The sequence below is a fragment of the Micromys minutus genome (genome assembly GCF_963924665.1).
Source record: "Micromys minutus genome assembly, chromosome: 11".
Classification (NCBI taxonomy): domain Eukaryota; kingdom Metazoa; phylum Chordata; class Mammalia; order Rodentia; family Muridae; genus Micromys; species Micromys minutus.
Genome location: NC_137980.1, coordinates 19,073,558 through 19,145,646, shown reverse-complemented (window position 1 = coordinate 19,145,646; position 72,089 = coordinate 19,073,558).

Here is a 72,089-nt window from a genome sequence, read left to right as displayed (position 1 = left end):
GGCAAACACTACCATAGCTTCTAGACAAGGGACTGGGTTTCAGTGAAACAGCTACACCTTCAGATGCATCTGTACCTTTACTGAGAGGTTTATTAAATGCATAGACTACGAGAGACTCATCGTATTGTATGACTGTAAACACTATCAATTTCCACACATTTCGTTTCATCTAAAGGGCAGCTAATACAGTCCTTTCCAATCTGTTACAACACAAAATGGCTTGTAATGTGACTCTGCCACATGCTTATTGGCTGAGCTTTCTGAGCTGGGGCTCAGTTCCTTTTGCTCTGAAACAAAGATTTAAAATAGCAGGTACCTTGGAATATTCATGTCATAACAAAATACAAGATTAGATGACGTCCTAGTTGTCATCTGCCAGCTGATAAAAGACATTATACTCTAGGGAGACAGTAGCAATGATTGTTACCCAGCTACACAATTCACCCTAATGCAGGTTTTATTTTACACAGAGGTTGGTCAGCTCTGTGAATTTACGAATGAGTGGTGCATTTGGTCCCTTGTCCTTTAATATCTAGAAGAGTTACTACTATTCCATCCCAACCTCCCACCAGCATTTCTATCTTCCAGCATAAGAACCGTCTTAATGTCAGTGGGTTATAAACAGCCAAGCTGTTAAAATACTTTTTGATGCAATGATTTATGTACATTTGGTCTGATATGTTTTTCCCCAATTCCTCGGAAGAGAAAACAGATGTCCAGAGATGGAGGACTTTGCTCTGGGCTATAAAGCAGAACCAGAGTCTCCCATCCTCACGTCTCCTGCAGTCTAGTTGAGCTTGTATCTAACCAGGAACTTACAGCCTGCTCTCAGACTACTGGTTTGTATGCTTACTAATCTATCCTAAGTTAGGAAACCAACAACTCACACCCTTCCCACCTTTTGGGGACCTGTTATACTCCCCTCAACTCCTGCCCATAGTTTCTGAAGACCCATTTGGGGGCAGTTGATTGTGAATCAACTCATGTCCATGGATCTGGAAGTGATAACTGGCTTATGTTGGGCCAGTAGGAAAAGCGCTTTGTAGGACTATGGAATGGGGTGGGGGGAGCCACCCTCGGATAGGCCCTGTGGATGGCTACACGGTTGCTGGTTACTCTGGGAAGCAGAGGAGTTATACAAGGCTGTGGAGGAGCCAAGAGCAGGAGAAGAGTCCCTTAGATTCTAGTTTATTCCAAAGTCAAGTGTACCTTTGCTTCTGAGCCTTCTGAAATAAAGGAATTTTTGTGGAATAAACATTGTGGAATAAACCTTTCTGGATTTAAGCTAGTGGCTCATTCTCAGCTCCCTGTTCAGGCAGACCACACTTTAGGAGATCCGAGCTCTGAGGAATCTGCACTCCATCAACCACGTAGAAGAAACTCCATCCTATGGAGATGTCTTTTCTGGCCACCAGTGATGGCTCTTCCATTGCCTCAGATGTCTGGAAGGCAGGGCACAACCTGCCTGTGGCCTCTGAATTGGTCAAGCGTCTAAGTGTTGGCCTGGTCCCTGCTATTGTGGCATTTCCTTTGCAGATTGTCTAAGGATTGATGCCATGCCCCAAAAGCCATCTTTCCCCCCTTCAATCGAGCTTTATTTTATTTACACTTTCATCTCAGCATAATATACTTGCTTCCATTCAGCATTCCATCATGGCTCCTGCACACAAGCATCTTTTGCATGTATCTTAGATTGCAACACTTGCTCCATGACACAAGCTGAATGACCAGGAGAGGAATCTCAGTGGTCTGAGTGACTGGTGTCACAGAACACCCAGAGCATGGTCCCTGCAGATGGTGTGCAGAAATCCAGGTTCTCCCTCCTTGTAGAAGCTTACTCAGAGTGTGAGGGACACACCAACATGCATCAATCGCTAAACAGGATGGTTAAGTATAAATATTAATTAAATACATGAACAAAGAAACACTAAAACATTAATTCAGAGGCATGTATCAAGTCAGTTATGTAACATGGAGAAATATATACCTTTGTAACCCCAAAACATTTTTTGGTACAGAAGTTCAGGAAATTTGTTAAAAGCTATGAAGACTATTTGGACTTTGATTCATACCTACTATGTACAGAAGATGAACAGAAGTATTTGTCACTATGGTGATGCTGTCGTAGACACAAAAGTTCTAGCCAAAGAAAACAGAAGTATGACTGACTGCTTTCTATTTATCATGTTGGCAAGGTATTGTGCTAATTGGGATTTATACACTGTGTCACAAGTTCTACATGAAAATAACCTCATAAGTGACAGGCTCTTTCTCTTAGTTCTTTGAAACAGTCTTTAAACAGACAGTAGCCCAAACTGGTCTTCAGTGCTCTGGGTAATTTAGACTGGCCTCAGACTTGTAATCCTCCTGTTTCAGCCTTTTTGAATGCTGAGATTCTCTCTCTCTCTCCCTCTCCCTCTCCCTCTCCCTCTCTCTCTCTCTCTCTCTCTCTCTCTCTCTCTCTCTCACACACACACACACACACACACACACACACACACCTTCTCCCTCTTCCCCCACCTTTCATTCACCTAAGTGTTCATGTGACTGTACAACTGTACACATATGTCAGTATGCATGAGGAGTTCAAAGGTCAATGTTGGGCATCTTTTTCTTACCCCTTTCCCCCTTGATTTTTGAAATAGGGTCATTAGTTGAACCCAGAACTTACCGGTTCAACAAAAAAAAAATACTAGCACAACTAGCTCCAGGAACCCTTCTTGTAGGATGGCAGGCAGGTATCACCTCCCCATCCCAGCATTTTTTATATAGATATCGAGGATTTGCAAGCTCCATGCTTTCCCAGATTAGCCAGCAGCCAGAAGTGAGATACAGCTAATGTGAAAAACCCCAAACCTTTGGTTTTGCTTCCATCTGAATGCTATTCTGAATAACCTGCCTTAAACAAAGCCACCACACCTCTTCTTCACCTTCAACACATGTGCACACAAACTTCTTCAGGAGAAGGCACTGTGGCAGCTCTCAGGAATGTCGTCAGAGAAGAAAGGAATGGTAGTTATCAGTTATCCCAAAGCATCCATCCCCGAAAACCTCATGAGAGGTGCTTGGTTTCTGTGATAAGCTCAGGAGGGTGGTCCTGGAGTCAGTGGCCAGTCTGCTCCTAAAGCTGTCTTTTATGATAGATCTCCTTCTCAATAAGTGAATGTTCTTGCTGTCTGTCTGTCTGTCTGTCTGTCTGTCTCTCTCTCTCTCTCTCTCTCTCTCTCTCTCTCTCTCTCTCTCTCACACACACACACACACACACACATACACACACACACTCAAACACTACATACACATACAGGCTCTCACATGCACAGAGACACACTCATACACACAAACACATTCACACACACACGCACACACACACACGCACATTCATACACACGCACACATTCACACACGGTGAGTTAAGTTTCCTCAATTGTGAGCAGTCTGAGTGTGTTTATGGCTCCTGTTCTTAGCCTCTATTTTCTAGTGCTCATCCATGTGAGAACTCAAGATCTCTTCATCAAAACGTTAGTGCTTAGTTATTTTAAGACTAAATGCTTCAGTGACTCATAGTGAAAAGGAATGTCATGTTCCAGGTGCTCTGCTACCTGAACATGCGTGGGAATCTCTGAACCCATTCAGGCTTCATCTCTCAAAATTTTGGCGAAGGCGGGGGAGAGAGGGAGGGAGACAGAACAAGAGAGTGGTATCTTGAACAAATCAGATAAACTTACAAAGTGACTGAGCCTCAGAGCCATGCAGGTGAGTTCCCTTAGCAGCAGAACATCAGTCCTCTGAGGCTCCAACCCTAACTGTGGCACAGAAGGATTAGTCTTATAGTTTCACTGGTCTTCATCCAGTTTCACCCTGTGGAGACATCTCCTGAAGTGGGCAGGCCTGGCTTTATAGCTGGGGGATAAAAGAGCATGCTTCAGGGGGAAAAAATGCCAAGAAAAGACGTTTATTAGGTGGGAATAAGTTTACAATATGGCCCGGGACCTCTCTGTGGTCTGCATCTACAAGGGTGGTACTGTAATTAGGAGACATTTTAAGGAGAACACTCCCAGCCAGGAATAATATAATTCTAGTCTTTTCTCCAAGCTTCTTGGTGCCTATGCACTTGAACTTATTAAGCCCTGCAGAGTCCTAGAATGAGGTATAAATATCATTGTGTCCCTCAGGCAATTAAAGGAGCTGTGGCCACAGAGAGTGCTACCTCTGGGCTCCAAAGTTACTCACCAGCTTACGGGTCCTCCGTGGTGGTCCCTGCTCCCCCCTGGTGGTCTGCCTCAGGCTTGGAGGGGGTGCACTGGCCTCCTGGAGGAGTCAGGCTTCATCAATAGCACCGACTTTGCTGTTTTCCAGAAGGGATTGGTACATCACTCCTGCTCTGTGCCTTCTGATAGCTTGCCAGACTTTTTCCTGTTGTCATTCTTCTTGTGTCTATGACATTGTCCATGCCTGCCCTGTCCCTCCTTTCTATGATGCTAACTCACTGAAGGTATTGGACAGCCTGAAGTTTCTCTGACCCTGACCAGGTAGTCTTTGGCTCCAAATACCCTGGTTTTTTGGTTTATCTCTGGGAACACCGTGTGTCAGGCTTTCACAAAACACGCCTTTATTCAAGGTGTTAGTGAAGAAGCAATCCCTGTTTTTACAGTAAATGTGGTTTCTGACATACAATGGGAAGTGATGGTTGTTCAGACATCTTCCAGATTGTGTCTCTTGCTTGCCTAGGAAAAGACTCCGGAATAAATTCATGACAAAGAGAGACATTATTTGTAGGTCAGGGTTTGTTATTCAACATCAAGACTTCGGTTCGTCGAGAAGAGAAGAGAAGAGAACAATCTCAGGCCCACCCAAAGAGTTTATTAATGTGCGTGGTCTTTTGCTTCTGCCGGTAGCTATTATTTCAAAGCCTCTTCAATATACACATGCAGTCATCTTTTTAAAATAGTAACTGTTTGCAAGATTTTATATCTGAAATTGAAGCTTTAATCTCCTAGCTCAATCTGTCAATGAACAAACACTCTATCACAACAACTGGGGATCCACGAGACATTTTTTTCGCTCTTTCTTTAGGCTTATTTGTTTGACTATAAAATTTCACATCTGGCTGACAAACCCAGTGCCAAGTTTCATCTTAATGTAATTTCGAGCAGAAGAGCTGTTATGTTCAAGCAAGCAGGAAGTTCCAGGCGCTTTGACGGGATGACTTGACGGCCTTTGAGCACACTGCTGCTACACCAAGGGGTTGTTGTTTTTGAGTGACTGGGATCTCAGAGTCCTGCTGCAGACCAGCTTTCTGGAGGAGGACTGTTCTAAATTCATTCCTCACTGCTTAAGATAATCATGTCTCGTGAATCTCGCCTCATAGTCTTCTGGTTAACTCGGTCAATCTAGAGTTACCTAGGAAACCGGGCTGTGCTGACAGGCTTTGTGTGTTTGTAGGTGGAAGGACTCACCAAGGCTATGCATGATACCATTCCATGGGCTGGGTCCCCAGACGGAATACAAAGGAGAAAGTAAGGTAGATATTGGCACTCATTTCTCCCTGTTTGTAGACTGCAGATATGTAGTGACCAGCTGCCTCAAGCTCTTCAAGGGCTCTATGAATTTCCTGTCCCAGTGACCTGGGCCTTCAGATCCTGAGCCCAAATAAATCATTCATTCCCTAAATTGCTTTGTCGGGTATTTGTTTTATCATAGCAAGTAAGAACAACTGATACATGAGGCTAGGAGAGGAAACCACAAAGGCTAGAATGAATAGGGCCTTCCTCCTGTCCTTATTTGTATCAAATATTTGACTGCCACCATGATCCTCTGATGTCAGTGTTCCCAAAAGCTTGCATATGAGAATGAAAGTACGCGTAGTTCAGTTCAGTTGGTCAAACTCATCTTCCTTAAGAGGAATCCTGCCCAACCCCGGATGCACTGCAATTGATGCTTTTCTGCTTCTCTTATCTTGACCAGCACCGCTTTGCTCAAAACCTGATGCAATGTTCTGTAACAAACAGCATGCCCCACCCCCACGTTTTCATGACTCAAGTGTGGTCATGATTTAGTATTTCTTGCTTATATCACACCCAAAATATGTTCCCAAATGGCAGGCTGTTCTAATTCATGTGAGACAGGGCTCAGGATCTTCCTCCTCATGGCTCTGTTATCCATCTCCAAGGCCCTATGGACACCAACTCATCATAGGAGGAGAGTGGGAACAATTATGTGAGAGGCAAGTAGGGTGGAGCCTCCTGCATGACCTCTAAAATTTATTAGTACTAAGAACTAACTGTGCCATGGAGAAGTCTGGGAACTGGGGCCCAGCCATCTGGCCGGTAGGAAAAGGATACAGGATAGTTGAGTCAGGGCCTGCTGTCGGCTTCCTCAGCTGGAGCTGAACTTGACCATAGACTTGGTGTTATGTCTCCCATAACCGCCAGCCTCAGAGGCCATAAAGGCCTCCAACATAGGTACGTGAATCACATCTGCCTTTAGTCCTAATCCTGTCTCTAGACAAGTGAACACATGAATTTTAGCCAGATGAGGAATTGTGTAGACATGGTTTATGAACCTTGGACCTCCTTATTGCAAGAACAGACGATGAGGAGGAACAGATACAGCCGGTAAGGTAATCTTTTGCAAAACCAAAAGAAATGGGGGGAGGCAGTTCTTGTCTTTGCTAATTATTAAAATAGCATGTGCTTATTGTAAAAGATTGGACGAAAAGGCTGAAAATCTTTTAAGAGAGAAGATAAAAACCACCCGTAATCCCCTTTCCTGAGAGATTCTAAATTCTTCCTGGCTTAAATATTCAGACTCTCCTTACATGCACACCATTTCAATTATTTTGTGTCTGTAAAACAGCCCACCTTATCTAGTATGCTCCATTTTGGAATGTGCTTTTTTTATTCTCCCGCTTGCAAAGATATGAATATCCAAACATGTAAATAAGGATATTTCCGACTACATATTATTTAATAGCATGTGTATACGAGGGGCCAATCAGACAATAACACATCATTTAGCTTAGCTGACCAAGTATAGACTTGAGAGGACCCATGAAACCCAGAACTGTCTATCAGATATCAGTGTTCTCCAGGGCAGGCTATGTAGTGTTTTGTTCGTGCTAGGAGTTTAACCATATCCTGGTTAAGCAGGCCATTAAACCAAGTGCCCTCGGTCTGGTACGCCAACAAGTTACCTGGGGACCCTGTTAAAACAGGGATTATTATTCAGAATGTCTAGGCTGGCCTGGAGGTTGTGCTGGACATCTAGAAGCTACTTACACTCCTGTCACTTGAGTAGTGACTATCTAAACCCATAATGCTGGGGCTATGTAAGGCTTAGATGACATTGGTCTTGAGCCATCTCTCTTTCCCTCTCTGACATAGTGAGTAGACTATACATATATGGATGTGGACAGGCACATATGTGTGTTTATGTTTGTTTAGGGTTCCCAGGTGATTCTGTTTCTTTTGAGAACTCCAGTTAAGACAGAGGACATCCCGTCCCTTCTAAGAAACTGACCTCCCTAAAGCTGCCTGACCCCGTTCTCCTGGACTCCAGGTGTCTGTGTTTATGCAGGATCAGGGTTCCAGCCTCTGCAATTGCATAAGCCAGGGGCACTTACAAGCATGACATTAGCTAGAAAACATTTGCTAAGCAAATGAGCAATGTATATAAGATATGTGGAAGCAAGAAAGGAGCTCAAATATGAAAATGCTTGAGAACAAATTGTGTGCAAGTTTCTTAAAATCATCCATTAGTGCTTAGTAGTTTAAAATTAATTGCAAATGTGTTCTGTCGGACCATACCGTTTACATTTTCACATACACACATGTATGTGCGTGCATATAAAATAAGCAAATGGCTGCCTTTGAACCGCTCTGTAATCCATGGGTTTTATTTATATCCCAGAAAACCCTCAGCCCACCAGTTTGTGGACTCAAAGAAAATGATACCACAATTACTGCTCATATTCTGAAGCCTCACCTTGAGCACCTTTTGTGCTCCTTGGAAACATGTGGCATTTTCAGAAGTGACAGCCTCGATCCTATGACTCAGTCCGGAGTCTGGTCTTCTCCCTGCCTCTGCTACCCACATGCAGACTCCTTGGGTGTCTGTTTCCCACAGCCCTGACCCCAGCCGCTCCACCCTGGCCTTTGCCTTTGCAGCTGCAGACTCCCACAGAGTTGGCTCTTCCCTTAGCTACATTCTTGCTTTGACCTGGATCTTTTCCAATGGCTTTCTGCCTGGCCAAAATTTCGGCTGTTTAACACCGGCCACCAGTGTCCTCTGTCACCACTGGCACCCTGACAGCTTCACAGTGTCTTGTAATTAGAAAGAAAAACATTGCCTTCCTCCAAGCCATCTTCAGAGGAGAGGACCATAGTTGGCTCCTTGGGCCTCCAGTTATTGGAAGGTTTATTGCAACACCTGTTGGCTTACCTACTCAGCACCTATTCGTCAAGGAATGGACCAGTATCACCAGGACATCAGCACTTGGGAGGATTCGTGTTACTTAGACTTCTATCTAGGAGCACCAAGAGTGGGAACTCAAGTACATACAGGCAATATTTTGAAGACTTCAAGTTTATGTTTTCTACTGGAAAGGTGGAATACATTTTAAAAGTCGAAAATATTGAAAAATGACTCAGCTGTGTGACAGTCTACTGCTTAGTGTGAACAGTTCCAAAATACACAACACACAAAACACCGCCCTGTCTCTATGCATTTCTCTAGGAAGGTCATAATTCCAAGTTTATTCCAATTCCACAAACCTTGATTTTGACAGTGTTTCAAGGGAGCTATAGAAGAATCAGCTGGGAGTCTAGTAGAAGACTTGCAATGCAAGTCTTTGAGTCTCTGAGCGGTGCGTTCCCCCACCCAGCAGTGAGGCCAAGAGCTTCTTGGAGCACTCAGGATGGTGGTCACCCAGACTGCTCCCTGTTTTCTGCTACAGCAGCTGTGATTTAGTCTTTACAGTTTGACTTTACCCCCATGGTTTCTTTCGTGTGACTTCCAATCTGCCTCTCCAGCCTTGAACTCTGCTGAACGCTGGCTGTGTGGCCGTCCAGACCACACCTAACTGGCATCTGTCTTTCTCCACAGCTCAGTGTCTGAAGGCGAATTCACTCTTCCCTTTTCTCCCCCAACCAGATCCATGTCTGGTATTGCATATTAGGGAAATGGCTCTATTTTGCTCTTCCATAGGACATCTGCTAAATAATTCTCAAAGAAGTGAGAGGATTTATAAACATCTTTACTCCCTAGGACTGAGGTGAGAGCATCCTCCTTTCTCTCGTTGCTTTAGAAGATGCGTGTACATATGAATGCATGTATGTGTGAATATGCGTCCATGTGAATGCATGTACATGTGCATGTATGTACATATGAATGCATGTATGTATGATGTATACATGTTTGTGTGTGGGTACGCTGTGCTATGTCACCACCATGGAGGTGAGTGGAAACATGCAGCAGTCAGTTCTCTCCTTCCACCATGTGAGTCCTGGGGAACAAACTCCAGTCATTAGGACTGGTGACAAGAATCCATTGGAGGATCCTACCAGTCCCACTCTTACTGTTTTTAATAAGAGAGAATCTAACAAAGCTGAACTGTTACAGAAAATTATAGTGGCTTCAGAAAAATGTGTGTGTGTGTGTGTGTGTGTGTGTGTGTGTGTGTGTGTGTGTATGTGAGAGAGAGAGACAGAGAGAGAGAGAGGGGTGTGTGTGTGTGTGTGAGAGAGAGAGAGAGAAAGAGAGAGAGAGAGAGAGAGAGAGAGAGAGAGAGAGAGAGAGAGAGAGAGAGACTTTGCCTTTGTGCTGAGATAGGGTTAGTAGGCAGGGATTCCAGAGCCAGATGCCATTTTGGAATGAAGTCAGTGGCCATTGCTCCTGCATTCCCAGCATCCCAGGGGAGCAGGAGTTGGGCATGCACTACTGGTGATGCAGTGTCTCCAGCCAGCACGGCTCCACGCAGATGGGCATCAGTATGTTGATGACGTCACTGAGCACAGCTGCCGTAAGATCTGCTTTGGAGCTTGTTCCCAGCCTGGCTTAGACTTGGCGTTGTTGCTGACTGGACCAGAGCAGTTAGTGGAAGTCTTTGGGCACATTCTGTGCTTTTTAGGCTTGTCCAGGATATGATTTGCTTCTCAGATGTATTTATCCCAAAGGGGGAGGTTACAGCCGGCCGCTGCTGCTCATAATTGGTTTTTCATGGTGTCTTTTCCACACCAGTATCGAGAGAGAATGTGAACTGACAGCTGATGCTGCCGGACTCTTTCTTTGTCTTCCAGTTCAATGATACACATTAGCAGAGACTGAAATGTCCCAGCGGAGAGGAGACCCCACACCCAGACAATCTGGCTTTGCATCTTTTTCCCACCATTCGATGAGCTATGTGATACTGAGCAAAATACTTACTTTCTCTAAGTTTCAATTACTTCATCAATTAAAAGTAGATAACAATCTTACAGGACCACTTTGGTGTTGTGCTTGACCTATGCAATGTTGTAGTTCTTATAGTTTTTATTACTGATGATTTATTTTACATCATTCTACAGTAGAGCTGAAATTCTGTCATTTCTAAGAGGTGTCTGTTAACCTGATAGCCACCCCTTGTGTAATTGTAACATAAAGCCGCCATTTTGTTTTCTCTAGAGCATGTGCAGTAGGCAAAGTTGAGATGCTTTTTTGCTATATTCAACAACCAAGTTTTAATAATCGGCCCTCTCAGAGTTTTGAGAAGTGGAATCAAAATGATGTCTCCATGCAGATTCTGTCTTAGACAGTGAGAGAAAGAACAAAGGTGATTTGGACCTTGAGTCCATTGTTCAATCTATATTTGCTGAAAGTCGCCTTGCTCATAGAAGAAGAGGGATAAAATTGGGTGTGAAGAAGAAACAGCTGTCATTAGCAAAACTCTAGGAGGGAAGCTGACTTAGAGTCATTTGCCCCAAGAGCTGGGCTCTTCACAGAGAGCACACACGTTGCTACTTCATGTGCTCAGAGCACAATGCATCTTTATGTGAAATGTGAAGGCATCTTCATACATCATGGTGCCCTATACAATGAATACGTAGCATGACAAAAGTTTTTAAATCAGTTCGTTGAGAATTCATAAAATGTGGTCTCTTCTCTCAGACCTAGCTCCTCTCAGACCCACCACCCTGCTCTACTGCCCAACTTTGTATCATTTTCTTTTTAAAATACCAATCAGGTCTGATTTGTGCTATCCATAGTTTCTTGGACGTATGGCCTTCCAATGGAGAGTGGCTGACTTTTCAGGAGCTACACTCATGAAGAAAACTGACTTTCTCTCTCCCATCAGCTCTTGGGTGTGACTAGATCCTCGGGTAGGGACAGGATTTGATGTTCACCTTCTCTCCCTGTGCTGGCATTGGACTGGCTTGAGCTTACACAGATGTGTGCAAGCTGTTCTAACCATTGTGAACTTGTATGTACAGATGCCCTGCTCTATCCAGACAACACTGTTTCCTTATGTTTCTCTGGCTTTTACAGTTTGTATTCCCCCTCATTTGTAACAACCTCTTAACCCCAGGGAACAAGAGACGGGATCAAGATTTCCCATTTAGGGCTAAATGTTTCATAATCTCTTATTCTCTGAACCTTGATCACTTATGAGTCTCTATGTTTAGTTCTAATTACTTCAAATAGAAGTTTCTCAAAAGGTTAAAATGCATTAATATATGAATATAACAGTGAATCATTAGAATTCATTTTAATATTATATAAACTTCGCACAATAATAGTAGTAGGTTCTTGCTTAGGGCATATGACCTGTGTAGCCACTGGTTCTTGAACTGATAATGGTATCAGGCCTGGGTTTTGTCTCGTATATCAAGACTTAAATCTAATTAGAAAGTGGTTGATTTCTCCAGTGATCATGCCACTGTTGTATCAGTGGGAATGCCTTACCAGGATGGTCACTGTTGTACCTCACAGGGTTCACATCTGAGTGGACTTTCCTCTTCCATCAGTGTGTACAGCACCAGCCAGCACCCTGAAAACTATCCAGTACGAATAATATTTCCAAGATTGTATCAGCTTAACATCTTCCTATTCTGTGACTTAGGTATGTGATGGCTTCAGCATTAGGCTCTTACCATCACATTCTGGAGGGTAATCAGTAAAACTGGCAATGACCTGTAATGTGTGGAAATCTATGGAACCCACTGATTCACAACTCCAAAAGAGGTAACCTATTTCTGGCACTGGGCTTTTGTTTGTTAGCCTGTGGTTTTCAAAAAGGGCAGTGTCATCTCTTTATAGGGTAATTCCATTCTAAGTCTCTCTCTCTCTCTGCACAGTGAATTTCTACTTACATGGTAACTCTGTCTAGTATCCCATCATTCAGAAAGACACAGCCTATGTAACTTTCCATCCTTCCCTCTACTAGTCTGCCCACCACAGGCTACAGATTAGCCACTGTCTCCCCTTATCTTCTTTCCAATTCTAAGTGTGCTGGTTTGTTTTTGTCAACTTCATGGAACCTAGACACATCTGTGAAAAGATAATCTCAATCTCAGAAATGTCTTCCATCAGACTGGTCTGTGGGCAACCCTGTGAGGTATGCTTGTGATAAGTGATGTGGGAGGGCCCAACCTACTCTAGATGATGTCATCTCTGGACATGCGGTTTTGTAGTGTATACGATGGCAGGCTAAACAAACTAGGAGGAGCAAGCCAGGAAGAGACATTCATCCAATGCTTCTGCTTCTGTTCCTGCCTCTAAGTCCTGCCCTGAGTTCCTGCCTGATTTTTGCTTCTTGGTTGCCTGTGCGCTGTAGGTAAAATAAAGCGTTTGGACTTGATCTTTACCATAGCAACAGAAACCCTAACTAAGATACTGGGTTAGCACAGGACCCAAATTACTTTCAGTTCTCAAAGGCTTTTTCTTCTGTTTTTGACGAAGTCTGTCTCTAACAAATGTGAAGGGCACTGGCTAGAAAAACAACTGTTACTAGCTTGGTTTATAAGAGCTGATGTTGAAAGACAAAAACTGGACATCAAATATTTTTTTCTCGAGATGTTTTTAGAAACATAAGCATTCAAGTGTACTTAACCCGCAAGTATAGCTGATTATGACAGAGGTAAAGCGTAATAAGGGAAGGATGGCTTATTTTTATACCATGTCAGTGTACTTAAATAACTACATTGAAGCAAATAACTTCAATTTCTCCCTTACACTGTACCTAAATATTAAATCAGAATGGATAATAACCTCAAATGAGAATTAAATCATTAAGTATCCTGAAAGAAAACATGAAAGAGATTCTTCCTGGTCTTGGGACAAGCAATAATTTTTAAAGATCAAAGGGTAAAAAGGAATAAGTAAAAGACAAGAATATTGAATTGAGAGAAAGAGAGAGAGAGAGAGAGAGGAGAGAGAGAGAGAGAGAGAGAGAGAGAAGAGAGCGCCGAGGAAGCACAATTGTGAATATGGCTATATTGACGTCTAATCACTACATGGGCAGTGCTTGGCATTATTAGTCATTAGTCAATATGGGTGAAAATTACAGTGATGTAACACTTCCAATTTTCTAGAATGTGTACATTTATAAGGGATGAATGAACAAAACCAAGTGTCGACAAGGTTGAAGGAAGTGACACACTTCTACAGTGCTGGTGGCAGTACATAATAGTGTAATCACCTTGGTAAACTAATTAGCGACATCAATATAGCAAAAATGTATGTATTATTTCCTAGATATATGCCCAAGATAAATGAGTATTTATATTCAACAAACTTTACTAATGTCCACGGGAGCTTTATTTACTATAATCAGAATCTGGGAAAAACAAATATTCATCAGTGGTACAGAAAGTAAATATATTGTAATATATTTGTACAACAAATACTAGACAGCAATTTTAAAACTTTAACTTCTTCCCCATCAGAAAACATCTTTAATTCCCAAAGATGATATGATTACTTAAGAAACCAATGAAAACAAAGTTTGTCCTGAAAGATTATATGCAGATAAGGGAATCAACTACTCTATGGTCATAGAAGTTAGAATCAATATTATCCTCAACAGAGACTGGGTATTGATTGGGAAATTCTCCCAGGGGAGTTTATGGAAAATTTTATGTCATGTTCTGGGAGGTAGTTACATAAGTATGAATGCTGGTAGCAGTCCATAAAACTTAAATGTGAGATTCATGTTCTACTGTGGGTGTACTATCAGATAGGAATAAAAAACAGGGTATAGTTATGAATGAATAGGTAACAGGAAATGTTGGTATCCTTAAGTTAGTTTGTGCTTGTGGGAACATCATGAAATGATTTTGACAAGCTTAGATGCTATGAGCCCATCATTTAGAATGTCTCCTGGATGCAGGGGAGAAGCAGGAGAACACAAGAGATGAGTGAAGCTGCCGTGGTCGTTGTGGGGCACATTTTCAACATTTTTGTTTATAAGCAAAGGTGTGTACTTCAAAATGGCAACGAAAGTACATTGTGAATACTTATGGCAGCCATTTCTAGCATCTAATATTAGGCACACAACATAATCATGGGTGCTGTTTTCCATGACTGGCAGGCAGCTCAATAGACTCGTCTACATCAGCATCTCTACAGACATGTGAGCCATTCACTGTTCTATAATCCCAGATGGCTACAGCATCACTGTGTGGAAAGAGACTTTCAACTCCATTACTGAGACCACTGTCCCATACGGGATCGACCACTAACCTAAAGCATGCTTTCGGGAGGATCATATTGAAGAAATTCAAGGGATAAACATCACATTTAGTTTCTCGTAAAAATTTGAATTCTCTAAGAAACATATATCTTTGATTGCCGCATCCAGTGAGTTTGAAAAGAAAAGAAAACTTGCATTTCCCTACATCTACCCCTATACAATGAGGCGAGTTTGTGCAGTGTATGAGAAGAGAAAGAAGAACAAACCACGGGGATGCCCTCCCAGTCCCTACCACAGTGACTTGCATACACCATATTCAATCATCTTCAACCCCATTAAAGTCAAACAGAAAAGCGTGTAAGGCATCAATGTGCACAACCTTTGAGAAGAGGATGACCTGGCTCCTCCCATCACTTCGTGCTCAGATGAAGTTAAGAAAGCCACTCTCCCATAGCGTCATGTAAGTCATCAGAGAATGCCGCGTGGAGATGATGGGGTCATCTAATTGTTGCCTCCCCAGCCAGGGACAGTCCTTTCCTTATAAAACTTGCGGGCCCAAACCCCACTTCCTCTCCTATTGTGCTCGCTGACTGCTGTGTAAACTAGACACTCTCATTTGAATAATCCTATCACCAGAGAGGGGCTTAGCTCAGTCTAGCCATAGACTTAAAAGTACCTGCAGTTCTTTTTGTTTTGGAAAATCTATCCATGTCTAGAGAAAGGAGCATCCCCTCCCATGAACTCCTAAGAAATATCTGCAAGATCTCAAGGAGTGAACCTTGGCTGACCTGCTGGCGCACATCTTTGAAATCCCTCCCTTCCGCACTTTCTGGGGAGCCAGGAGAGGGGATCTGAAAACCCCTTGAACATTCTCATGAACCATAAATTCAGAGAACTGTTAGTTTGGGGATTTAAGGAATAGATGTCAGGAAGTAGCGAGGAATAATCATGCGTTGGGTCATTTCATCAGGACCAATTCCCAAGGGTTTACATGTGTTCTTCGCCCGTATCCCCAGTGGATCTGCGTTTCCTGCTGGAAGGAAAGAAACCAAGTCGGTATTCAATTTGCAAGTGATATTAATCAAAACTGTATTTTAAGTGACAGCTCTGTAATGTGGGGGGAGCCCTATCTCTCACCGAAGACCTATTTTCTCTGTTTGAATGTGAACAGAAAGTGACAATGTATCTTCTCTGCATGAAGAAGCATCTCATAAATATATATATATTCCTTTCCCATCTGGCTCATCATCTTCTCAGCCTTCATTAAGTGTGCATTATCAGCAACAACTTGCAGGAGCTTTGAGCTCTAAGACCAAATTCGTGCTATTTTAACAATCTAAGGATTCAGCCTCAGTTTAACAGCCTCACTGAAAATGGACAGATTCTGTGACTTATGATTATAAAAATGGGAATTCTTGGCTTGATGAGTTTATTTCATCATCTCTTTTGGGATAGGATCAATAGGAGATAGTAGTAATTAGGGAAATAAGAATTAATTCATTTATGTCCTGTGCAGAATTCATGGGCTGTAAGTTTTGGGATGTAGCCTAGAATTGGAGTCCTCTGGTGTTTGAACTTGTTTATGTTGGTCAAAATATGACTACAGAGGAAGAAGATTAAAATGCTTTTGAATACATTCCAAATGCATCTCAGACATCAAAGGGAGTCTATAAAACAAAATCTTAATGATTTAATGTAAATGAACCAGAAATGACACACTGTATTTTCTTTAGATGTGTATCGGATTTAAATTAAAGGGAAGATGTTTGAAGATAAACTGTCTAATATTCTCTCTCTCTCTCTCTCTCTCTCTCTCTCTCTCTCTCTCTCTCTCTCTCTCTCTCATTTCCAGACAGGATTTCTTTGTGTAGCCCTGGCTGTCCTGGAACCCACTCTGAAAACCAGGTGAGCTTCCAACTTAGAGAACCTCCTGCTTCTGCCTCTCAGTGCATGTACCACCACTACCCAGCTAAACTGTCTGATTTTATTGATCCAAAAATATTTCTCAAACTGATCTAGGCTGGATAGAATTAAAGCAAACAGCTTGCTTTCTTCAAAAAAAATTGCAATTATTGGTTATATCTTTTAACTCACAAAGATCTATACTAGCTAGCATTTTTTCAGTGTTTTATTTTTATAGTGTGTGTATGTTTGTGTGTGTATCTGAGAGAGAGACAGAGACAGAGAGACAAAGAGAGAAAGAGAGAGGGAGGGAAGAAGGGAGAGAGGGATGGAGAGAGGGAGGGGCAGAGAGAGAGAGAGAGAGAAAGAGAGAGAGAGAGAGAGAGAGAGAGAGAGAGAGAGAGAGAGAGACCTACAGAGTCCAGAGAAATGTTTTGGATCCCCTGGAGTTGGAGTTACATGTAATCATGAGCTACACAACATAGGTGTAAGGACCTAACTAGAGCCCTTTGACAAGAACAGTCATCACTCTTAACCACAGAACGATTCTCAGGCCACTAGCATTGTCTAAATACAAAGCATTTTTCTCATTATTAAGAAGAAAGACGCTACCATGGTAACAAGACAAATCATTTTTCACTATATATGGATTTATTGTAACAGTGGAACATAAAGAGTGTGAAGTGTGGGTATCAGTGGGATTACAAGGGCCCGTGAAGGTGGAATCTGCCAGTCAGAGGTGTGTAGACTGAATCAATCAACTCCGCCAATGGCGTTTACTTGGCTTAAAGAACATATAAAGTGGTTTTTTGGTTTTGTTTTTATCTTCTAGAATTGAAAACGCAGGTATATCACTTGATGCTTTATGATTTCTACCTTTTATTAACACAAGAGTCACTTAAGACCACTGGAAAACATAGATATTTACATTACAATTCATAAAAGTAGCAAAATTACAGCTATTAAGTAGCAATGGAATAATTTTATGGTTGAGGTCACCACAGCACGATGAGCTGTATTAAGGGGCAAAGCATTAGGCAGGTTGAGAAGCACTGGATTAATGTGCAACAAGAAAGTCTCGAGTTACATCCTCTAATCACAGCACACAAACTAGGGTTAGGACTCACAGCGTGTAGGTCTATGTGACATGTGATTGAGTTTGTGAGAACTAACATGGAGTTCTAAGAAATGGTGATACCTGAAAAAAATCACTGAATTTTGACAGTTACATACAAATATACATCATATTATGATTATATTCACCTTACATTTCCATCTATTAGTCTCTTCTTCCCTTGAAACGCAGTTTTCACTTTTCAAGCATGATCTAGATCCAGGGTTTGGTCATGAACCCCGTCCTCTCTAAGACTGATACAGACCCGGCTCATCATTATAATTACCTTAGAGTGTGAAGAAACCACTGGCTCCACGTGCCTTGCTAACCCTTCGTGGTTTCAAATGTTATCATGATTGCCTCTCAGAGAACGCCCTGGAAGTCCTTCTTGCTCCTCACTGCACAGAGTTCAGCCATGGGTAAGTCCTCCGTGACCATTCTCAGTGACAGTTCTAGGGGCCTGGAACCAGGACGTGTGGAAGGAAGCGTGCCTCCGAGGGGTTTGGAAGTTATGATTTGCTTTTAGTGTTGATGGCTCTCATCTGCCTCTCCAGTTTACATTTACTCAACAAATATTATTGGCTTGGCCCCTATGGACCAGATACAACTCCTGAGCTCTGATATTTAACTCAATCAGCTGTTTCTCAGTATCTACAGCTGCGGAGAATGTGCCTGTCCCAGCCATTTGTCAGATATTACCTTTTAATAATGCTGCTCGTGGATTTTCGTGCTTACTGACATCACATGTGCTGCCTTAAAACTATACTTTCTTTTTTCCGAAAACAGATCATACTTCACGAGAACACATCGTGGATGGTAGTCACAATGGGACTTGGATCTTCTTTTCTTTTCAACTGAGTTGAATGCATTTAATAGAAATCTTTTTTTTCCCCTTTCCTTTCCTTTCCTTTCCTTTTTAGGACAGAGTCTTATGTAGCTCACTTTGGTATATAACTAGTTATGTAACTGAGAATAACTTTGAACTTTTGGTCCTCTTGCCTCTTCCTCCTGAGTGCTGGGATTATATTCATGAGCCATGGCACCCTATCATCAGGTATTGGGGAGTCAAGCCCAGGGCTTTGTGTGCTCTAAGTAAGTTTTTTAGCAACTGAGCTACCTGCACAACATGTAAAGGGAACGTTTCAGATGGGTACCTTGTCTCCTAACCGAGACAAGCTTGATCCTTTATTATTGCAAATAATTGGTCCCATTCCAAACTGAACATTTACTATTTTGTCATGAGCAGTTTGTGGTGCGCTGAGCTGGCATATTTCAAGAAAGGTATTTTTATTACCAGCTATCCCAAAGAGCTCAGGAAACACAACAGCTGCCCAGAGTTGCAGACAGGGTTTCTAGAGGAAGGCTAAAGGGTTTGGGCGGTGGGGCTGTCAGCCCCAAGGACTCAAATAAAATAGCATAAAGCTGTTGAAACGTTGCTCCTGGCATGAAATCATGGTAGGCAGCGTGCAAGAGTTCTAATGTATGTGATTCAGCCTCCTCGGGAACTCAGGTCTCTGTTGCCTTTCTAAAATGGGGCTCTTTGTGCGTCCATGGGCCTGCCCAACAAAGACGTCTTTCAGGGTCTTTTTAGAGCTAAGAGACCAATAGGAAGAGAGAAAAATCACAGGAGATTTCAGACATAAGAAAAGCCAAATGACGGCTAAGAGATGGCAAGCTCGCCCTCCCTCCTCTGGGGATTGACTGTTTGCGATTCAGTGTGTTGTTGTGAGACCGGTAGACCCCAAGGTCATGGTGAATGGAAATCTTCAAGGACTTTCAGATGAGCTTTGTAGAGATGTGAGGTTCTCAAGAACCTTGAAACAGGCTTGTAACAAGGTAGAAAAAAAAAATCTGTGTTTATTACTTTGAGCCTTCCATTCAAAAGTTATTTACACTTGTGTTCATGAATGAACCTTCCAATGAAAGTCGCGTGGTGAGGGCAGTTGAGACAGAGGTGCAGGTGAGAAGCCTGGAAGCAAGTCCCATAGCACACAGAACACGGGATTACAAGTTTGCCACCTACAGCCCCAGCTTGAACCTGTGCAACAACCTGGCTGGCTGCCAGAGGTAACCTTAATTTTTACCCTTGAGTAGAAATTAGTCCAGTGTGCCAGCTAGGGACACTGGAATCTCAGTGCAGACTCAGCTTGCCTGAATCCCACCGTATACTCCAGCCAGATCTCTTAAGTCCACAGGCTGATTATCCTAACTTCCCGCAGAGGGAGTCTCCAGTGCATGTAGGCTGTGTGACAGAGGTCAGTGAAATACTGCTGAGGTGTTGGGTGAGTAAAGGGTTCCACTGACTCCAAACTCTCAGATACAGTAGGTAATTTTATAGACATATTATTTATTTACTTATCACAGGGCAAAAGGCAAGCCTAAGACACAGAAAATATGTTGTCCTTTATTGGGAAAGGCTGTTGAGTAAAAATTCCTTCTATGACTAAGTAAAGAAAAAAACAAGTTCGACCTAAAACTATTTCAGAAGCATTAGGTTAGTCCATATTAGGTATAATTAGATTAATTATTGACTTGATGGAGAATAAACTTAGTTACCATCCTGGAATTGTTAATATTATTGTTTCATGGAAAATGTCAAAATAAAATTATAGCTGGAAGAAAAAACATGAACATGGAAAATAACCTCAGTGCCCACTGGGAGACGGTCAACTTAGCCTGAGAGGTCTCTGAGGGAACAAGGTTAACCACAAAGTAGGTGTCAAGCACAGTGGTTTTCAACATCCCTAATGCTTCCAACCTTTAACACAATCCCTAATGCTGAGGTGACCACAGCCATAAAAATATTTGGTTGCTCCTTAGTAACTGCAATGTTGCTACTGTTAGGAATCATAATGTAAAGTATATATATATATATATATATATATATATATATATATATATATATATATATATATATATATATATATATATATATATGAGATCCCTTAAGGGGTCGCGACCCACAGGTTAAGAAACATTGGGTCAAGAGTTTGTGGAAGAAAAAGCACCACCTATTTTATCCTGGCTGTTAGATGATGGCTATCAAGAAATCTTAGACTAGCTCTCGGTTTCTCATACCGAGAGCAAAACTCGGAAGTAAAGATGAAAGGTGATCTGAAGTCAGGGTGTGTTGTGAACTGGAGGGGAGGGGTAAGAGAAGCCAGAGCGAGAGGTCAGGTTAAAGGCAGCTTAAGTTCTACTAATTAAAGCTGGAAGTTGAAACCAGTTAGCCATAGTGACAAAAGGGGCAAAGCGTGGGACATTAGAGGAATCGGGAAGATCTAAGTCCGGCACACTGGTGGAGAAGACTGGGAAGTGAAGGTGGTTAATCAACTGAACTTATGTGGGTGTGGCTACACTCCTGACCAAAGAGGCAGGAAAAGTCCTCCTGTGAGATGGACAAGTGTACTGAACACAGCAACGCTACCACAAGCCAACGGCTCTTTTTAAACTCAAAACAAAACAAAAACTTAATCTTACCCTTTGCCCTTGATAGGAAAGAACTTGCTCAGGATCACCAAACTAAGGACAATTAAAAAACAAAAAACAAAAAAAAAACAGACTTCTACAGAACTGGAGCTCATGAGTGAGAAAGAAATAAGCCAATCAGATTTGATAATATTATACCTACTGCAAAGCCCTCACCCCATTAGGAAGGTCGTGAGGAGCCTAAAGCACTGGCCTCCAAAGATCTACTGGAGAGAAACATGCTATATTTCTATAGCAAGACATTTGAAAATAAAGAACAAATTCAAGTCCCTTCCATGGGTCCCTTAGACCTGCAGAAACCATACATACCAGTGAGAGACAAAGACTTCCCACAATGCCCCTCCTTCCCCTCCTCTCAGCTTGCACACCTCAATCCACTTTGGCAACGTAGTTCATCTTTTAGTCAGGAAGTATGTTATAAAAGCATGCCGTCTGGCCCATTGGCTATGTATTCCAATCTGGAATGTTTAATGTCAATCCCCGCCTCCTTTTTTGGTAAGCCCCCCCCACACACACACAACTTTTCAGATAATTTCCTTGTTGTGTCTTTGAATTAATAGCAGCTGGTTCATGGTCCTGTCAAACACCCACAAATGCATGGTTCTCTCTATCCAGTCTCTTGTGGATCGGGGAGAGAGTCTTGATCAGCCAACAGAAGAAGTTACTCAGCTAATTCCTACTAGTACCTGTAGAGAGCTGTCTGCTAATGTGGACAGTTCTCACTAGGATATAAACATCTTTGACACCTTGTTTTCAGCCATTTCTTTTTAAACCCCGAGAAGATAGAATCCTTTTATGAATGACTAAAAAAACGACTAGGCAAAACCAGGCCAGATCAATCAGCAGAATAGTTTTGAGTACCCATTTCACACACTAAACATTAGAAGCTGGTTTGTAGCAAGAGGTCTGAGTAGATCAAGGAAGTTAACTATAACAAGAAACGGAGCTGGAAATCACAGATGGGAGAGGGGCGTGGCTCTTCTCTTCGAGCTGAAGTATTCTGTCCTGGGCCCTTCTGTGGCTGACTTTTCCTGCTTCCCTCTTTGAAGCAGCCCTAAGTACAGCCTGGGGAAGGTGCACACTGCATAACTAAGTTGGCCTGTTTTTGTTGTTTCCACAGGAACCGCCCCATGTGGGGAATGTTTGTTCAGGGAATACGCTCTGCTTGCCTTCATTCCAGACAAACGTCCACAAGAGTGATTGATTTTATGTTCTATAACGAATGCTGTAAAGCATGCTTGAAGTCTATTGGCTTTAGACAGGATATGCTTTTCCAACTGCACCCCCTCCCTGTTCTTTCGTTCTCTGTCCTTGTTTTGTTACTAAGCTGATCAACACTGTCCTCCTTATATAGACATTTTTTTTCTTTTTCTTTTATTTCATCTTTTTTTACCATCACAATTTTATCCCCCTTCCTGTCCACCCTCTGACTGTTCCACATCCCAAGCTTCCCACCTATCTCTATGAGAATGTCCCTACCCACCACCCCACCTCCCATGCCACCTGACCTCCCCACTCCCTGGAGCTTCCTGTCTCTTGAGGGTTAGGTGCATCTTCTCTGACTGAGTCCAAACCCAACAGTCTTCTGTTGTGTGTGTGTTGGGGCCTCATGTCAGCTGGTGTGTGATGCCTAGTTGGTGGTCCAGGGTCTGAGAGATCTCAGGGGTCCAGGTTAATTGAGACTGCTGATCCTCTAACAGGGTAGTCCTCCTCCTCAGCTTCATCCAGCTTTTTCCTAAATCAACTACAGGGGTCAACAACTTCTGTCCATTGGTTGGGTGCAAATATCTGCCTCTTTCAGCTGCTGTTTGTGTCTTTCAGAGGGCAGTCATGCCAGGACCCTGTTTGTGAGCGCTCAATAGCATCAAGCCTTGAGGCCTCCCCTTGAGCTAGATCCCAATTTGGTCCTGTCGCTGGGCCTCCTTTTCCTCAGGCTTTTCTCCCTTTCCATTCTTTCAGTTCTTCAGACAGGAACATTTATGGGTCAGAGTTTTTGACTGTGGGATAGCAACCCAATACCTCATTTGATGCCCTGTCTTTCTGCTGGAGGTGGAAAGTTCCCTCTCCCCACTGTAGGGCATTTCATTAAGGTCCCTCCCTTTGAGTCCTGAGAGTCTCTCACCTCCCAGGTCTCTGGTACATTCTAGACGGTCCCTCCCCTGATTGCTACCTCCCAAGGTTGCCTGTTTCCATTCTTTCTGCTGGACTCACAATCAGTCAAGTGTTTTCAAGCCCTGGGCTGCTGGACTCAGGACTTTGGTGATTCTTGATGGCAGCAGAGCCTTGATTCTATTATTGTGGGATGGTTCCAGAAGTGTGTGAAACAGAAGGTTCCAAATTGGCAAGGTAGGGAGGTCAGATGGCTCTGTGGCCTTGAGAAGTCACTCACTCTTTCTAAATGGCCATTTTGTTATTTGTAACATGACTGTAAAGATCCTACCCCCTGCCTGACCAGGGCTTTGGGAAGGATCAAGTAGATGTGAGGATGCCTCTTAGGACAGTGCCTGACTCATACCAGTTCAATAAACATGATGTGTTGGTTAAGGAGCAGGATGCATGAGGGTGGAGAAGAGATGTTCTAGCCAGTAAGTACAGAGGCAGTACACGTTTTCTAGGTGCTCGAGGAGGAAAGAATTGTGGCTTTTCCTGGTGTTGAATGACTTTGTCTGCAGAAAAGGAGATTGTCTCGTTGGGTTCACTTCTGCCCTTGCAAGTGTTGCTGATGTTGACTTAGCTCGCCTGCAAAGCTTCACAGTGTCCAGCAGCACGCCTCATATTCTGCATCCATTTATTAACTCTCCAGCTAGTTCTAGGAGACCCACCAAGAGGTGAAAAACAGAAACCACAAACAAACAAACAAACAAACAAACAGGACTTTTCTGGGACAGCAGGCAACTCAGCTCTGCCTCTCCTTGGGTCCACCAGAGTCTCAGATCCTGATTTACCCTTCAAATTGATGTTGCTTTTGTTGCTCTTTTGGGTTTGTTGTTGTTTCATATTGATTTCCTTATTGTTGCTGTTTTTGATTTTGTTGTTGGTGTTTGTTTGTTTGTTTGAGACAGGAAGACTCTATGCAGCTATGACTGGCTGGAACTCTCTCTAAAGACCTGGCTGGCCTTGAACTCAGAGACCCACCTTTGCCTCCTGAGTGCTGGGATTAAAGGCGTGCACCATTTTCCCCACCCCCTCCACTCAGTTTCCTGTTTGAGTTGTAGGAGTTTTCCATCTGCATGGGTGAGAACACCAGAATCCGAGAGTAGAAACTGCAGCAGTGATCGCTTGGGATTTAGTCCCTTCCCTTTTCGCTATGTGACTGGCAGGACTCATCGTGTAACCTTGACAACGTTCATCTTACACCCCTGATAGTGCAGGGCCACACTGGGCCGATCCTCGAGCCCCTACCATGCAAATGCTCCACAGTTGCATAGGCTTGGAGAAGAGAGGTGACTCATAGGAATGACCCTGAAACTTCAACAGATTTTAGAGATTTCAACTTAACTTTCTTGTTATAAAGTACGTTAGGCAAGTGATGGCTCTATGTGCTTCAAACCCAGAGTCAGTCTAAGGCCAAGTTAGCCCCTGTCTTGATGGCCTCAAGACCTTGAAGATCCTACTCTGGACTCACCTGACCCTTCTGGCTTTTTCAGATACTGTGGGTACTTCTGCTTCTTCCTGGGAAGCTTCCGGGCAGCTGCTGTTCTTGGATCCCTGTTTCTATTTGTTGCCAAAGTCAGTGAGCTCATGGCATGCTTCCTGGCTCAGCATTCCACTCTGAGCTCTCTTTTTCTGTAAAGACATTGCTCCATTTTCCTCCGGGCTAATGTACAGCTGCCTTCAGGAGCATTGAACTGTAGGATAATCCCCTAACTGTGCTCTAAAATGGTAGGGGCCCTGCCTTTCCCTTCCTCAGCAGAGATAGGCACACAACAACAAGGCTTTGGTTGTCTCCTGGCTGCACGTGGCCCGTGGCCCTGTTTCTCATGAATATATCCCATAGGGGAAATGCTCAAAGAGCCAATAATTCAGAAGTCTGGGTCTATTGCCCCCAAATGTGGTTTCTCTTTATATTCAGGTTTTGAAAGGAGAAGTGCTGGGTAGTGTGCCACATGCATTTTGGAAACTGGGTGATTTTTCTCACAGTATTCTGTAAGAGTTCTTCTAATAAGTGGCTCACTTCAAAGGCCAATTTTAGACAAGGCATTATCACATGTTAATGGCAGAAGAGAGCAAGAAGGATCACAAGCATCAGAAATATTTGTGCATCTTGCACGGTGAGCATTTTCTTTTCCTTTTTTTTTTTTTTTTTTTTTTTTTTTTTTTGAGCATTTTCTTATGGTCACAAAGTCACACATAGCCAAACTGAAATTTTAATTAAGGTCAAAATTAGAAAGCCAAGAAGGTCGGTACTGACAGTGAGGCCTGATTCTTCCCAGGAGATGTCCTCTAAGGCTTAGGAGACCACAGAGTCCCATTTTTAGGCCTTGGTTACCTTCACCCAGGATGTGTTACCATCTACCACGCTGTTCTTTCACTCATCTGGGGCCTGTACAATGCTGACCACTCTCCAGGAGCCCTGCCTAGTGCCGCAGGACAGACACCAACAAATGGAACTGTTAAGCTTCTGTACAATGTACTACTTCATCGTCCAAGGTGGCTCACAGCCAACTGTGGAAACCCCCGCAGGCAAGAGTCAGAGCCCGGAGAGAGGTTAACCAGGTGCACTACACCTGCTCTATCAGCTTTCAGTTCTTTACTTTCAGATACTTCTATAAACCTTCACATTTTGTTTCAAATAACTCTCTATTAAAGTATTACATGCTATGGATGTAAGTATTACATAGTCATTTATCAAGCACACATATGCCAAGTCCATATGTTTTTATTATGTATAATTTTTGTTGAGGCATATGAGCAAAACTAGACAAGTCCACCCAAGTGCACGTAGCTTTGGAAGCTCTTTAAATAATGGTTTCATACTAGTATTCCTTCAGAGAAGCTGTCAGAACCCATCTTTGTTCATCATCCACCAAGATGACTGCTACCCTGGGTTCTCTATTGCTATAAATCTATTGACTGGTTTTGTTATTTATAATCACAATGTAAGTACACACACGTTGATGATCTATACATGCTTCAACATCTGTCACTCCTACTAAGCGTCAGATCTGGGAGATGACGTTAAGTAGGAGTGACAGATGTTGAAACTCAGCTCACTTGCTCAGACCTGTAGCTTAGCTATTTGGGAATCTGAAGAAGAATGGTCTCAAATCCAAGTCCCAGGTCAGTCTGGACACCTTAGTGAGACCCTGTTTCAAAAGTAAAGGTTAAGAGAAAGGGGCTGGGAATATAGCTCAGTGGTAGAGTGTTTGCTTGTGATATTAGTTTAGGAACTTGTAAGGCTCTAGATCCAACCCCACCCCTACCCCCACCCCACCCCTGCCCCACCCCACCCCCACCCTACCCTCAGTGCTTTGACAGAAAAGTATTCCATGTACTTGTCCATCCTTCAGATGATGTACGGTAAAGCTTCCCTTTGGGTCTATTAGATGTAAGTATATGTGCCTACACACACAAACGCAGACAGACAGACATGACAGTCAGACACACTGGAAGGACAGAGAAATTCATGTGTTTAATCTCAGCACTCAGGAAGCAGAGGCAGGTAGTTTGTGGGTTCAGGGCTAGCCTGAACTACATAGTATGACCATGTCTTTTTAAAGTCTCTGGCAAAGCCACACGCATGTACAACTGGAACTAGCAATGGCCTCCTCTGCCTGGCTTCAGATGAACCTGCTGGCTGTGTTAACAAGTCCAATGGGTAGATATGTGGGTGAGCTCATGCCCTGAGATACTATCAAAGATACTACTCTGGGAGTTCATGGCCTGCTCTGAGTCAGGGAAGACAATGCTATAATTTGAGACAACTAGGAACATTGGCTCACATCTCTCAAATTTCTGACACAGTTGGAAGAGAGAGATCTTGAGGCTACGGATTATATTTTGAGGTAAAACCATCACCTCAAGTTCAGGGCCTTTCTCTGCAGAGAACAATTTGGGGCTGCCTCGGGTGTGTGTGGGCAGTCTCAGTGAGCATCTCTTTGCATGTTTTAGTTTACTGCATAATTTGGGAGACCCACACGGGCAAAGGGCAATGTAAAGACCATTAGTTCTCAGGAAATAGCCAATTACAGACTCAACCAAGCTCAGAAAAGGGGAATGGAGTCCAGCGAGCCAGGGAGCCAGGCGATATCAAACATTGTGGGAGAAGCATGAGTAACTGGGGCCTCAGGAAGGCTAGTAATGGAATCATAGTCCTCACCACCCTACGCAGAGCCACAGACTTCAAACTACAGGCAGTTCCTGACCCATAGCGGGTTCATTTCCACATTTCATCTTCACTGTGGTGTGACAGCAATAGGCACTGGGTTATTCCGATTTTGAAGTCTGATCTTTTCCTTGGCCACCCATACATCCTTGGATCCTTCCCTTGCTTACAGAAGCACCAGTGAGCTACAGTTCCAAGCCAGCTCAATCATGGGTCAGGGGTCAAAAGAGCCTCTAAGGTACATCGTGTTTCTAAGCTGTCATTACTCTTTAATGCATTTTTGTTTGTTGGTTCTTTAAAAAAATGGAGTCTTAGGTACCCAAAGCTGGCCTTCATGTGTGATTTTATTGCCAATGTCCAAAGTGCTGAGATCACAGGTGTGATCTAATGCCCAGCAATTAGATGCACTCCTGAGTTTGGTATATTCAACAAGTTCACCAGTATTTTCTACTATCGGTGGATTTGTGGGGATTAAACACCATCTGTCATAAGTCTTTGGTGTTGAAATTTAATAAGATAACTTTTCCTAATCGATGTGCCCAATTAGTTTTGGGAAATGTTAATATTTATAAAAAACTTTCCAATCTCTAAGAACATTAAAATTTGGCTTTCTGACTTGTAGGTACCCATGACAATTTTAGCAAAATTAGGCAGTTAGAAATGGGAAAGATCGCTTCTCGGCCTTTTGGCTAAGATCAAGTGTAGAAATGGGAAAGAGAAAAAAAGTATACATACAGCCCAATTATTCCTAGCTTATCTTGGTATACATTAGCAAAATCTCCCTGTTCTTTCTGTTTTGCCCCAATTTCTCTTTTTTCCTCTTTCTTTTCTCTTAGTCAAGGATATCACATACCATGTGATAGCAGTCTGTTTGTTTGTTTTAAAAACTTCGTTGTGAGACAGGCTTTCCCTGGGTAGCCCAGACTGATTTCAAATACAGGAGTGGTCCCGGCCCCCCTGCTTCAACCTCCAAGAGTTATGGGACACAGACATGGGATGTCCTGCCTAGGTAAAAGCAATTTAAATCTGTAACATTTATAATGTGGATATTTTCACACATCCTAAAAAGTTTCATAAGTCAAACTTATTTTGTCCCTGCTCTCTTTTAAAGATGCCTTACCTTATGCATTCCTGGAGTATTTTTTTATCAACTAAATTGTAATGCAGACACATGCAGATTATCCTCACTGGTTAGTGTAGAATGTGGCTTTGTGTCTTTTTTCTTCCTTCCTCTGACAGGGCAAACGAGAGGCTCAACACTATTTTTCGTTTGTTTTGTTCAGTTTTTTAAGGATCCTGTCACAATTGTAACAAAATCCATTTCGAATCAATTATACTATGAGTAAAACATGAACTTGATCCCCAGAATTAAGAAGCCAAATAGGAGGGAGTCCCAGAGTTTCGACTCTTTGGGATCCAAGTCCCCCTTTCTTTTATTTTTTGCCTAAATTTCTCTTTTTTCCTCTTTCTTTTCTCTTGGTCGAGGATATCACATATCGTGTGATAGCAGTCTGTTTGTTTGTTTTTAAAATGTTGTTGTGAGACAGGCTTTCCCTGTGCAGCCCAGACTGGCCTCAAATACAGGAGTGGTTCCCTGTCTGAGATCTGGTCACATTTGATCTTGAGTGCCCATTACAGAGAAAGCCAGGCATTGCCACATCCCCTGGTACAGTTGGCAGTGTGCAACTGCACTAAGGAGACAGGAGACATTCCTTCAATGATGCTGTGATGTTGTCATCAGAATCCCTCTTTTTAATTTATTTTTTTGGTTTTAATATATCCCTACCGCAGTTTCCCATCCTTCAACTCCTCCCAGCCTCTCCCTGCCTCCCCTCTCCCCCATATCCACTCCCCCTCCGTTTCCCTTCAGAAAGCAGCAAGCCTCTCAGGGATAGTCACTGAGCACCATGTAACAAGATACAAATAAGACTAGGCACAATGCTTCCTATCAGGGCTCGGGGGACTAAGGCATAGGAGGAAAAGAGGCCCAGGAACAGATGAAAGTCTTGGAGACAATCCTACTTCCAGTGCTAGGAATCCCACAAAAACACATAGTCAAAACCCATTAACATATATGCTGAGGACCTAGCACAGACCTGTGATGGTTTGTATATGCTTGGGCCAGGGAGTGGCACTATCAGGAGGTATGGCCTTGTTGAAATAGGTGTGTCACTGTGGGCGTGGGCTTAAGACCCTCATCCTAGCTTCCTGGAAGCTAGTCTTCCATTAGTGGCCTTCAGATGAAGATGTAGAACTCTCAGCTCCCCCTGCACCATGCCTGCCTGAATGCTGCCATGTTTCTGCCTTGATGATACTGGACTGAGCCCCTGAACTTGTAAACCAGCCCCAATGTTAAATGTTGTTCTTTATAAAACTTGTCATGCTCATGGGTCTCTCCCCAGCGGTAAAACCCTAACTAAGACAAGACCCAAGCAGGCTCCGTGCTTGCCTCTTCGGTCTCTGAGTGCTCCTATGAGCCATGCTTAGTTGATTTTGGGGGTTTGGTTCTCCTGGTATCCTAAACCCTCTGACTCCTGGAATTCTTCCTTCCCCTCTTCTGTGGGGTTCCCTAAGGTCCAAGAGGAGGGGCCTGATGAAATCTTCAATTTGAGATCTGGATCTGCCTAATGTTTGGTTGTAGGTCTCTACATCTGCCTCCATCAGCAGGCAGTAGAAGACTGTCTGATGTGAATTGGACTTCCGGGGGCCTTCGATCAGACTTCCGGAAGCCTTCGATCTGACTTCCGAGGGTTTTCAATCGGACTTCCGGGGACCTTCTCCTTTTGAACCATTTGTTCCTGTCACTCCACATCACACAGGTCTGCTTCCGGCGTTCCCAGAGCAATCTAGTATCAGGGATATCCAGATTCCTGCTGCTTCTAGGGACTCACCAGAAGGTTATGGGAGTCGCTGGGTTACTCTAAGAAAGAAACATCGTATAACAGTAGAGTGGGTGTCCTTTTATGATAAGCAGAATACACAGTCTGATTGGCCCCAGAAAATCAGCACTTTTGTTTTTGAGGTATGGTTAGATGTAGCTCAGTCTGTCTGGAACTCACTATGTCGTCAAGATTGACTTTGAGCTTTTTTTTTTTTTTTTTTTTTAATCAGTTTTGAATTTTTTTTTTGTGTTGTGTTCAGTATGTATATATAGATAAATCATCTGAACGTAGGGGGCATGTGCACTCATCAGAAAGGCCCTCAGGCATCCTGTTTTCTCACTCTCTGATTTATTACCCTCAGACGGGGTCTCTTGCTGAACATGGGAGTAGGCTTTTATGGTCAGCAAACCCTGATGATCTTCCTGTCTTTGTCAATAACACCCCTGGGTCATGTGTAATCATGGCCATGTGCAGCTTTTTATGTGGATGATGGAGCTTTGAACTTGGGTCTTCATGCCTCTTCAGCAAGCTCTCTTACCCACCGAGCCACCTCCAAAGCTTAACTCTGACCTTCCCGTCCTCCCGCCTTCACTTCCCGTGTGCTGAGATTGCAGCTTATATCAGCATGCTTATATTTGATGCTGAGAACAGGACCCAGGGCTTCGTGCATGTCAGGACAGCATCCTACTGAGTATCCCTAGCCTCTGCACTCTTCTTTATAGACCTACGAGGCCCATAAAGGTTACGAGCTGCCGCTGAGGGTGGAGGCCAAGAACCAGAAATCACGCATGTTTATATGCCCGCCTGCATCCCTGGCTCTACCTTCAACGCATCAAGGATGGGATCCCTGTCAGGCAGAGTGCAGGAAGAGCTCAGCCTCCCTTTCCAGCAAAGATGCACAGGCTCTAGTTGTCTGTGTCCTTTCTCTACGGGCACAGCTCTGGCTTTCTTTGCCTTCCAGAGTCCCCGACTCACCTATCCGCTGGCCTCTCCTCAGCCTCTGTGGAGGACTGCACATGGGTGTGCAGTCACACTCCTGACACCCGGAGTCCTCTCTGCGTTTCCCCTCTTTGGCTCATTTTGGCTCACAGCGGGGTCTCACGATTCTCTTGCATTCTGTTAATAAAAATTAAGCAATCAATTTTCTTCCCCTTCATTACATCTAATCCCCCTCTAACTCAATTATTATTGCAACCCTGGCAAGTGCTCGGCAAGGCAGATGGCAGGAAGGACAGGTTGCCAAAATAAAGGGCATTGTTTGCTGAGGGATATTGTTTCCATGAAGTGATGACACTTTCCTTCCAAGGATGGATTGTTGGGTTTTTTTCTAAAATCAAATTGGTGTAGCTCTGTTAATGTAATAGGTTTGAGCAAGTGCTGCCAAGAGTAACATAGACATACACAACGAACTCTAGCAGTCACTAAGAGTACTTTATATAATTTAGTAGTGTAAAATAATATGATAATATATATGTGTATATATATATATTATCATCTTTGAAAGAAATTAGAATAAACATATGATGGGACTTTGCATTCCCAGATGTTCGACTTCTAAACTATCTAATTGCAAAGGTGTCCCATTTGGTGCCGCAGTACAGAGCAAGCCTGGTAGATTAAAATCGTGGTCCTTTACAATGTTGCTTGGGAAATTTCTGACTGACTGGGAATGGCAGATATCCAAGCTAAAGTGCAAACTCTAATTGATTGACTGATCGATGGATTGATTGCTAATGTCTGTGCTAATGTGAGATGGGGGTATAAAGGGAAAGGGCACCCTCTGTAATACCCTTGAGGAAGCTCAGCAAGAGTAGAGGTAAGTGTGCGTCCTCATGGTTGAACCCTGAAGAGGTTTGGAAGGCTATTTTTTTCTTCCTGTGTGTGCATGCACGTGTGTGCTTGTGCATGAGCCTTGTGTGTGTGTTTGCATGTGTGTGTGTGCTCATGTGTGAACCTTATTTTTCTGAGGCAGGTCTACTCATTGGCTTAGAACTCAACAAGTAGGCTAAGATGGCTGTCCAGCGAGCCCCCACGGGTCCATGTGTTCAATTCACCAGTTCTGGGAGTTTGATTTTTGTCTCCTGCCTGGCTTCTTGTTGGTTCTGTATGGGTTCTGGAGGACTGAACTCTGGCCCACATTCTTAGGTCAAGCACTTTTCCCAACTGAGCTTGCATCCCAGCCGTTCACCTTTTGGAGACAGGGTGTTGGTATGTAGCCCTGGATGAAATGGAGCTCACTGTGTGGACCAGGGTGCCATGTCCTTGAACTTGGGATAGTTCTGCTGTGCTTTCTAAATGCTGGGATGTATATACAGGTGTGTAACACCATGCTAACCCCAGCAAGCCAGCTCTATACTGTATTGGGTGGAAAGGCTGGTTTTGTTTTGTTGGTTTTTTGGGTTTATTTATTTATTTATTTATTTATTTATTTATTTATTTGCTTTTCTAAGTCTACTGTAGAATCAGTTTCCTTATTTGATAATTACACTCCAATTATAATACTTTCTGTCATGCTTATAAACCTGCCTTCGTTTTCCTGGATCACTGCTTCTGGTCATTTGGTTTTTCTAGAACACAGAAAGTCCCTGAGATGGAGGTCTTAGGGTCAAGAATTATCAGTAAAAGGACATTAACATACCGAACAGGAAACCTGGGCATCTCTGTCTATTAATTTCCAGAGCGGACTTGAATTTATCAGGACACAGAAAGTCTAAAACATCTGGCCAAGATTTTCCTTCTCCTAACAACCTGGACGTGCGTTACATAAACAATGCTAGACATAAACCTAAAAAGTGTTGCCTTTGCACGATACATTTATGACCCTGTATAAAGCAGCAAAATACACTCACCGCTGAAAACTCGGAAAGTGTAAACAGGCCCAGTAAATTTTCAAAACAAAAATAGCAAAACCACCTATAATTCTCTTCTATGGAGACATCAGCCATTGAAATGTTATTGCGTCTGAAAACTTTTTCTGTTTAGACTTCATCGGCTGTTGGCCAAGGGAATGGCCAACATACAAGCCGCCTTGTCTGTTTAGCTTGTCAGTTGCTCCAGTGAACTCTCGGCTGCTATGAAGAAATACCCAAGACATCCATTTTAAAAGGAGGAAAGGCTTGATTCAGCTCTGGGTTCGGAGCTTTGACACAATAGCAGGGAGCATGTGGCAGAACTCATGTGACACCTGGGAACCCAGGAGAGAAAGGCCCAAGGTTTTCATATCACCTACATGCAGCTCATCACTTCCTAACTTGCTTCAGCCAGGCCCTACCTCCTACAGGTTCCACCATCCCCCAGTAGCAGTGGAAACCAACTGGTCATACATATGTCCATGGGGCACATGCCAGATCTAAATAGAAGTGGTAACATATTAATATTATGTTCATCATTTGGTCAGACATACCTTAGTATTTTTTAATGACTGCCAAGTTCTCTGTTACACGGATATACCATAAGGGATTTTAACCACTTCCCTGTCTGTTTTACAGTTGGAAAATTCCCCAGGTTTAAGTGATAATATGCATTTTAGTGAACAGGCTAAATGTATGTTCCGTCAAGTGCCCCACATATGTCGCAGTGACTACCTTTGGACAGGTTAGTAAAGGTGAGCTGTTGAGTCAGAGTTTATTTTTAATTTAACCTTTTTAATGTTGCTTGCCCATCTGACTTGCTGCAAGGATATGTGGTAGTTTGCAAATGGTGATTTTTTTCAGATGTGTATAATCTGGCTTTTATCTTCACTATCTGAAAATCGTATGTATAAATATATTTTACTTACGTTCCTTCCAGTTCCAGCTATATGACCTTACTGTACTTTAGAGCAATTGTTCGATAGGACCCCTCTGAGTGCACCAGGCTCTTTTGCAAACCAGTCTTCATTTATACAACGATCACACTTAACATACAAAGGAGTGGCCTTTCGCTCGTGGGATTCAGATGTCTGTTCAATTAGAGCCATTTTCATAATGCATTTGAAGACTTTTTGCTCAATATTCATAAAGCCAAATGTTCAGACACTTTATTTGCCAGGCTATTATGTCCCTGAATAATGGGAGTCTTCTGAGGCAGGACTGGCTGCCTTGCCCTGGCTCTGGGAGCGCACTACAGGTAACGTGCCTTTGGCTTCACTCCCAAAACCACAGCACACAGATGGTGGGGGAACAAAAGGCCCGTGTGGCCCACCACATTTCAGCTGCTCTTCCAGCCTTCCCCCCATCCCTCCCGGGTCTGTCTGCTCCCTCCCTTCCTCTCCACCCCCACCACGATCATGCACCTCTGCCCTCCAGGACTGACAAAAGACCATGCTCCACACACTCAAATGTTGGTCCAATATGGTAAAGCTGAAAGGCGAGCCATTTGATGTCACCCAGTCTTCTCATTAGACGCCGTCACTGCTCTCCTCTTTGAATGTCAGGGAAATCAAGTCCATTTAGGTGCCAAGAAATCTTCCCAATGGAGAGGAATGGAGAGGTTGCTATAGCAACCACGGAGTGCTGAATTAACCAGCAAGCCATTCAGTCATAAGGTGCTGGCTTGGAAGCTGCTCTGTTGGTGTCCTACCTTCTTTTGAAACTAGAGGGTTCTGCATGGCCCAGCGTCTACTTTCTGTTACTGTGTTTCGTGCACGACTGTTTGTTAAGGTATTTGGTTTGCTATAGAATTAAGACTCCCAGAGGGGAGAAGAGGTGGGGTGGAGAATAAGCTGAAAGACTAGCAAACTGTGACAAACCCAGAAACAACTTTAAAGTGTAGGGGGCCGGGTGGGGGATCAAACAGAACCGGTTCCCTACAGAAGCAGGTGCAGAGGCTAATGTAAATTCTGTGCCCAGAGGAGGTAAAACAAAATCAACTCTATCGAATGTGAGGCTGGTTGAAAATAAACCTCACGCTTTTATTAATCTAATCCCTGCTTTGTAAGCCATGACATTTCACCGGGTAATTAAATAATAATTGAATAAGTCTGCGAGGCATAGAACCAGGCAGAAAGGCACAGTCCCTTGAGACAATTTTTTTTTTATCAAATATTGACTTACTCTTCAATATTAATGATGGGGAGTTAATGCTATATTTTCTATTTACATACTAACATTGTTTGGAAGATCCTTTGTGATTTATAGGTTCTCAACTTACACATGTGAGTTGAACTGAAAGCACAAAAGAAAAATCCAAGGTCTTGGAAACATACGTAGATAGTAGGGTGGCCCCGGGGCGAAGCTTCACTGCCCTTGCTCCTGTCCCTGGTCTATTTCAGCCTTCAGAAAGGCACACCAGTCTAACTGTCCTTATTCCACAAGCACTTGGTGCCGGGGGAGAAGTGGAGCTTCTTTTTCTTTTAAGATTTCGATATTATTAGTTTTTAGTTATGTGTGCAGGCGTAGTTAAGATTCGGTACCCATGGAGGCCAGACATGTTGAATCCCGGGGAGGAATTGTAGACAGTTGTGAGGTACCTAATGTGGATGCTGGGAAGGAAACTTGAGTCCTCTTCAAGAGCGATGTGTTCTCTTAATCCCAGAGCCATCTTCCCAGCCCAGGGGTTTCCTTTCCAATCAGACCCTTGCATTTGGCTGGCATACTTCAAGTACGGGATAGAGAAGGGTGTGGTGTCCCCACTGGTAGTGTGTTAGTAAGTGGCTAAAGGCTGATTCTTGGAGATGAGTGTATATGTTTGCATATGTGTACACATTCATCCTGTACTTTCTTCCTGTGAAGGTTACATTACCCATGATTTAATAGCACTGTTAACACACACAGTGTTCTGTCTAACTTTCATATAGACAACTCATTTGCCTAAGTGCTTTTAGCTTTTTGGTCTGTGCTGGATTCTTGTGTCTGCACTCAACCTACTGCTAAATAGTCACCACTGACAAATAGTTTGTGCCTGCATGTTAACTCTGTTTGCATATGACAAAAGCCCAACAATAAGGGTGTGTTGGAACTTGACTCTGGTCTACAACATGATCTATCTCTTAGCTGTATGGCCTCATAACTTTGGAAGACTATCTCCTCAGACATTCAAGGCACAATGGCTGCAGACCTGTCACCCCTTCAGGTTTCATTTCATTGTTAACGTTTTTTTCCTCAGATCAAATACAAGCAATCAGTAAAGCAATAAGTTATGTCCAGACTTATCATTTGGAATTCCCCCGTCTAATCCTGGAGATAGTAGCTACCAACCGTGGAAGCATCAAACAGAGTTGAGACTAGTTGACCCTGGGGACAATCATACAATATTTTTAGCATGTATGTTTAAGATAACTTTTAAAAGCTCCAGAACACCGATTATAATAAAGATGTGGTGAAATCATTTTAACGATGAATTTCAAGTACCCATTGGCTCTGGCTTATTTTTGTGCAGTGCTGGGTTTATACCCACAATTTCATGTACACTAGGCAAACTAAAAGAACCTACATCCCTAGTCTCTGTAATAGAATTTTTTAGTTGCTGAAAGTCCTTCTCAGTTTTCCCTTGGGGCTCTCTAGTGCACAAAATGGTTCAAGTTCGGGGACCACAGAGCCTAGATGACTATGTGTCATTTTGTTTTATTCAGATAAACATACTTTCTAAAAGAACCACGCCCCTCTCTGGATGACCAAGAAAACTGACTTCCAGCACAAATGTGACTTAAAGAATTGCTGACTCTGCAGAAGGTGTGGTAAGGAGGGTTAGCAATGACCCTGGCTCTGCCGGTGCTGCCGTTTGTCTGGGAGTAACTGTGGCTTCTAACCAGACTCACGCTGTGTAGCCACGGAGGCACCAAGCACTGTGCAGGGGCACTACCTGAACTGTGCCTCTGTTTACATACAAGCAAGGCTGTCAGACGGCAAGCCCAGCCTGTGCTCTTTCTATTGTCCTTAGGAGGACAACCTGGAAGATGCCACCTAGTCAATCACTCCACATTTTCCATTTCCACCTGACATCGGGAGCCTGCCAACCTGCCGCTTACTCACGTGATGCTTTTCTTTGCTAAGGAGTCACTATTTTTTTTTTCTCGTTTGCTTGTTTGGTTTTGATACTCAAATTTGAGCAAAAAAAAAAATCTTTCAGCTAACCCCATCTTTTTGATGCCTTCCTAACTGTTGTAAGCTTTCCTCCAATGAAGGACCAGAATTTCCACAGAATGATTTCAACAGGGGAGATATAGAAGTGTCTCCTCTTGTTTTGCTTTGCTCTCTCTTTCTCTCTCCCTCCCTCCCTCCCTCCCTCCCTTCTCTCCTCCCTCCCTCCCTTCTCTCCTTCCTCCCTCCCTCCCCCTTTTCTCTCCTTCCTTCCTCCCTCCCTCCCTTCTCTCCTTATTCCCTCCCTCCTTCCCTCCCTTCCTCCCTCCCTTTCTTCCTTTCTTCCTTTTTAAGAGAATCACTCTCTGGTTTTCAGGCTGCCTGCCAACTCCACGCCCAAAGAAGAAATTTGAGCCTTTTATTTTCTTTGTTTTAGGAGAGCTTTGAGACTTCAGACAGAAGCTAGACTGTGAATCAAGAGCTGCCTGGAGCTCAGAGTTCTCAAGTGAAATGACAAGAAGCTGGCAGACCTCTCAAGGTTACTGTGGGAGCCATTGGCTTTCAACCCAAGTGATCGAAGTTATCGTATGCACATATCGAAGTGACCAATCTTCCCTTGAATCAGAACATTACTGATTCTGCAGTGTGAGATTCCTGATCTTAATTCTGGGAAAGGTTTGCAAGATGGTCTTCCCCCAACACCTGAGCTGCAGACAGCACCTTGGGTCACAAGGAATGCAAAGATGTCCTGGTGGTCTTTTGAATACCTTAGATTTCTTGGTAGTGCAAAAGAGATATTTTTCTACAAGCGCTTAGGTAGAAAGGGGACACAATTTAGCCATAAAAATATCGCTAGATTGCCAAAGGCAGGTGCCAATTCTTAACCAGGCTTTATTTTAGTCTGACCCATCTCCACATCACAGGAATAAAAAGGTCCTCTTTGTCCCCACACTAACAGTCTGAGTGAATACCCCAGTGGCTTGCAATAGTCTTCTTCAGAACCAAGGGCTCAGAGGAGGTCTTCCCACCGCGGTCCTGAAGTCAGGGCAAGAAAACTATTTGAACTTTAGGATCCTCATGGCTCTTGAAAGGTCATGATAAAGGTTTTGGGTTTTGGTGTCTTTTTATTCTCTGCCTCAGCAACCTTCAAGTCTGGCTAAGAGGCTGATGCTGCTCAAGGCCGATAATGAGGCTTCGTGAGGGGAGGGGCTGCTGCAAGGAGCGATAACACGCTTGAGTGCTGAGCAGTTCAGCTTCCCCAGCCGTTTGCAACCGTCCACTGCTACAGCCACAGGCAGAACAGTGGTGGCCTTGGAAACCCAATGTGCCTGAAGCTGGGGCTGGAGCAGCTGGACCTGGCCATGGTTGGCCGGGAGGGTGACAGTGGCAAACACAGAAACCAACATGGCTTCTGGGAGAAACCTGGTAGCATGTGATATGCAGATGAGGTATCTCCCGGGACAACCAAAGAGGCTGAGGGACAAAGGCCATAATTGACACCAGGAGTCCACACATCCTGTTAGTGCTGTACAGTAAAATGTAGCCATGCAGTGGGTTCATGTTTGCTATGGTTTTTCACTGTGAAGTCACCTATAGCACTGCCATTATCCAGTGACGTAATGCCCCGAGGTTATACATCATCAGCCGTTGTCAAGGTTTCTCATCACATGGAAACACATCTCTGGATTTACAGAAAGATTTTTTTGAAAAGGACATATATGCCCTGAATGTGAATGGTACCTTGGGGTTCTGGATCAAGTAAGTGAAAGAGAAAATCAAGCTAGGCACTGACTGTCATCTCTTTGCTTCCTGACTGGATACACCTTGAGCAGTGCTCTCACTCTCCTGCCCTGTGAGTCCCTCCTGAGCTATACCCTTCATCCGTGCACCAAAATAAACCCTGACATGAGACGTAAAGTGACTCTGACATGCCTAGCCACTGGAGTCTGCTGCCCATCGGATGTGCTCCGAATGAAGGAACAAAAAAGGGAGGGGCATGGATATGACAAAGGGTGACGACACCTACAATTCTCGATCTTCCAAGCCTCTTTTAAAAAGAAGAACAAGAAACAGCAATGCTACATCTTTGTGTTTCCATACCCAGAGGTAGAGGCAGGAGAATTAGCAATGTAACTCCAATATGGGTTACATAGAGAAACTATCCTAAAACAATAACGAAAAAACCCCCACATACACACAGACACATGCACACACACATTCATGCATACATACATATATACACATGCATGCACATACACATGCACATGTGCACATGCATGTGTTCACATACACACACATGCACACATATACACATACATGCACACACAAATACACATACTCACATGCACATATACATACATGCATACATACATATTCATACATGCACACATGCACACACATACACATACACGCATATACACAGACACGTGCACATGTGCACACACATGTGCATATACATGCATGCACACATACACATGCATATGCACACTTGCACATGCACACACAAAGGGAGAAGATGGGATGAAAACATAAAGGAGGAAAAGCATGGGAAGGGGAGGAATATGGAATAAGGGTAAATAGAAAGGAACTCAAGACATGGGAGAGGGTAGAAGGGAGTTATGGTTGTGAAAGTTAAACAGTGTACACAAAGCCTGGGCATCCACTCATCTTTTTGGAATATGACCAGTGCCAGGGAAGAATACACCTTGACATTGTTCAAAGTTTCGGGGAAAACTAAGAAAACTTCAGATTATGTAGACTTTTTAATTTCATTTTTACTTTCAGTTTTTAGAGATAGATTTTTCTCTCTGTAGCTCGGCCTGGACTAAACTTACTATATCCTGAGCCAGTCTTAAGTTTGTAAAAATCCTCTTGTCACAGCCTCTTAAATTCTGAGATTACAGGAGTGACCCACCATCCTTGGCTTATTACCTAGATTTCTTATAAACTCAGCAAAGGCATCTCTGCATGTTTTCTACTGTACTAAACAAATCATCCATTTAAAACATCTTTTCCCTTTCCATACATCCCAGAGCCATTCCAGTCTTTGAGACTCGTGTGTACCTTTTCAGGTTACTACTTATTCACGGGAGCTTGTCATGTTTTTCTTGTCAGTGGTCATATTTGGTTTTGCAACTCTATACTATGATCCTTTTTGTAAGAGGACAAGGTGTATTATTACTGTGCATTTGAAAAGAAACACAGTTTTTCTGATATTAGTCAAAGTGCCGTCTTGTTAAGTCATACTGACATATAGAATATCAAAATTACTATATGGCCCAGAACAAAACCCTTCATCTAAAGCCTATTTCTTAAGAGAGAAGTTAATTGTGCTTACATTTATTCAGTGCCTTTGAATAGCTCGGTTTTTACTTATATGCGTTTATTGTTGATCTTGCATTGTCTGTCAGAGGTTGGAGCTCTTAATGATTTCAAATAATGCATACTTCTCAGAAAGACGCAATACCCATATAAGCTAACAAAAAGTTCACAGAATTTAAATGGGTGTGTTTTAAATCATTTTCTTTTCTTTCAGAGAATAATATTTTGCCCCTAAATACAAGATAAAGGCTAAACTTTTCTTCAACATCTTTTTTCCCCCTCATAGATGTATGTCTAACTCCACAGATGGGACCCCTAACAGGACATTCATTTTCTGACCATAGACACTCAGGGTACAGCCTTGGGTGTGATACCTCTGTAATCAAATCATTTGCCACTTACCTGGAGACTGTATCCTGAGATCAAAGCAAAGAGACTCACCTTCTTAGAGAACCTCAAGTCTTAACTGAGCACTGGCTGAAGCCAGTACTGATTGCCAAAGTTCTATGTGGATTGAGGACAAGGTTTCTGAGACGGTAAGATAAGCATCCCATTGGGACAATACCAGAGAGCTGTGTTGGCAATGGATCTCAGACCTCATTGCCTAACAGGTGCCAGAAAAAAAATGGGCAGATGTCCGGGACTCCGTTCCTTTCTCACACAGCAAGAAAGAAAGCTTGGGAAATAGATGCCGTATAGTCACTGTTCCAGATTACTGTTCAAACATCCTGTAAGGAAACCCTCTGTTTATGGCTATGGCCTCAGTGTCAAGAACCCGCACACTGATGGAAAATTTACAGTAAAGATGATGGTTGGTACCTCACTGGTAAGGAAGGATCTCAGACTAAAGTGAGGTTAAGGTGGTCAAGAACTTCCTTGCCGGGCTGGAGAGATGGAGTGATGGCTCAGCAGCTAAAAGAGCACATTGCTCTTCTGGATCAGAGCTCTGTTCACAGCACCCACATTGATAGCTCGCAGATTCCTTTAAAAGCTCTAACTGCACCTGTAAGCTGTCATCTTGGTATGGTTGGATAGCATACTTGGTACATGAGGGAGGTCGCCAAGATGGCCAGCCTACAGGTAAGCTGCATTCTGTAAGACAGGTGATCTACTTTCATCAAGAGCTGCCTTAGGAAGCACCTTCAGCAGCGTGGCTTCCCATGCCACGAAGCACTTAAAGCCAAGCAAGTTATTTGCACTACTGCTGTGATTTTGGCAATAACATGATGTACAAGCAATGTGAACTGTTCAGAACTTTAGGGTGCAACCCAGTGTCTTTAAGCCTGAATCTCTATTCTCTTGTTTCTAGTATATAAAAATGCAGTAGATTCTTGCATTTTTTTAACCATTCCTGTCCATCCACTACACTGGCTTCTAGCAGTGGTTCTTGAGATACTTTGGGGCTTCTTATATGAATAACTGTGCCATCTGTGGATAAAGCATCTCATTAGTTCCTTTCCGATTAACATATCCCTATTGCTTTCAGACTGGTCACATTCTCAACTACAACAGTGAACAGAGAGACAAAACAGTAAGCTTCCTGGCCTTTGTGTGGATCTGGGAGGCAAGAAGTCAATATGTGAGTCCTAAGTATTATGCTGACTCTGGGGTATGTGTATATTTCTTTTTGAGGCCAAAGGAGTTTCTTCCTGTTCTTAGCTCCACATGAATTTTAAGTATAGCTGATGTTGTCCATTGTCCATTGCTTTCCTGCAGTGGTCAAGCTGTTTCCTGCAATGGTCAAGCTGTTTCCTGCCTTGATTACTAATCTTAGTGATCACCTTCATTGGTTTTTCTGCTGTTGAACTATCCTCACATACATGAGCTTGCTCCTCCTTGTCTATATGATTGTCTTGCTTTTCACATGTTGCCAGGTTTGATTCACTGGTCTGTCCTGAAGGATTTCTGTGTTTTGGGGCATAGGTAATACTGGTTTGTTATTTTCTCTCTTTAAAAAAAAATGTGTTCATTAGATTTTGACATTGGATTGTGCTACGTAAGGTAGATAGTGCCCCTTCCTCTTGTCTGTTGCAGTAAATATTAAAAGGACTGTTGCTATCAGCCCAGCAGAAAGGATGGATTAACTTTTTACCAACCCTTGTCGTCTCACTTCACAGATGCCGCTCTAGTGAGAAGTCAAGCACATGGACTCTGTCACGTGGTTCGAAAGCTGCTCTCCCCACGTGGTTCCCTTCCCAGGAAGATCATTGTCCCCATCCTGTTGCTTCTGTCCTGGCGTGTTCTGTTCCTCCACTAGCTGGCACAAACATGACTCCAATACTTGGTATTTTATCAGGCAGGTTTATATATTAAATTCTCAATCCACAAACCCTCTACACAATAAGCTTACATCCAGTGGACAATGATACAAAGTACCCTTCTATATGAGATAAAAAGACCTATAAAAATTCTTAAAATATTCATATTTACCTATCGCCACTTAAGTCCATCTGGATCTAGATCCTCTTTCTCCAGCTCCATCTTGATTCCTCCCCAAATCTCCCTCCTTTTCCGTTTTCCTAGTCTTTTCCCTACCTCTCCACTGTCCAGTCATGTATCACCTTCATCAACCCACATTTGTCTGTGAATTTCCTTTTTCTCTGTCTCTGTTTCTATTTATCTTTCTGTGCTTTGTTGGAACAGAATCGTCTCTCTCTCTCTCTTTCTCTGTGTGTGTGTGTGTGTGTGTGTGTGTGTGTGTGTGTGTGTATGTGTCTAAAAGTGTGTCTAAGTGTGTGAGTGTGTGTATGTGTATGTGTGAATATGTATGTGTATGCGTGTGTGTGTGTGTGTGTATCTGTGAGTGTGTGGTGTGTGTGTGTGAGTGTGTGTATGTGTGTATGTGAGTATGTATGTCTAAGTGTGTGAGTGTGAGTATGTGTGTATGTGTGAGTGTGTATATGTATAAGTGTGCGAGTGTGTGTGCGTGTGTGTGTGTGTGTGTGAGTATGTATGTGTAAGTGTGTGAGTATGTGTGGTGTGTGTGTGTTTGTGAGTGGTGTGTGTGTGTGTGTGTGTGTGTGTGTGTCTAAGCCAAGCTGCTTTCAGTCTTACAGTATTCCTTCACTCACCCCCAAACGCCAAGATTAACAGTACCATGGCTCCTGCTTGGGATTACTTCCTTTTGTCTCCACACACAACCACCAACACACACATTCACTGTCTCCTTCCCATCTGCTAGGAGATGTATTATCAGAATGCTTCAAACAGTCGAGGAAAGAATCTCTAATTTAATATACATGAATTTCTATGTAACCGATGGCTGGGACACCTTGTGGGGAGACAGCAACTGGCACAGTCCTGTCATTATGTCCCCCAACATCTCCAATTTGTGCCTTCCCATCTGCTTCTCACTGCTGGCAATACACTTGGGTGCAATTCAGAAGACCCACAGGTTCCAAACAGCCCTTTCTCTTGTTTTCTGCACATAAAGGTGCCTTTTTTATTATTTGCCCATCTACTCGGATGGCTTACGCGCAATTGTATTTCCTTTCCCACCTTGCCAAATGCTCACACTTCTCTCAGTCTCCAATATAAAAGCGAACCATGAATAGATTTTATGATGTGTAAAAATGAGAAGACAGTTCAGATGTTGCAAAAAGACAGGGTTAGACCTCTGCAGGGACTAATGCATAATCCAATGAGCCTTGACTTGAGAGGAGCAGGATAGGTTTTAGTGGGTGCCTTTGGGCTTAAATAGCTCCTCCATCACCATGGATTTGTGGTGTCTTCCTGTACTGTAACAGGACTACTATAAAATGAACAGAACCAGGAATGGCTAACAGTTTGTAGAGATCAACACTAAATGAAAATTCATGTTCTTTTCTGAATAAAGCAAGGGGGTGGAACACCACTAAAGGCACTAAAGTGTAAGCTCTGCTCTGTCACGTGGTTCTGAGCGTGTGAGGTAAGATGAGGACCCTTCCTTGTGTCTGGAAATGTGTGCAGATTATTTGATAGAGCTTGGATCTTCCTGTCAGGGACTAGAAGGAGGCAGAGAGATTGGGTCAAGAAGTCTTCTTTCTCCAACGCTCATTGTCCAGTCACTGAGCTGTGGACATGGAGTGTATCCCCAAGTGATTCTTATGTTGGAAGCTGGATGTCTGGTGTGAGAATATTGAAAAGTATTGGCATTTCTTACAGGGCAGGGCTTGTAGAGGTAATTAGATCATTAGGGTTCTGTCCTCCAACGAGACTCTTTTGCTTCTGGTGTGATCTCAGTTAGTTCTCATGGGAGTAGATTCTTATTAAAAGATGATTGCTCCAACTTGTTTTGCTATGTGATAGCTTCTTCTCAAATATATGCCTGCCATGGTCACACCTGCCATTCTGGGAAAGGTCTTTATTAAGAACAAGTGCGCTGCTGTTTGGGCTTTCTCTCTCCAAAACTATGAGCTATATAGATAAAAATATATGTATAAAATATTCAGCCTCTGGTATTCTGTTACAGAACAGAAAGCAGGCTAGAATTGAACTTGTGGCCAGAACGTGATAGTCAAGGGATTATAATCTCTTTGAAAGGACTCAATATCAGGGTGACTAGAGAAAGAAAATTCTCCTCAGCAGTGTGACCAAATGGGGGCTCACAGGGTTGTCAGCAAAGGACAGGGATGGTTGTTTTCCACAAAGACACTATGGAGTACACAGATCTAATGTTGATCTTTGGTGCCAGGTTTCTTGCAGAGTTGCAATGGCCGCTGTGTTAGGACACAGGGATTGGGTAGGATCTAAGACCCAGGGAGTGGCAGGAAGACAGCAGAGACTAACTGTGATTCAGCTGAGTCACAGAGACCGAAATACATGCTCCTTTGTCCCATTGGGCTTTACCCAAGGACACATTGTCAAGGGTCAGTTATTAACCATGAGGCCAAAGAAATGCATACTCTTCTGAACAGGAAACCTATCTGAAACCATCATACATGAAAGGGTTTTTTTTTTAAACAATGCCTGAGACAAAGCTAGAAGTAAAAACCAGGTCTATTGGGTGGTATCCCTAGAACTGCCACATGTATGTGTGACTGCTGAGGTGACAAACATAACTGTAATCCCAGCATAGGGAGGGAGAGACAGGAAGATGAGGAGTTCAGACCCAGCCTTATTTGCACAGCACGTTGAAGGCCAGCTGGGCTACATGAGACCCTGTCTCATATAAAGAAGCGTGGAAATGTTATTAATGTTATTATCGACTAGACCATGTATTCCAAATGGGATATAACATTAACATATTGCTGCAGGGTTTGTGAATGTGATCACGTTGGTGTTTGGGAAATCAATGGCAGAAAGAGCATCTAGTAAAGTCCCAGTTTTCCAGAAAGTCATCGACCAACTGCAGCACTAGCCTAGAGCTTTATGGTTGCCCAGCAACAAGTCAGCTTTGGCTCTGCACTTCCTGCCTAAGTATGGTTTTGTTAAAAAAAAAAAAAAAAAAAAAAAAAAAAAACACCCTTATTTTAGACAAAGAAACTGGGTTTTCCCAAGTTGGGTTTTCTAGAACTAACTCAAGTTCAGATCACCCTTTAGGAACAGTTACAGTAACCACAGCAGCAGGAGAAAGCCTTTTCTACATCCTCTGGCTCACATCTGCAGCTTTGCTTAGGCTAGGCAAGGTGACTCTGGACTTCTAATATTTGCAATAAACATCCATTAGAGGGGAATAGTCTTGGAAGGAAATGTCAATCAGTGTGTTGCTGGAAGCAATGTGAGCCCAGATGAGGCGCCAGCCCTGTACCATCAAACGCCTCCCATTCTAAGAAACCGTTTCGAAGAGTCCAGGGGCAGGACACACTTCCCACATTCACCTTCTCATCTGAGTGGCAGCACTCCTGAAGCTTGGTCGCTCTCCTTTGGTGTGCTCTCATACGCACTGCCACAACAGGGCTCTCGTATTCTGGCTACGTTTCCACTGGCTTCCGGAATACTTGGCCCAAGAAGTCTAACCACTCAAATGAAATGGGTCAATCATTTTAGAGATCAGGACAGATAAGGAAGAAGTGAGAAATTCCCTTGAAAGAAGGAGAATTTCCCTTGAAACAATATGGGCGTTCCTTAGTGTTCTCTCTCTCTGGAACCCCCTGTAGACACCAGACTCTTGCACCAACCATGTTTTTGTTTTTAAAGATTTACACTTATTTTTAATTTTATATGTAAGCACGTGGGTCTGTGTGGGTGCATGTTTGAGAGAGTGCAAATACCTGTGGAGACCAGTAGATCCCTTGAAGCTGGTTTTAACTGGACTCGGTGAGATGCCAACATGGGTGCTGGGAATCGAACCTAGGTCCTTTGCAAGAACACTACACACCCTTAAGCACTAGGCCATCTCTGCAGGCCCCACCCATCAAGTCCTTTGTTTACAATGGAATAATAGCCGTGTCTGATCTACATATACCCTTCTGTAACTCTAGGCTACTCGAAGTATCTCATCCAGTATAAGGTATACAAAAACAACTGCTGCACTTTATTGTTTGGGGAATATGGTTTAAAAAAAAAAAAAGCATCTGTGGATGCTCAGGATAAATGGAGGCTCCCCAGAATTTTGGTACCACAGGAAACGGAACCCATGCATGCAGAATCCACAGATGTGGAAGGTCATCTGCACATGGAAAGAATATCTAGTGGAAGATGTAGGGGGCCATTGTTTTCTCACTCTATCTCTGGGAGTTTCTTGGTTAATTTCAAGTATAAATTTCTCTTATAGATAAAGCAGGGCAGAAGAGTTTTAATCTGCAAAACAGTGGGTACGAAAGGCCACCCAAGTCACTCTGTACTACTCTCAAATTAACAGTAGCCGGGGGACTGGAGGCTGACTTGATAGGCAGTGTGCTTGCTGAGAAACATGAAGACCCTACTACAGATACCCGACACCTGCATAACAGCTAGACTGTGGCATTCACACACATCTGTAACCTCAGCACCAGGGGTGAGAGTATCTGAGACGGGTCGATTCTGATTACTCACTAGCCAACCAGTCCAAATGAAGTGCTGAGCTCCAGCTTCAGTGAGAGGTGTTGTGTCCAAATGAAAAGTGGAAAATAAATGATGTCAGACTTTGACCTCTGACCTCCACATGCGCAAGTATGGGTGAGTGCACTCCCATGTGTGCACACACACATCACTACTAGCTGACTCTCCTGAATTTAACTATGTGTGATGCCAGCAATAGACCAGGGTCCACCATCTATAGATTAGCTAGCAACCTCACAAACAGAGGAGGAGACTTTACGGTAAGTTGCCTCAAATAATGAAAAGGTAAAGATTCCAACCCTCCAGTGTGACCCCAGGGCACACACTCTCAACCAACTCTGCCTGAAATCCAGCTCCATGCACTGTGGTGGTTTCAGAGCCTTGACTTGAAGCAACCATCTAGCCCAACTTCTACTGCATAGGAGCTATGCTCAGCTGCTCTTTCTGTGCTGAAGCCCATTACTTGTACAGATCTAACACATTATCCATCTTTTCTTTCTTCAAAAGTAAGCAATACACAGTACACGGTAACAGAGTCAAGACCTTCATCGAGGACCAGCAGATGGAAGAGACAACACAGGAGCCACTATAATGTGACAGTGCTGTCCTGGGAGCCAGGAACCACATGGCTTCAGTTGCTTTATTCATACAAGGATGTTGAGAATACTGAAGCTGAGGGGCCTGTCTATAAGCAATCTGAGTCACCTGGTCAGAAGGGGATGGTGGGAAGTAGTTGTATTTTTGAACCCATTATTCAATTATTTGAAGAATTGGAGTGGGGTATAAAAATAGAATAAATGATGTTGAAGTGCTTCTCCTGGGCTACTAGAAAACTGAAACTACCTTTGGTTGGAAAGAAGAAAACCAAGAAAGTGACAGGTTTGGGGAGAGTGCCTTAAGAGCTAGGAGCTGAAGACATTAATAAATGAGGTGCCATCTAAGCAGGGATTCAAGATTCTTTGGTAGTTAAGAGGAAGGTTGGGCCTAGACATAAAAATTTGCTAGTTTTTAACATGTAAAAATAGTTAAGAAAATGTGTAACATCATTATTGAAGTCAATAATGGTGGAAAAACTTAGGCAAGTTTCTCCAAATACTGATAAACAGTATGGTATCACCTAGGAACACGTTAGTTATGCAAATCTGTAGGCTTATCCACACCCTTGGAATCAGATATTCTTTGGGTGGGGCCCTACACTTTTGTACAATAAGCCTTCCAGGTGTTTTATTTGCCTACTAAGATTTGAGATTTAAAAATTAGAGAGCAAAGAAGAAGGCAAAGAAAAAGCCCAGAAAAGAAGAAGACAGGAAGGCGTGGGCACACTGAAAATCAAGCCAAGAAATCATGAGAAGCAGAAGAGGCACCCATGCTGTGCCATTCTTTTAAGAACTACACATGTTGTCTCCAAGGTGGAGGACATTTTGCCATCTGTAAATAAAGCTTTGGTGGACTTGTGTAATGGCCACAAGTCTGGTGAGCAGACTTAAAGAAAGAAGGGACAGAGGGAGATGTAAGACTACAAGAGTAAGTGTTCAGAGGAGCTTGGCCTCAGGGGGAAAGAGGGGAGACACAGTGCATTTTCAGGAGGCTGGTCTAGATGAGGAAAATAAGATGAGAGAGTCTGGAAGGAGCAAGTGGGAGAAGGGGAGATGGGGTGCTAGCCACGAGCCAGGAGCATCCACCTGGGTGTCCTTCCACTGTAGTAAGCAGGAAGAGGACATGGATGGGCAGGGCGTTTGCTTCTAATCCTAGAACCTGAGAGGCAGAGGCAGGACTGTGAACTCTGAGACAGCCAGGGCTACACAGTAAGACTTTGTCTCAAGACAAGTCAGCATTTACTGTGAGGAAGAAAATTGAAAGAGAAAACAAAAAAACCAAGAAATGCAATCTGGAACAAGAAAGGAAGAGGTAAAGAGAATTATGTGGACAGTGGAGACACATAAACTAGAGAACAAAGAAAGGAGACAAAGAAGGAAAATGCTAATACACAACGTCATAGTCATAGTTTTCTCTTTGAAGAAGGGGCTCAGCCACACTTTTGAAAAGCACATGGTGGGTAGTTCTCAGAGCACCCCATGAACCAGAATGAGGCTCCATGGTGGGCATGGCGGGGTCTTAGCAGCCACTGAATATCACAATCAAAATCCTCAATGTCAATAGGCTTTGAATAAGCAAATAGAAGGAGGCTCCTCAGGTTACACCAGACTCCAGTCAGTAACTTGACAACATTTTTATGTTTTCTGATTTTAAAGGCTGACAGGATAAGGCTCCAGTGATGTCAAAACCCAAGTATAGAATAAGGCTCTTCACACAAGCATCACACTGCTAGTCCTTTCAGACAGAAGAAGGTCTAGAACGTTCACTCACTGCCAGGTGTCAGCCCCTGAGGAATCAAGGTGGCCATTGTGGTCCCTTTATGAACCTCTTTTAGAAGCAAAGCTGAGGACCGAAACTAAAGAATTTTGCAACATCAGCATATTCCTCTTAACATGCTCTTTGGGGGACTTGGAAGCAAGCCTTCTAGAAAGGAAGTTTATCTTAAGTTCTTAATCTCCTTTCCCAGGATGTTGTCTAAATCCCAGGTGATGGCATAGCCTTGGAACACTGGTGGGAAGGAAGGGGTGAGTTTGAGCCTCCCCTGACTGACATTCTGAGATGTATGCCTCCCTATCTAAGCACCTGTGCTCCACTCAGATGGTCTACTTCTTAGTTATTTTCAGTCCCTGGAAATATTTCTTGGTCCCTTGAAGTGTTCTGAGACCTAAGGGGAGAGACTAGGGCTCGCCAGAGGCCTTCTCTATTTCCTTTCCTTCTCTCTGGGGTTTCCCAGAAATGGATGCATAGGTCACACACATTGAGACCCCAAAATTATGCTCTGGCCAGTGGTGGGGACAGGCCCCAGGGGTGACCCACTGGCTTCTTCCTTTCCTCTGACAACCCTTTTCCTGGGGTGGGGGAGTGCACAGAAAGAGAAATCCGTCTTACTGTCACCATTCAAATCTTTTGTTTATGGCCTGGGCGCCCAAAAGAAGAGAAAACAGTGGTTTGATCAGCTTGATATTCATTCTTGGATATCCAGTAGTGATGGAGACAAATGGCCAGAGGCTCTGAGGTGAGGGGGAAGGGGCTCAGGAAGCACAGCAATTCACCTCCATGTCGAGCCAGCACCATGTCCAGTGACATTTGTACCTTGATGTGGGTTGATGGCAAGAAGCCCAGATGCCCTCTGGGGCAGTAGAGAGGCATTGCTGGCAGGCATTTGAAACAAGTGCCCCTAAGAAAGGAGAGGAGCATAGTTTTGTTTAAGTTCTGGGACTTTGCTCAAAGCACATTTTCCGATCCCGGGGAAACGCGCTAGTAAGTTTCCATGTGACAATGTCTACCTGGGAGGCCCCGTTCCTCTTGGCACCATCCCACTCCAAAGAGGCCCTGCTTGGAAATCTCATTTTTCTTGCAACAGATGCTGGGGTTCGGTCCAGATGTCTTAGACATGTTTTCAGTGTGTGCGTGGCGCAGGATGGAAAGTGAGCCAGAAAGGGACGGAGAGGGTGTTAGGGCCTTCCCCCTCCTCTGCCTGGCTCTCCGCACATATTTGTTTTCTACAAAGCTGGCTGGCAGTAGCAAGGGTTATGGGAGTGGAGCATGTTGAGGGCCAATCTAACAATCTGGATCCTTTTGATGGAAAATACTCTTGGGTGTCTTAGCAGGACTCTGCCATTTCCATCTCTGAGATGATGTGGTGTGTGTGTGTGTGTGTGTGTGTGTGTGTGTGTGTGTGCTTATAGTTCTTTTCTTTTTTCATAATTTATTTGTTTGTTCACTTTATATTCCAATATCTGCACCCTCTCTTCTCAGCTTTCCCTTTCATGGCTCCACCAACCTCCCCCCCTTATCCTCTGAGAAGAGGGAAGACCCCTGGGTATCAAGTCTTGGCACATCAAGTCTGGAGTTGGGGCTGTCCCTGAATCTGTTGCCTTGTCCATGGATCCCGCTCCCCTAACTGGGACACCTTGTCTGGGAGGGGATGGACCCAGTCCTGCAGAGATGACTTTCTCTGAACCATGTTCAAAATTCAATCAGCCAAGAAACAAAACAAAACAAAACAAACAAACAAACAAAAAAAAAAAAACCCCAAAAAACTAAGGTATTAGCAATGCTATTGCTAACCCCACCCTTAGGATTCTGTTTTCTCTTGTCTGAGATGGGGACCCAAGGGTCAACATGTTTAGTAAGCACAGGTGGAATTCTGATACAGGTGATGCCAAACGATGTGCTGACAAATGCATGGGGGAGGGGCTTCATAAGGTCTGGACTAGCCTTTGGCTTTCCCTAGGCCCCAGACCTTGCTACCTCCCACAGCCAGGTGCAAACTAGTGGCTCCTATTCCTGCTCACCTGCCTCAGTGACACACCAAAATAACACTTGTACAGTTGTGAGCTTCAAACCACAAGGCAACTGCAAGCGAGAAGCCAATGCAAATACACAGTGGAAACAGCTTCTGGACAGGATTTTGCAACTCTGAAGTACTTGCTGGCTCGCTGTAGTTTAGGATTTCCAGGCAGACCGCCTTCCTGTTGGTTGTCTCATACTTGCTTTTGTCTCTCAGAGGAAAGGTGACTTCTGGGGAAGAGAACTTTGTGGTGTATTTTCTTCAGTTTCTCCAGGGTGTATCCCCTGTCAGTACTTGTAACTGGAGGAGAGCCTCTGACTTCTTACCGGGCTATTCCCAAAGTTCACTGTTGCTCAGTTACTTGGATCTTGTAGCTCATTAGGACAACCTAATAGAAGGTAGCGATGCTCCCAAATGTTTGTTGAATGGAAAGCTGTTGAACTATAGTCTAATAGTAATACAGGATCTAAAATAACCTATAATGTGGGTTTTGATGGAAAATGAGTTCCAGATTTTAGTAAAAGATGCCAGGAGCTTTTTTTTTCTGGTCATTGATCCAGAAGAGGACTGGCCTCATGCTGTTGGAACTCCCTCTTCCCCTTTAAACACACACACACACACACACACACACATCACAAACACAGACACAGACACAAACACACTCACACATCCACAGTCACACAAACAGTGAACAGACAGGACTGGAACAGGTATGTACCTGTCAGAAATGCGTCCACTATTTCTGACAGAGTCAGAAGAAATGATCTAGAAGAAAGAACCTTTCAGGGGGAGAAAGTCAGGCTGTCCTTGAGAGACTCTGGAGGACTGAGCCCTCTATCAGAGCACAGAGGCCAGGCCATTTTAACAGTAACAGCAGTAGGGTGGCGCGGTGACACGAGAGTGAGGATTTATCACACCTTGTAAATATTTAAAGGGATTTGAGTTATTTATCACTGGGTAACAAACCACTAGAAAGCATGGCAGCATTTACAAAACAACCGCTTGGTGTTCTCACGAGCCTCAGTTACGGGCTTGCTCGGGTCTGCAGTGTCTGACTGCATCCAGCTCAAAGAACGTGGAGCCTGAATTTGGTGGATGTGGGAGCCACTAGGTTCCCTCTACAATTGTACGGTTTTTCCATCGAAGCAGCCATACATGACAACTCGTGATATTTAAGAAGTTTCTAAATCCCCTCTTCTTCCTTCTTTTGGACAGCATCAACATGTAGCCCAGGTTACCCCAAAACTTACTATCTAGCTCAAGATACACACTCACCCTCTTTTAGCCCATTCAGTGCTGGGCATACAGGTGAATACAGTAAGTGTAGTCCAAAACTTCTAGAACTTTGCAATATAGGCTGGTCATTGGCATAGCTTCATTTCTGATTAGAGAGGCCCAGGATTGCATATACACATATGTGTGTGTGTGTCGAGAGAGAGCACAGGGGGGGGGGGAGAGGGGGGGGAGGGAGGGAGAGAGAGAGAGGGAGAGACAGACGGGGGGGGGGGAGACAGACAGAGAGAGAGAGAGAGAGAGAGAGAGAGAGAGAGAGTTCACTAAAGCTTGTACCCCTAGAGACGTGGTAATGGACTGCCTTTGCTGGTGTGAGGCTGGTTCTAGTCTGAGTATGGAGTGAAATTCTGTACTATGGCCATCTCAGTACCGCTGACACTCCCAGGAGAAACTGCTAAATGGTTTTATTTATAGTCTTTTCATGTCTAAAGTAAGTGTTCTGGCCATAAATTTCACCTTGTCCTCTTTCCAGTTTCCTCAGCCTAAACTTTCTGTCCATCAATACAGCCACCTACTTTATCAACCACGACAGCACAGAATTTTGGTAAATTACCACGAAGTCTGAGGTGATGTCTAAATAATAATACATAAATTCCCAAAATTTCCATAGAGCTTGCTTAAAAAAAAGTGTGACTAATCTAGAGTCACAGCTGATGGTAGTACAATGTCCTCTCAGGTATTGGTGTGAGGGGCGAGGAAAGAGGGGGAAGTGGGGGCACATTGGGAATTGTGTGAAACTGCGGTATGGCAGTGACAAACCTGGTTGCTCCAACACCCCCCTCCCCACAGCACATTTCTTTTGGATTGGTGGTGGCCGTGTGCCCTGTGTCTTTCTCAAATCTAAACGTGGCCACATGACAAAGTTCTAACTAGGGTCGTAGAAGACTGAAGTTAGGCTCCTCACAGGGAAGTGACGTCACACTGGGAAATGGGCCACTGAGGCGGCTCAATAGATAACGGTGTTTGTCACGCAAGCCTCCTGATCCCCAGAGAGAACTGACCGCCCTTTGACCTCCATATGCATGTTGTGGCATGGGCATGCACACATAAGCATCATGCACACACACCCACAAATATTCACACATGTGTATGCACAATTAAAAGAAATAAAACTTTAATAACTGAGAAGTGATCCTTGGTTCACCTTGAATCGCGTCTTCCTCCTGCCCATACTGATGGATATATTGGCTAGTTCTCTACCAATCATCTGACAGCTCAAGGGAGCTTTAGAGTAGAGGTCAGATTCCAGAATGGCAAAACACAAGATAGATAGACTCTGGGTCAGCAATGACTATGAAGTTTTGTTCTAACCCTGAACTCTAGAGGTAGATATCAAGGCCAGAGTCAAGATGGAGGCAAAGCAATTCCCACTGACGCCATTCCTATTTGGGGACTTCATGTTATAGTCACCTCTATCTTATGTACCTGATTCTACCTGTATGAGACATATGAACATCTCTACATAAGTATATTATCCACTCATGTGTGTGTTTGCCCAAAACTATAGGGAGTATTTACCCAAACCATCTGCCAATCTCCGTGTCAAGATCAATCTTCATTTTAATTCTTTCACTCATTTCATTTATGTATATGTGTGTTTGGTGCCCATGCAGGCCAGAAGGGGACACTGGATCCCATGGAGATGGAGTTAGGTCACCAGACGAGTCCTGGAAATCCAACCTAGGTCCTCTGCAAGAGCATCAAGTCCTCTTAACCACTAAGCCACCCCCTCCCTCCATCATCTTGTATAATCCTCCTTTAATGGAGGAAGTGCCACCTCTGTCTGAACTATAAGGAGGATGCTGTTCTCTTCCTTTCACGGCCTCTCGCTGCTTTATTACAATCCTCACACCCCTCCATCTCTCAGACACTAGGCTGCCGTGAGACTCACTATGTCCATAGCAAACACAATGACACTCCTCCCTTGGCCACTTAAGTGATGGAGTTACAGGTATGTGTTGCCAGACCTGGCTCAAAGAACTTCAACTGCGACATTTGTTTATTTTCATTCTTTTCAGGTGCACCCCATTGACTACCATAGCCCATGGTGCAGAATATAAGTTTAGTGAGTATTTGTTAGATGTGTGGATTTTGACAGCCATTGTGGACCCACACAGAGTAAAATGCCTTTCCACTTTCCCTCTTATTGTGACATGTCCATTTTTGCTGTAAAGCTTGAGATCAGCAGGGCTACGTACGGCAGAGCAGGATAACTGTGAGACCAGACACCCATTAGTACCTACTGGTACTTCCTAACTGCATGGTGTCTTTGTGTCTAAGTCATTGCTTTATGAATGGAAGGGGCAGCTTCTCACCTGAAAAGGGAGTGGCTGTTCTTTGTCATTTTTCTAAGCATGGCAAAGGTGGGTAGGTGACTTGAGCCAAGACAGAATGGGAAGGGTGGAAGGGAGTTGAGTGGGAGATTTGGATACTCTGATAGGAAGAAAGGGGCTCTTTCAGCTTTTCCATGAAGGCTTGGAGGGAGATGGGGAGGCAGTTCTCTTAGGGTAGGATTAAATGGCAGTCTCTCAGCAGAGATTAAAGTTAAGCAAACAAATGAATTACCCTAACCAGGGAACCTCTAGTATGCATCTGAATGGGGTCATTCTGTTGGCTCTACCATTCTTCATGCATAATCTCACTGCAGCAATGACAGCACCTTTCAGTCTGTTCTCTCCTCACCCTAGTTCACAGTTAAGACTGTTGGTTTGTCATTTGAATTATAAAGGTACATGATAAATATAACCATTCCAACAGCAGAGCGGACAGCTCCGTACTCCAGCTTTGCCAGTCTTAGGTTTTGTGTAGAAGAAGAGTTTGATGAGGGTGATCAGACTGTGTGGTGCCTGAGGACTTGCCATGGTTTACATTGCAGTTGGAAGCAATTCATTAAAAAGCACCGTCTGAGCTTCCTATCAGTTCTTCTTGTTTGAGACCCATTTGGCCTGTGGGGCTAAGTGGTCATTCGTGTGTTGAGCCGCTCTGGAGCCTCCCAGATGCTACATGGTGACCTGGCCACAAACGGTCTCACCTCTCTTGAGATGTCTTCAGTGTCTATGTTATGAAATTTTACTCCTGGTTTTATATTTTAGCCAAATGTAGATTATCTGGGCTGTCATTAGTAACTGCTTTTTGTAGAAGATGCTGTTTCCTTCTTACATGCTATGCAAAAATATTGATTATCACGCCAGTATCCCATGGCCTGAACTGCTTCTCTGGCCTGAACACTCACTGTTATTTTTGCAAATATCTGAAGAATGCCCTGCCCCTCCCCCAGTGCCTTTTTCAAGGGTAGTTCATGGGATTGGCTCTTTCCAATTGGTTGGAAGGGGATTCTCTGATTGGATGTTGAACCCAAAGAGCAGCACATCCCTGAAGGCCGGCCTGGTGAGGAAGAGTGTAGAGAACACATGCAGACATCCTACTGGCCCACAAGGAGGATGTTCACACAGAGCTAGCACCACGAATTATCTGTGTGGACACATGAGAGCACGCGTGTGTGCATGTGTATGTGTGTGTGTGTGTGTGTGTGTGTGTGTGTGTGTTGCTCAGGTTATTCTTTCTAGACTTGCCACAGTCACCACAATTCTTTATACTTCATTGGTTCACTGGTTTGTTGACAATATTTTGCACCCAATCCTCACTTTGTTCATAAGGCAGTTTGGTTGGTGATATGTATTTCTCTGTTGTCTAAGGTCTCAAGAGCTTGGAAATACTGATGCTCAGATTCGTCTGTTTTACAGCACAGAGCCTAACCTAAAAAATTGAATTTTGGAGATGACAGTTCTCATCAGAAATTTCAGATGCCTTCGAACAAGGCAGAAGTCTCATGTGGTTTCATGATTGGAGCTTCTTCTTGGGAGGATTTGAATATGCTGGAAGCTGATAGCAGCAAAGTACAGGGAGACATTTGTCACACATTCCCAGAGATTAGCTAAGCTAGAGGAGGGCAGAGGCGGCTCACACAACCCAGTGACGCCTCCAAGGATGAAATCCATCTTTTGCTTTGAGGAATCTGAGCTGTGTTTGGAATAAACACATCTGGATTGGAGGTCGACTGTGTAAACAAGATCTAGACCCCTTGCTTCTGTCTGAAAAGAAAATATGAAGGAATTGGCCAGGGTTTTCTGAGCAGGTCTTAAAGAAGTTGAACAACCACCAGCCTTCTGTTCTTTTACCTTTATTGTTTATTTGATTTCTTTACAGAGGAATCTGAGTCATGTCTCTAACATGTACCCAAACATGGCTCTGACTTCTAAACATATTTACTTCTCAGTTCCTGTCAAACAGTCAGATTTGGAAAGCCAGTGTCAAGTCTAATTCACTGCATGCCGAACTGCTGACTGCGTCCCCGTCAACATGGATTCAGCAGTGATGGGACTGTGTCTTAGGATGGTGGGGCCCGCCTGGGGCTGTAAGCTCCATGACAGAGGCCTAGCTTCACTCTGTACCCTGACTCTAGCCCACTAAATGATACAGAAACATTTGTGTTGTGCCTCGATGCATTTTAGAATGCTTTTTAAAAACTGATACTCAAGTATCTCCAGCACAACTTGAAGCACCTCAACCGTTGCCACGGTCACCGGTGTGAAACAGTTTTCTTTGTATGTGTTCTTGACTTTTCACACTCTTAAAAGCATGTTGACTTTTAGCTTATTTTCTGATTCCCAAAGACTGTCTCATTTTCAAATGTTTCTTCTTTAGGGAGCCTGTAATTTTCTAAATGCTATGAAAAGGTATTAAGCCTTGAGGTCAGAGAAATAATGCTTGTAGACCAAGAAGTCAGTTTCCTAAATAAGGAAGCCAGCATTAGTGCAATAAAGGAGAGATTTCACTTCGCTGACAGTGAACTATGATCTCCACCATCAGATCATCACTCCAGTAACCACTGTTTAATGACATTTCCTTGGGAGTTGGAGTTGGGGGTTGAAACAGGTCTAATTCTAGCCTAAATTAGCCTGAAATCTGCTATATAGTCTAGGCCTCAAACTTGTAACAATTCTTCTGCTTCAGCTTCCCATTTGCTAGGATTATAAGCATGAGCCAGCACACTGGTTCTTGATGAAACTTGCAAGAGGAAAATGGATATTCGCAGCATAAATTCTGCAAACTCAGCATATTCACTTATGACAATGAAATTTAAGCTTAGCAGTTTGTTCTAGAAAATATGAATTGTTCTCTTGGCTCCCAGGCAGTAATCTATTTGTGGCTGTATTAAAACACAGACTACAACACACACACACACACACACACACACACACACACATACACACACATGCGCAAACACACTAAAAGGATTTGAAGAACCTAGTGTGTTTCATGTAGGAAGAACATGTCAACTCTTTTGGTCATGTACTTACTCAAGTGTTTGGTCTTAGTGTGAAGAGTTCTGAGTTTCATTTCAAAGAGATAGTTGAAGACTCCACCAAATGAGAAGGCCAGGATTATCTGGATAAATTCCGGGCATGTTCTCCTGCTGCAAAAAACTACAGGGCGATCTTTTTGTAATGCTGGCCTAGGAGGACAAGAATGAGAATCTGGTTCCAGAATGTCTCAATTTAGAGCAATAGTTCTCAAACTTGAGGGCACTTCAAATTTTACTTGGAGGGTGTTCTAAAGGACAGACAGATGAGCCCACGGGTGGAGTTCAGTATATTTTGAGCACAAATGGACCTAGATCCTGGGTAGGCAATGCCTATCAGGGTCAAGAGGAGTAGCCTGGGAAATGTGAGAGCCTGTGAGTAAATGTACTAAGGGAAAGAGGGGGCATGAACTAAAGAGGGAAGACAGGGTTCTATGCAGAGAAGTTGAGCTGGACCTCTCAAAGGAAGGTGTAGTCGCGGTTCTGTAGAGGAATAAGAACAAAGGAATGAAATGATATTAAAAAGACTATCATATCAGCTTACATTAAATTATAAGAGCTGATGCTCACACCTGAGAGGCTGAGGACCTGGTAATTGCGTCCTTGAAGCTGAATCTTCTGTAGTTAGAGCAGTCTGACAGTGGCTGTCCTGCCCTGCTGAGTCTAAAAGGCAGACAGTTGTTCAATCCACAAGGGTCTCACTATGTAGTTCTGGCTGGTCTGGAATTCGCTACATAGACCAGGATAGCCTCAGAGTTATAGGGCCTCACACACATGTCCTCTGACTTTGGGGATAAAGGTAGGGTCCACTAAGCCTGGTCCCAGTCCCACATTTTGTTGGTGTGATATTTAAAGGAAATAATTTAAAAGAAGAAATGGTTGGTGTCGGCTTATGGATTCAGAACTTTTAATTCATAGTCAGTAAAATATTGTTTTGGGCCTAACATGAGACAGAACATCATGGCAATGAGGGTATGGCAGAGGCTGCTCACTTTATGACAGCTGGGAAGGACACACACTACAGAAAGAGAGAGAGAGAGAGAGAGAGAGAGAGAGAGAGAGAGAGAGAGAGAGAGAGAGAGAGAGGGACAGAGAGAGAGACAGAGAGACAGAGAGACAGAGACAGAGACAGAGAGAGAGAGAGAGAGAGAGAGAGAGAGAGGAGAGGATGTTTGCTCAGTGGTCTCATTCACCTTTCTCTTTGTTCCACAGAGTTCCCAGGCATCTCTGAATCCAATAAAGTTGACCATCAAGATCAATCCTCATGGGAACAGAATTATAGAAGACCATATGGGAATTCAAGGCTCAGATCTAAAAAATAACTGATTATTTCTGCTAAAAATCCACTGGTCATGCGACCACACTAAGTCAATAAGAATTTTGGGTGCCAGCTTGCCAGTCTCTGCCACACACAGATGAAGGAAAGCAGGAGACACCCCAGTTGTTATTAATAGGCCAGAGAAAGAGGTTGACTCACCACCAGTAATACATCTTAGTGCTGCCTCCAGAGGTGTCTTGTTGGTGTACTGGTCTTCCAGTAGGTGCAGAGCAAAGACGGCTCTGAGATAAACCCAGCAGAGGAAGGCAGCATGCTTACCTCTTCCTGTGCATGCTTGAGGGAGGTTGTGCTCTTCTCTCTCTGAACTAAACTCTCTCATCTAATAATATCATGTCCAGGAATGCAGCCACGTCTGACTGCTATAAACGGAGATGCGTGTTTTCGCCATCTAACATCCCTTGAATGGACCCATTCAAAATCTGGATAGAGAAGTCTGTGCTTCTAATGTGGGCACACATTTCTTGCTTTGAGTGTATTTTTAGATTTTGTCGCACTGTCTGGAAATGTTAATGGAGAGGGGCTACCCCTGATCTCTCAGCACATTGGGGGAATATCTTCAAGGATGAAAAAAGTGTTTTAAAGTGCTAAGGCTGGGGACTGTTCACTTTGGGGAAATAAAGACAGTGTGGGAATATAATCACACATACAAAATTCATGTGCATGAGCATGCATGCACACACATCCCCAAAAGCACACACAAGTATCTTGATAAATTCTGCTTAGGAGAGTCTTTTCTTTGTCATGAAAAACAATCTGAGATTTAAGTATCTAATCCCCCAAAGCATGCAAACCACAGAACAACTCTAAAAGGGTTTTTTTTAAAGGGATAAGCATTTGAAAACAAAAATCCCACCATGGAACTAACTGAAGGACACCACACCTGGGGGACAGTAAGAGCTCAGCTGTGTCAGTAAGGATTGTAGGGCTGTGACTTGCTCTATGGTGGTGCCACAATGAACTGACTGGTGACTGATAACCTTATGTTACTTTCTGGTTTTGCTTTTTAAGTTTGTTTGCTTGTTCCGTTTTTGAGACAGAGTTTCTCTGCGTAGCCCCAACTGTCTTGGAACTTGCTCTGTAGACCATGCTGGCCTTGAACTCAAAACCTGTCTGAGTGCTTGGGATTGAAGGCACCAGCCACCACTGCCCTGTTGCTTTTTTTTTTTTGGTTGTTATTTGCAGATGTTTGCGCTTAGGAGAGGAGTAATAACTAGTTCAAAATATTGATGTGCAATTGCCTAAAAATATCACATAAAAACATCTTTGTGAAGTTAGTGGGTTTGTTTGCTTGTTTTTGAAGTACAACCTAAACACCAGAACCACAATTCAGAGCAATTAAATGAGAACTCGGCTGCTCCCGGCGAGCGGTTTTCTCTAAGACTACAATGTAGAAAGGGTAGTAAGACCATAACCTTCCAGAGTTCTCAAAGGAGGGGAAGGCGGTGGCATGTATACACACTGCGTGAAGAGGTGGAGCTGTGCGGCTGTGAGGGACAGCTTGATCTTTGAGTGGGACTCCACCCAGGAGCACTTTAAAATGTCCCAGGAGCTTAAAACACTGTGTGGCTGAGGTTCCCTGAACCTCTGAAGCGATTACATACTGAAAGCCCCGAGAACAGGTTCTCCGAGAGGTAGATCTCTCTTGCTTCCCTTTACCCGTTGAGTCTCTGAGAAAGTAGAAGGTGGGAACGCACAGACCCTGACAGAGTAAGGAAGGGGACTGGGACATCACCAGCAGCCTCTTGTAGGGATACGCAGAGCACAGCCTTGACCAGAGCCCCCGAGCAGCACAGAGTTGGTCTTCTCATTCTCTCTCCTTTCACCAGGAGGATCTCTGCGTGCTGGGAACCCAGAGTTTCAGTTCCATTGTTCTGGGGTTATACCACATGCTCTGCCTCTCTTCAGCATGACTACCAACCTGCTTCCTCCTCGGGGTTCCAGGTGAACTATGCTCAGGAACATTCTCGATGTTTATTAATATCTCAAATATACCCAGCCCCCTATGCTAGGAACTGCTAATTTATTCATTACCAGCCTGGACTGAACAGAGAAGGATTCAGATCCAAGATCACACACTCAGCCCCTTCTGTCATAAGGCCAGGGCCAGCTCTCTGGTGAAGAGTACTGCCTGCTGTTTCCAGAGACTGGCTTCTGGGGTGTGACCTTCTAATGGGCTGTGGCAAGCTCACCCAGTATACCCATGCACAGGACATAGAGACTGTACTAAGTTAAGGTCTCCCAGTGCCATTTGGGGATCAGAATCTCTGTGAGTTAAAAGAACAACTAGAAGACTCTGTGAATACAACCTATTTCTTCCGGGCCATGATTCCAAAAGCTGTGACATGGCAGAGTCTCTTGACATTGAACTGGTCCCTCGGACCACGTCGAATGGTTCTCTCACGGGAACTGCCTGCTGGCTCTGTGGAGAAGGAGGTCAACAGTCCCTGAGGTGCCATGCCAGTAGGCAAGAGCTCATTTTGTAGCTGCCAGAGGAATGTCACTTTGGAATGCGTCACAGGTAAGCCACCTTCTGATTGGCACAGCCCATGCAGACTTTCAACAATTTAACATTGCTCCAAATTCGTGGGAAAGTTTACGTTTCAATGACCCTGAACTGGGGAACGGGAGCCCACCTCCTACATAAAGAAATGGCTCTCTCACCATGTACTTCATGTGTGTGCTATGGCGGAATGCCACAGGTGTGGTAATGTGCACGTGCGTTTGGAGGCCAGAGGCTGATGTCAGGAACCATTGGCAATCACTCTTAACCCAGAGCTCATCAACATGGCTACTCTGCCTAGCCAACTTGCTCTGAATATCCTCCAGGCAGGACATCATACCCAGTTGGCATTTGTAGGGGTTCTGGGACTCCAAACTTCAGTCCTCACCCTGACTTGGCAAACACTCCGCAATGTGGATCTTAATCCCACTTATGAGGGAGGAACCTTCCTGACATAATCACCTTCTAATGTGATCACATTCCCATATCACATGTAACTCATAGGTTTTGAAGACAGTCCATTCAAACCATGGCATCTCGTGGTATGCTTTCGGAATTGCTGCCTGAAATCACAGTTCATAGCTCACACTGCTTTTAAACACTTGGACCAGTCCATGGCCCCTGTCTAAGTATCAACCAAAACAATGGATTCCTGAGAATGGGTTCTCCGAGTCTGGCTGACTATCCATTCTTTCAGGCCCTCTGAGCTCTCCGTATGTCAAGATAAATCAGCAGAAAGATTTGGGGTCTGGACCATGTTAGCTAAATTCCCCAAAGAAATATCTTTACTGGGTTATGACTTAATAAATAGCTTGTTCTCATGTTTACTGCAGGTCAGTATACGAAAATGGATGTAAGAAAAACATTTCCACATTAGGGTCAGTCACTTTTCCGTTTGTAATGTCATTTATGTCAAAATTGGTTCAGCAGCAATCTTCGTGAATTTATTGCAGGAGAAAACATGTCCCTGTCAAGGAATTATGTGCTTGAAACTATGAAGCCCAACCCACCTCCCCATTTCCTAAGGTAACTGATGAGGCGTACGGTCCCATTTAGTGCTTTGGATACACCTCTCTTTAAGCTAGATCTCAGAGGTGTTAATACCCTCTCTTTTCTAATTCCCAATCACTGCCCTACTTGGAGGATTACTCTTGTAATTCACATGTCTTCTTTCATACAGTGTTCATTTGGAAGTGAGCCAAGGTGAACAAGCATCTTTACTTCAGGTTCCCACTCCCCGGCTCAGCTATTTCTCATTTCCTCGAAGGCCAGTCTGGAAGGAACCAGACACAAACTGTGCATATTTTGTGTGGGTGTGGAGCCTCCCACAGGAGTCGAAGCCCAAGGAGCAGGCTAGAGTGGGAAGTGCTAAGTATCTTGGGAAAATCACTACGTGGATGGAGAAGCCAAGAGACTGAATTTTTCTAATGTGGTAACATATGAGAAAGTTAGACAAATTTATAGCCAATATCTATTAAATGACAAGCCATGACTTAAAATAAAGAGATCGCATACATTTCTGTCTTATAAAAGTGACAATTGCCAAAATACTTGCATATTTCAAAGTCATAGTGTTTTTATTAGTGGTGCATTTACTTTCTGATTACTATCAACTCAAAAGGAACTATGAATGGTTCTACTAAAGTGTTCTGCTGAGTCCATTGGCTTTCAGTAGTTCTAAAGTGGGTAGGTGTCTGAACTGTTCTCTGATTCTAATAGCACCTGGCTCTTTCTGAAGGAATGATTGATTACTACAGGTATGTGGCTTACCCATCAAAAAGACACAGCCCTTAAAGATTTTCTATACCTCAACTCCCCATGGATACAAAAGAGTTAGGAAATAATTTTAAACACACATTGAGCTTTACCTTGGACTAGAGGCAGGAGCTTCCAGTGGGAGCTCATATAGAAAGAAATGCCCACTCTGATGAGAGACGGCTAAGACTGAGACTCAGAGAGTGACAGCATCAAGAGTCATGAAAACAAAAAGCTTAAAGTCAGCTTATGAACAAAAGGAAATGGGAAAGATAATTGCCAAGGGAATAAGGATGCTGAATATGGGCATTAATTTTTCATGTCCTCAAAAATTAATACAAGGAGTGGGGTCATAACTCAGTGAACGAAGAGCCTGCCTTTCAAGCATGAGGGCCTGAGTTCAGTCTCCCAGAACTCACATAAGGAAAGCCAGGTGTGGTGGTGCAAATTTTTAATTTCAGCTCTGGGGAGGTGAAGACAGGGGATTTCCTGAGGCTTTCTGGTCTGCCAGCTGTCTTACTCTATGTTCTACTGTTGTGAAGAGACCCTGTGACCAAGGCAACTCTTATAAAAGAAAGCATTTAACTGGGGCTGGTTCACAGGTCCAGAGGTTTAGTCCATTATCCTCATGGTGAGGAGCATGGTGGCATGCAGGCAGACATAGTAACTTAGAGCTCTACATCTGGATCTAAAGGCAGCAAGACAAGAAAGAGCTACTGGACGTGCCTTGTGTTTCTGAAACCTCAAAGTCCACCACCAGTGACAAACTTCCTTTGACAAGCCCACATCTCTTAATCCTTTCAAATAATGCCACTCCCTCATTCAAATCTATGAACCTATGGAGGCCATTATTATTCTTAGAAAGTGTCTGGGTTGTACCTATAGTCCTCTGGTTTCCACAAATGCAAGCACACACACACACACACACACACACACACACACACACACACACACGTATACACTGATTCAAGCTATCTAAGTAGCTAAGACCAAGAAAAGAACTTCCCAAAAAAATTAGCAGTTACATGTAGATTTGGGGACAGCACTTGAAACTGAATTGGTCAGGTTCATCTTACCAAGTTGTGAAACTACTTTAATTGCTTAAGTTTCAAACTTGACCTACATGTAACTTTCTGTATAGGAAGATCTTTAAGTTGAAGGTGAACAAGGTCATAAGTAGGAATTTAAACTATATATATATATATATATATATATATATATATATATATACATACATATATAATATAATAATACACACACATATATACAATTTCTTATGAAATGGCATGTTGGTAAGGTAAGTATAAGTAGATTAGATACATGCATAAAATTTTGCTTGAAGCACAAAGACATGTTTAAGATACTGAAAGGCTTCTACACAGAGAAAGGAATCAACAAAATAGACAAACATAGAAGAACATAGTTGTGGACCACTTATCATATACGAGATTAATATATCCACAGTATGTAAGGGATTTATACAAATCAATCGCAAAGAACATGTTGGAACACTCCTTTAATTCTGGCACTCATGGAGCTAAGACAGGAGGATTACATATTTGAGGTCAGCCTTTGATACATTCTGAGACTCCTCAAATAAATTTTAAACAATTTATTATTATTATTGTTGTTATTATTATTACTATTATTATTACTATTATATATGTATGTGCACATGTGTGCATGCATACATGCAGTGTATTTGTGAAGATCAGAGGACAATATGCCAGTTACTTTTCTCCTTGCACCGTGTTAGTCTCAGGTCACTAGGTTTGGGTACAAGTACTTGCTGTGGTAAAGACCATGGCCAAACACCATTTGGAGAGGAACATGTCATTTCATTCCAGAGCTATGGTCCATCATGGAAGGACTCGAAGGCAAGAGTCAAGGGCATGAGCCTGAAGGCAGGCAATAGAGCAAAGGATGCTGCTTACCAGCTTGCTCCTTTGGCTTGCTCAGTCTGCTTTCTTATGTATCCCAGGACAATCACAAAAACCCATGACCACCTTCAGCGAGCTTGGGTCTCTCACATCAATCAGTAACCAAAAAAATGCCACCACCAACCACCATGACTTACCTATAGGCCAATCCAATGGAGGAAAATACTCAGCCGAGATTCTCTCTTCTAAGGCAAGTAGTTTGTGTCATGCTGATGAAAACTAACCAGCACACTGTTTCTCCAAAGGACACATAAACACAGCCAATAGTTAGATGAAAACTATTGTCAATGATTCCTGAGGAAATGTAAATAAAAACACAGTTAGGTGTACTTTCCCATCTGTTAAGATAGCTTCATCAAAAAGACACAAAAATAACACTTACTGGCCAAAGGTCCATGTTAAAGGAATGTTGGGGGTGGGAATGCATGGCGCAAACATTGTAGAAATCAGTATGGAGGTTCTGAAAGAGATCAAAATAGAACTGTGGTACGATCCAGCTTCTTTCTGCTGTGTCTGACTCAAAGTTAATGAAACAGTCCCTATATAGAGCAATCTAAACCATGTTTGTTATAGAATAACTTAGAATAGCTAAGATGTAAAGACAACTGAGATGCCCATTGATGGGTAGATGGAGGGATGTGGTTGTGAGTCAGTGCTAGAGTGCTGGAGCATTTTTTTAGCATAAAGAAGTCTAGGGTTCAAACCCCAATGATGCCAAAAAGCTTTCAAACAGGGGGGGAGGGGTGATAGATTCGTTGACCGAACAATTATGCTGAATACATACAACAGACTATTATTCACCTCTTAAAGCTGAGATCCTGTCATTTGTAACAACATGGGTAAATCTAAAGAATATTATGCTCAGCTAAATACCAGAAGCAGGAAGAAAAATACTGCATGGTCTCACTGATGAGTACAATCTTAAAAAAAAAAAAAAAAAAAAAAAAAAAACAAACACTAAATGCATGGAAAATAAAATGGGGATAAAAGGGGTGTGAGTCGAATGGAATAACTTAATTCAAATTCATAAAGGATGAGCATAATCAAAATTTGGTATGGGACCAGCAGTATACTGCATAGCAGTACTGTCAGATTATATGGAAATCATTGTGAAAAATTATTCAGTCTCTGTTTCAAGTGTCTGATCTCAATGGTGGGAAGATGTATCGCAGGGCCCATTTCTTCAAGGATCCACCAGCTTGGGTGGCACCACAGACTAGGGAGCCAAACACTTACATAACCAACCCTTTAGAGATATTCCAAGTCCCATCTGTAGCAGGCTAACCCTTCTGAAGCTGTGTCAGTACCTTCCATGATGTCTGCACAATGAGTGAATCAGTCAGCCGTGCAGGTAGGGTCTCAGAGCTCAGCTTATTGTTGAGTGATGCTTGACCAGCTATTGACTCTAAAAGAAAATAAGTGTGTCAAGATTCCATGCCACAGTCCTTAAATACACTCATTGAAATTTTAAGGATAAAAATGAATAAAGCCAGCACTGACACAGTAATGTTTTGGAGCTTGATATATGAGTGGGATGGGAATAGGCCCTGAGATACTCTGGATACCTGAGCAACTCTCAGGATCTCAAACTCTTCTCCAGTCATCGGCATCTCATCTGTGCCCATGCCTTGCTGTCTTTTCTCCAGTGATTAGTTCTACTATCAGCATGAGATGTTTCAAAAGCTTCTTTCATTTATTGCTTATGATTTCCCAACATAATGTTTGTTGGTTTTTGAGAAAAGTCTTCACTATGTTGCCTAAGCTGCCTTTAGTCTCCTGTTTCCTGTACCCCGGCTTTCCGGATGATGGGGTTATGGGTCTGCACTACCGTGCCTGGCTCTAAGCTATTATTAATTAATCAGAGATGGGGGCATTGTCTTAGTCTATGTCTACTTAATACCTAACTCAGAACACGAGGCTTTTGTGGAGTCTCCTAAATGGAAATACATTTTTTAAGGTGGCAGGGTTTTTTTTTGTTTTGTTTTTTTTTTATCCCCAGCTAACTCTCAAATGAATGAGACGGAGACTATAACACGTATTTAATTAGCTCCCAACACAAAAAGTGGGCAGTCACTGGTCTATTCTAATCCTCTAAAATAATATGGCTACCTTCCAGCCCAAAACCCTGAGATACTTACATTTTAGTATTGAACTGGCTTCGGGTGTTTTTTCAAGAAGTCTCTCTAGACCCCTTCCTAGTGGCAAATCTACCACTGACACCTTTCCCGGCTGGTGAAAGCCTCTTCCTTTTCTCTTCAGCCTAACCATCGGATGATCAGCTTTTATTGACAAATCAGAGAATAAAAGAGAAGCAATGTTTACACAAACTTGAAACAGGAGATGCTTAGAGTAAGCATTACAATGCCATGTCTTGATTGCCACACAATATGGGGGGTGGGGGCAGAGAAATTATCATTTGAATAGCACAAGAATAATCTTCAAACAGTTCACAAAACATTGTGCTTACACCTAGAAATAGTGCCCGCAGTATTAGCCATGTGATTGCCCAATTAGTCATGTGACTGCCCTTTATTCGTGACTCTTGATGGCAGATGCAGAGATTGGAGGACAACGAGTGTCCCAAATCTTATCCATCTCTCACAAATGACTGCTACGTCACAGGCAGTGTTTAATTCTCTAACGTCATGTCCCCAGTGCCTAGTAATTTGGGCAGATGTGTGATGTTTAAACACTAGGCACTCTTTGTGCTGTTATGTGCAAAGGGCAGAGGATACCTCTTCATCAAAGTTTCATAGATCAGGTATGTCCATCAGAAACAGAGTGTGAGTCACAGAGTGGGATGCCCGATGAAGCTAAGATATTATCATGTCAACATTACTCAATATTGATAACATTTATTGTTAATAATAAATTATTAATATGAAGATCCTTTGCATGTTAAGTTTATACTAAGTCTTTGAAACATGTATGATCTATATTCAGTGCTTTACGCTTCACTCATATAGAGTAAGGCAGCTCTAGACCTACATGGAACTGGTCTTGAAATTATATCACTGATAATGAGGAAAAGAAAAAGGAAACTTAATTAAAGATTGTCTTTCAGAGAGGAGCCCATCACTTTCCTATATTAAAGCCACCTTGAATGCCTATTAAAAATGAAGAACCTGGGTATGGGGCTTTACCCAATTGCAACCTCTGAGTATGGGACCTGGACCACCACCTCTTTAAAGTTTCTAGATAATTCTCTTGCACAATCTCTGCTCTGCTGTCCAGAATAAAAGTCCTATCTGTGTGCATGACTATGTTTTCTTTGTCCCTGGAGTATTGTAAAAAACAACAAACAAACAAAAGAGCTTTTAATTGTTGTGATCCAATTGGGAAAACATATACACATGCACATTTGTAAAATACCTGAAAATGATAAGCATGCTACAGGCTGAATAGCCACAAGGGTTGGGTATACACTAAGGGGCTCATAGAAAGGGATAGATATTCCCGAAGAAGGGGAAACAGAATAGATAATTATGGATGAGTGAGTACATGGGATTAGAATGGAAGGATTAAACAGAGAAGAAAAGGGAAGAGGAAGCTAAGAGAAGGAATACAGGGAGAGACGGCTAAAACTAAGGTCACTTGAGGGGTCATATGGAAACCTAATACAGTAGAAAGTTCCTAAGATATATGCATATATGAAGGTGATCTAAATGAATTTTTCCAAATAACAGAGGAGGCAGAGCACCAACAGAACATGTCTCACCACCAAATAAAGCTTCTGCTACCAAGAACAGGTTACATCTAATAAAGATGCTGGTCAAAGGGGACCCATGGGAATGCCCAAACAATTCGGGCTATGGCCAAAGCTGCTGGTTGGTCTCCACAAAATAACAGTAAGGCCTAAAGGCTGAAGATAACACCTACACAACTCATCACTGAATATGGATTGAATTCAATCTGGTGCCTACTTAGAGCCGTCACCCCTACGGACTAGTGTTCAGGGTACCAGAAGGTACTGTGCATGCTACCAAAGGAGAAAGCTAAATACCAATACAGCTTCAAAAAACTAGTACAGTAGTGACACAAAGGTTGTGTGAGTAACCAACCAATACATGATTAGATTTAAAGCCTCTTCAATTCATGAGATGAAGCCTATATCCAATGCCACTTGGGTGGACAAGAACCCAAGACTAGATAGGCCAGGGACCTAGGCTAAAACCAAATACTACTATTCTCCTAAAGAAGCAGCAATAAAATGACATTCTCCTAACTATACTATGCTATGTTCATTGATCGGTGCCTTGCTCAGCCATCATCAGAGAAGCTTCCTCAACAGCAGATAGGAACAAACACAGAGACCTACAGCCAGACAGTGTACAGAGTGAGAGACCCTGGAACACTCAGCCATAAATGTCTTCATGAAATCCCTCCTCTCAGGAGTCAGGAAACCATGGAAGAGGGAGGTAGAAAGAGCGTAAGAGCCAGAGAGGGTGGATGACTCCAAGATAATAAGGCCTTCAAGGTAGAACGGGAGCTTCACACAGAGACTGTGTCAGCATGCACTGGGCCTGCACAGGTCTACACCAGATGGAGTCCTAGAGATAAAAGGATAAGTGGACATATGCCCCCAGCCATAACCCAGAAGCTATCTCCGACTCTTAACTACTTACAAATGAAAAATTTGTTTTTTCCAAAGATTTTCACTAGGGGGAAAAACCCACTTTGGTGGAAGAGATAATAATCAACTATAAATAAAATAAAACAAAACAAACCAACATGTTAGAATTGGGCAAAGCAAGCAAAAGGAAAAGAGCCCAAGAGAAGACACAAGAACAGAGACCCACTTGTTCAAACACTCGGGGATCCCATAGAAAACAAACAAATAAACAACCCAGTAAACTGGAAGCTGTCATATAGACACAAAGGAACCCACAGGGTAAAAATAAAGAATAAAAAAATAAAATAAAATAATAAGACAGCTTTATTTGTTTTGATTTGGTTTTGTTGTTTAAAGAAAAAAAAGGGCTCTGGCAGGACATTATTAGACAAGTAATACCCAATGTCACATCCAGTTTCTGTTGGAAATGTTAAATGCTGCTGCTGAGTGTAGGGCCTACCCTGAAGAGCAGTTGAAACAAACCACCTTTAAGGATGGGCCTTATGCCCAGCAGTGAATGGCCAACAGAAAATGAACTCAGTGAGTGACATTTTTGGAGTTGGAAGTTCTTGTCTCAGGATGTTGAGTCAGGACTTATATTTCCCTGCCTTTTTTTAAACTTCACAGGTCCTTTGCATATACACTATGGCTTTCTGTTTTGGGTGCTTACAGGATTCTCATGTGTGAGAATGCCCGTGTCTCTGTGTCTGTATGTTTCCCACGAGTGAGAATGTCTGTGTCTGTCTGTCTGTGTTTCTTGTGACCTTTGCTTTGGCTTTTTCACTTTTGTTTTGTGATATTTCCACTTGTTTTTGTTTTATCTTATTGTTCATTGTTTTATTTTATTAGTATTCCTTAGATGCCTGCTTGTTTTCTGATGAGGGATGGAAAGAGTGTAGGTTGGGGGCAGGGAGAAAGGAGATGAGGAAGAACTAGGAGGGGTGGGAGAAGGCGAACTGTGATCAGAGCAAACTGTACCAACAAAATCTACTTTTAATAAAAAAAAAAATACTCTTGAAATAGCTTTCTCTTAAAAAGAAATTGTGAAACTAGAACCCACATTTCTACATGATGACAGTTGGCTAGATCTCAGCTGTTGAGCACTGGCTACACAGGGTAAGGGCTTATCTGTTTGTACCTGGGTTAGTCTGGTTGACTTTATTCCTCCATATTACATGCTAAAAGCGATATGCCTTTAAAATTACATACCTTTAAACTTTCATAGTAAATTTAGACATAAAA